Source organism: Cynocephalus volans, unplaced genomic scaffold (genome assembly GCF_027409185.1).
Source record: "Cynocephalus volans isolate mCynVol1 unplaced genomic scaffold, mCynVol1.pri scaffold_35, whole genome shotgun sequence".
NCBI classification, from domain to species: domain Eukaryota; kingdom Metazoa; phylum Chordata; class Mammalia; order Dermoptera; family Cynocephalidae; genus Cynocephalus; species Cynocephalus volans.
Window position 1 is genome coordinate 2,909,353 of NW_026902463.1, and position 64,525 is coordinate 2,973,877.

Here is a 64,525-nt window from a genome sequence, read left to right on the forward strand (position 1 = left end):
GCATTAGTATGTTCAATTCCATTTTACAGAGGAAGAATTGGAGCGCCAGAGAGGTTTATTACCTTGTCTAGTGACACACAGCTGTTGCAGCGTGGAGGAGGATCAGTCCCTGGTTACCAGTAACTCTGCCCTCCGACTTGCCGAGCATTCTAAATCATTTCCTGGCCACCTTACCACCTGGCGGATCTTTATTGTACATTCATTTGTGTGTTTCTCACCTGTTATTTATTTTGACTCTACCAGGTGACGGACTGTACAATCAGTAAAAAATGCGTATTTGGAATCATGTTAGTCTTTTGGGTCATGTATGTCCCTCTTTTCTCCTTAGTCAATCATGGCAGGAATAATAACAGTGTCCTTGAACATAATACCCATGGAGAAAATGTAAATTACGATGATGCTGGTGTGACCTTCAGTGTATGCTTAACCCAAAGTGACAAAAATATATTTCACATTCTCAAAGCTTTTGTGAAATGTTTTCTTTGGTTCAATGTATATTTAACATAAACGTCAACTAAATGTTCCAGTGACTGATTGTAGTATGTGAAAATGTATCAGACATTTGTGAGTTTACTTACAGTTTGACCCTTGAACAGCACAGGTCCACTTATACATGGTACTTTTTTGGTCTGGTAAATACTGCACAATGCTATAAATGTCTTTTTCTCTTTCTTATGATTTTCTTAATAACATTTTCTTTTCTCTAGCTTATTTTATTGTAAGAATACAGTATATAATATATATATATATATAAAACACAGAAAACATGTTTTATTTGAACGTTAATGTTATTGGTAACAAGTCAGATCAATAGTCGGCTATTAGTAGTTCCGTTTTGGGGAAGGCAAGAGTTACACGTGGATTTTCAACTGTGTCCTGGTCGGTAACCTAACCCGCCCATTATTAAAGGACCGATTGTACTCACAATATATAATCCACATTTGTTTGTGCTTGAGAAATTAAGAAAACAGTTGCAGACAAACAGTGACAGGTGGTCTAGAGCTGACCCCAAATGTAGGAATACCATGTTTAAAAGACACTTGCTGCTCTGAGTGATCCCTCTGAATGTTTCTACAATCAACCGAAAACATAACCAGCTCTTAAAATGAAATCTTTATGAAGCCCCACTGACAGACAGGTGTAAAGTTTCCAATGTCGTTGAAAATTCCGGTTAATGAAGACATAATTCCAATGGTATTTATGGAGCTGCCCCTGGCTGCTGCTTTAAGTATGTTCCTAGCATCAGTAAGTTCATCAGAATTCATGATTTACTTTGTGTTCCGAGTTGCCGATCACCTTTTTCCTTACTGTAAATCAGAGCCTGACCCGGGCATAATCCGATGGCTTTTTCACATCGCGTGGTCCTGGTTCATGGATGGTCGGTGAGGGGAATTTCCAGAAATGTCTGTTTGTGCAGCTCTTCATTTGGAAAACTGCTGGAAAGACATTTAGATATGTTTTGGTACAGGTATTTTAGCGTTTTGGGATGAGGGGGCATCACCACTGATTTGGGTAGTTTTCTCAGTTATCAGTTAAGGCTGCTGTGTCCGCTGCAGTAGGCACCAGCTCCTGTGGCTGTAGGTCATCACATGTGGCCGTCCAAACTGCTGTGTGTAAAACACGCTGTGATTCCAAGTCCTAGGATGGGGGGCAAGAAAGAATGTCAGATACCTCATTAATATTTTTCTATACTGATTACATGTTGAAACAATAGTATTTTGGCATTATTGGAGTGAAATAAAATACACTGTTAATGAATTGTACCAGTTTCTTTTTTTCTTTTTAATGTGGTGACTGTAAAATTAAAAATTAGTGTAGTGACTCACATGATACCTCTGTGGGACACTGCTAGGCAGTTAGCTTATTTGGGGAGAGCACGGTGTCACACCAAGGTCAAGGTTCAGATCCCCTTACCAGCCAGCCACTAAAAACCCCCAAACTACAGAGAAAAGAACACTCCCCTCTGCTTCCCCTTCTCCTACTAATATGACCTGTCCTCATCCTGAACTTCCTACAGCTTCCCAGAAAAATTAAAGGAATAGCTCTATTGGACTGTGGTGGTTTAGAAGGAATAAGGGCCCACTGTCTTTTCTTGTATGATGCACTTTTCATGAGAAAACTTTGCAAGAAGAATAATTACTAACTTTTTCCTTTGTTTGTGGCGTGCAGACAACAATCATTTGGGATGCCCACACAGGAGAAGCCAAACAACAGTTTCCTTTCCTTTCAGGTTAGTTTTGTTTTGATTTTGTAATTTAAAAGGAATGATTCAGAGTTCTGTGAAATGTCCCTTAAAGTAATTGTGAATGCACAGAGGGAGCAGCCTGTGCAACCTCGCTGGTGGGAAGGAGACCCATTTTATGTTAAGTGTTGTCGTTCAGGTTTGCAAGGTACAGACGCCTCAACACCCACCTGCTCCCGAGTCTGGAAACACCAGCCAAAGAGCCAGGGCAGGCTTCTCTGTCCTGCTGCTCCGGGAGGGCTGCTGTGTTGGGGTCCCCGACACCACTCCGTGTTTGGCAGTCTGCTGGGTGGACACACAGGACTCAGCATAGACACCTAAACTTCTTGTGGGAACGGATACAAAGCAACATCAGCAAAGGGAAGAGGCATGAGGGATGAAGTCCCAGGGAGAACAGACGTGAGCTCCCCGGGGAGTCGCACGGGATCTGCTTAATTCCCCCAGAAGTCAGCTGTCTTCCAGTGAAGCCCGTTAGAGACTTGGTGCTGAGGGTTTTCATTTGGGGCTGGTCACATGGAGGCACCCATTGCCGACCCCATGCCCGATTCTAGACTCCCAGAGTCAAGCAGGTGCTCAGCACAAACTGCACTGTTTGCACGGACAGCACAGGCAGGGGCCGTTCCCATCAGTGAAGGAATGGTGAGAGCTCGTATCATAAGAGGTTGGTCAGACCTTGATGGCTAAGCCTCAAAGCACTGAGCTCCTGGCCCTTGAAGACATTACCTGGTTACAATGGCCCGAAACGCTATGTAGGCAGCACCCTGTTCTCTGTGTGACGTGTGCTCTAGTGAGGCACTGTTCACAGCCCTCAGGCCATGAGCTTTCCCAGTCAGGGTTCTGTGAGCACAGGGCACAATTCCAGAGCTTCTCTTTCTCAGAAGCAGCCTGTGATGATCCTGAATAAAAGGGACTCGCTGAGATTCCTACGGAGAAGGGGTACATCACGTGAGCAGCTCCCTCTCCCCCTTGCTGTTCCTTCCCGAGCCCCCCGCCTCCGGCCGTCACCTCTCACTTGATGCGTAAATGCCTCTAGGGAGTGTTCCAGTGGGAGTGCCTCAGGGGAGCAGAGACTATACAGACATGAGCAGTGCATGGCCATGAGGTCCCCGGAGTGCCAAGTGATCACTGGAGCAAGTGGGTGCCTGAGAGGAGGTGGGAGCAGTCGCCCTCAGCCGCAGACCCGCTCCTTGTAAGTGGACAGGCACGAGGCTTGGAGGCCACAGGTACAACAGCCATGGGGACTAACACATCTGTACCCCTTCTCTGGCTGGTAGCTGTGCTGACGGCCTGAGATGGCTTGTCTCACTCCATGCTCAGCATCCCCTGAGGGCTTATCAGAACATCCTTGTGTGCAGCTGAGACCCCAGGACCTGACTGATGGACAGAACAAGGATGGAGTCTGGCCGCTCTGCCTTCACCACCTGGTCTTTACGTGTTCTTCCAACATCTTGGGGCACTGGCTCTGAGGACAGAACGAGGGCTGGGCTTTTAACAATGGCCCTGGGCATTTCGGTGCATTGGAAATTGTCTGGATTTCCTGCTGCTGTCTCAGCAAGGAACCCAGAAAGTAGAGAATGAGAACGTAACTAAAGTGCAGCATTAGTTAACCTTTGTATTGTTCCCATCGTCGTTACTTCTGAGGTCCCTTCAGGGGCAGGGCTCACACTAGATCAAGGAGTTGGGAAAGCTTGGACATGGAGAGGTCTAGCGGGGAGTGACCAGAGGGCAGTCATCTCAAAACCCTCAGCAGAGCCGAGGGTCTCTTGGACTCAGGGAGGGTGTTCCTCACGAGTCCTGAACCTTTCACCCAATTTCATCCCTAATATGGGATTCTTGTTGACTCTAATTATCCCCGAATCCATGGGATGCATTAATGTGTTGCAGGATTTTTTTTTTTTAATTGGGGTGTCTTGAGCAAAGGCTATGAAATCTTTTTCCTCTTCTTTTTCCTGCTCTCTCTGTGAAAGCAAGTCTAAAAGGCCCACCGTGGTGATACTGCTCAAGCAGGAAGGTGCGGCGGCAGGCAGCCAGCACACCTCACCTGCCCTTTCTCACCTGTGCCGTGGGAGCAAGAGATGCTGCATGTCGTGGGGCACAGAAAGGGCCACGGGGCCTCTCTCCAGAGGCATCTTGTCGTCCCTGCAAATGTGGGAGGAGAGGGTCTTTAAGGTCTTTAAACCAAAGAGTCAGTTCACGAGGGAATATGTTTTATCGTGTTACTAGATATGGCTTCTCCACCATGCTGTCAATTGTTCTAAGTCAGGTGAGCTCTGTGCACAGCTGATAAATGTCAGCGTCCTCCCTGTCTTTCCTGCTCCACAGCCCCTGCTCTTGATGTGGACTGGCAGCACAACACTACCTTTGCCTCCTGTAACACAGACATGTGTATTCATGTATGCAGACTTGGCTGTGACCGCCCAGTCAAAACCTTCCAAGGACACACAGTAAGTGGGACTTCTGAGTTTCAGACTTGAGTTCATGAGAATGTGATGTGGGAGCCTTTTTATATATATATTTTTTTACCTAGAATCAAAGGATGCCATGACAGCAGACCAGTTCCTCTGCAGACCTTTGCTCTTGAACTGTTGCAGCTACCCTAGGCAGGTGGATTAAATCAGTGACGGGAAGGCAGTGAGAAAAAGTGACCCTGAGGTGATCTAGATGTTGGACTTTGTGGCAAAGGCTATGAAAAAAATGTACGAGGATATAAAGGAAAAGATGCTTGTAATAAGTGAATAGATGGGGAGTGTCAGCAGAGAATCGAAATACTATGTTTGGGGAGTAATAAGTGAATAGATGGGGAGTGACAGCAGAGAATGGAAATACTATGTTTGGGGATCCCCTGTTAAAGCAGAGGGGTCTGATCAAAGCCCCTGGGGAGTTGCCATCATGCCCCCAATTTAAGGGAATTCAATTCCATTGCCCTCAGTGCCTTTGCCTTTCATTACTACCCACCAGTCTCAGCTCCCAGCCCAATGCGTTCCTGCTTCCAAAAGAAGGTTCTTTGGAGCACAGGTATCCATTGCCCCATGAATATCTGGCTGTGGTTACAAAGGGACACTTGCGTTTTCTGGTCTAAACTTGTTTCACCACTAATCCTGGATGATCTGCAATCTTTTAATAGTGCTGCCCGCAGTCTGTGTGTGCCGTAGGGTACAAGGTCACATAGCTATGTGATTTCCAGCTGCCATGCCCGGGATTTTACCACCGTGCCACCACTTGGCTCTTTAAATGGCTCTCCTTGTGGCTAATCGTTGGAACAAGCCTCAAGCGAAATGTGGCTGAGCCTACTTCTTCCTGAGACTTTTGAGCCACTTCTCGATGCTTCCTAGTAATTGTGACTTGGGCTGAGAGTGGCGGGTGGGTGGAGGTGGCGCTCCATTCCCAGGAGGGTTCAGCTTGAGACAGTTCATGGTGACTGGCTCCAAATTCCTGGGCCCCAAGAAACCTACCCATCGATTCTCCTGTCAGCATCCGCAGCCAGAACCAGCTACCCTTGTGCACATTGACACACGCCCACACTCCCAAACATGCATGCACTCACTCACACCTCCAGACTCGAGCACATGCACGCACACACATACATGCATACACACTCGCACACACGCAGGCACACTCAAGCGTACTCGCACGCACACTCACATGCCTGGACACTCATGTATGTGTATGAAAACCCACACACAGCCACATGCTGACACACTTATGCAGACTTGTGCACATGCACACAAAATCATGCATGCTCATGCACACTCATGTACACTTGTGTGCACGTATGTGCATGCACACATCTTCACACTCACACGTGTACACATTATCCGCTCTCCAGTCTGACCTCTTCATCCTCGCCTGGCTCATAGGAGCCCACTCCTTGGACTCACATGCATGCCCACTCACACGCCTGGATACTCATGTACGTGTATGAACACCCCCACACGGCCACATTCTCACACACACGTGCAGACGTATGCGGACTCACACTTATGGATACTTGTTCACATGCACACAAAGTCATGCACACTCATGTTCACTTGCGCACACATGTGTGCACGCATACGTCTGCACGCTCACACACAGGTCCACACGTTATCCCCTCTCCAGTCTGACCCCTTCATCCTCCCCTGGCTCACAGGTGCCCACTCCTTGGACTCACATGCATGCCCACTCACACTCCTGGACACTCACATCTACATATGCACACCAGCATACATGGCCACTTGCTTAGACACATGTCCATGTATTCATACACATCCATGCACTTACACACGTCTGCACACTTACACACCCTGGGCAATCACAGGCAAATCTGTGCACATGCCACTCTCCAATCTGACCCTTTCATCCTCCCCTTGCTCACACAGGAGCCCACTCCCTGGACTCCAGGCTTTCTTCCTCCCTTTTCCCAGGCCATCCGTGCCATGTGGAACACTGATGTGGCCCTGCCACTTCTTTGCTTCACACCCTTCACAACTCAGTTTCCTTAAAATGTAGTGTGACCATATAATTTATCCTCCAAACCAGAGTTCTTAGGTGTATGAAATTATTTAGAAAATGAGTTATGAGTGTGAAGTTAGTTAATTGTTGGGCTGGACAGCAGGCATAATATTGTGGGATTGTCCTGAGCAGATGGGGCCCTACAGTCACCCTAAGGAAAAGACCCTTGTGGGTGCACCTTCTCCTTGGTCTCCATGTGCGGCACAGTGTTCCTCTGCCACAGGCTGTTCCTTTGTAGAACCGTGTTCCCTGTGTGTCCCCCTCTCCCTTGCCTGCCGGGTACATTTGCCTTTGTCCCCCGGGGCTTAGCTTCGGGATCTCGGGGCCCTGGTGGCCCTCAGGAACAGTCCTGTTCCTTTGTGCACCCAGCATGCTGAGCTGCCTGGTAGAACTCCCCTGCCCTTTGTATTTCCAGGCTGTTTGCACTGGAGGGCAAGCCCCTTGGGTGGGTTTTGTTTCTCCTGTGTGTTCTTACAGAGCCACCCTCTGGGCTCTGGCGTGTGCTCGTGCACTTGGGGCACACGGGCCTCCTGTTCCCCGTGGAACCGCACCGTGGCTGAGGGGTTTCATTTGTCTGCATTGACCCCCGGCCACTGCCACTTGCCAGAAAAAGGTAGCAGATTTAGATAGAAGCAGTAGCTGTAGCATTAAAAATGCACAGGGAAGTGATTTCCATGTCCAGTTTTAAAACAGCTGTGGTTTTGGTGTTTTTATTTGCTACCTATACTGTATGTGAATTCTTCATTTGCTTCCTTCCTAGTATGGAATTTTTTCCCTTCAAGAAATATTGATGAGGGTGGCTGCTCATTTGTGGTATATGGCTGTGCTTTTATATAAATGAACAAGGCAAAGTGATGAAAAAGGAAAACGCATGGCCTCCCAGGCTCTTTGCTTTGCTTTTGGGGAAAGTCCCAGGTGGCCGATCAGCAGGATGACAGAATCTTGCTTCCCCTGGAGGATGGCCAGCAGGATGACAGAACGCTACTGCCCTCAGCAGCAGTCTCTGGTGGACGGTAGGCAGGATGAGAGAGTGCTACTGCCCACTTGTGTACAGCTGCTGGGGTGACAGGGTGCTACTACCCCCTTGTGGACAGCCACAGGGATGACAGAGCACTATTGCCCCCTGGTGGATGGCAGGATGACAGAGCACTACTGGCCCCTGGTGAACCGTAGTCAGGATGAGAGAGTGCTACTGCCACCTTGAGGACAGTCACTGGGATGACATCACACTACTGCCCCCTGGTGGACGGTAGGCAGGAAGAGAGTGTGCTACTGCCCCCTTGTGGACAGTCACTGGGATGACATCGCACTACTGCCCCCTGATGGACGGTAGGCAGGATGAGATTGTGCTACTGCTCCCTTGAGGATAGGCAGGGTTGTTACAGAGCAACATAGCCCATGGTGGATGGTCGGCCGGGTGACAGAGCACTGTTGCCCCCTGGTGGATGGCTGGGTGAGAGCGTGCTACTGCCCGCTGCTGGATGGCAGGGTGACAGAGTGCTACTGCCCCCTGGTGGACGGCCACCATGATGACAGAGCGCTTCTGATCCCTGGTGAACGGTAGGCAGGATGAGAGAATGCTACTGCCCCCTTGAGGACAGCCCCTGGGATGACAGAGCACTACTGCCCCCTGGTGGACAGTAGGCAGGATGAGAGAGTGCTACTGCTCCCATGAGGACAGCCAGAGTGGTTACAGAGCACTATTGCCCCTGGTGGACAGCGGCTGGGATGACAGAGCACTATTGCCCCCTGGTGGATGGTCGGCCAGATGACAGAGGGCTTCTGCCCCCTGCTGGACGGTAAGCAGGATGAGAAAGCACTGCTGCCCACTTGTGGACAGCTGCTGGGATAACAGAGCACTATTGCCCCTAGTGGATGGTCGTCCGGACAACAGAGCACTGTTGCCTCCTGGTGGACGGCAGGGTGACAGAGTGCTACTGCCCCCTGGTGGACGGCCACCATGATGACAGAGCGCTACTGCCCCCTGCTGGATAGCCAGTGGGTCTGTTCTCAGGCCTTGATATCCTTTCCAAACCCGTTCTATTTTTCAGAAAGAGGTCAATGCTATTAAATGGGATCCTTCTTGAATGTTGCTAGCATCCTACTCTGATGACATGACATTAAAGGTAAAGTTGGCATCTGTAGGGATGAGCTCTTTTACCCTAAACAGCCCACAGTACTGAACGCAAGTCTCACATGTGGGGGTTATCTGTACTGAGTCCTCTTCCTTCCTCTATAATTTGTCCCATTACTGACTGTCAGATTAGCTCTCGCCCAGTGAAGTCTGATGTACCAGTCAAGGGTCCTGCTAGGAGTCCCAGCCCTTCCTGGGCAATGACCTGCAGTTTTATCCAGTGGGACATTCCAATGGCTTGTGTACGGTTCACAGCCAGCAGTCTCTTGGCTCACTGGAGGGACATAGCTTACTCATATTGTTACCACTGTGTTCTCTAGATCTGGAGCATGAAGCAGGACACGTGTGTGCACGACCTGCAAGCTCACAGCAAAGAGATATACACCATCAAGTGGAGTCCCACCAGGCAGGCCACCAGCAACCCCAACTCCAACATCATGCTAGCGAGGTAAGGACAGGACGCCTGCACAGCCCAGCCTCGGCTCCTGAACTCAGCCTGGCCCGCTGTCACTGAGGCAGCAGCACAGCAGCAGAACTTCCTCATACGCAGAGAGAACAGGACGTTTTGCTGGAGCATTGAACGTCGTAGCTCCCTTTTGAAGGGGCCGAGATAGAACTTTTAAGTGAGACTTGGAGAAGGCACTTTTAAGTGAGACTGGGAGAAGGCACGTGTTGAGATGGCTTCAGGCACTTGGCTTTGCTGAAGGTTTTCCTGACAGCAGAGAAAGGAAAGGGAAAGAGTTCACCTTGGAACTTGGGCTTGGTTTATTCCTTCAACTCAGGGCTTACATGGGCAGGAATTTCAAGCAGGGATAAAGGTTCCCCCAGCCACAGCCAGACTTGACCTGACATTGTATATAGTGAGTCCCCTAAGACACCAGCTTCGGAGGTAGTGGAGTGGCCAACCAGTCACCGCCAGAATTGGGAAGAGGGGTTATAAGTGACAAAGGTGGCCTCCCACAAACCACGTGGCTTTAGGCTTCATTCAAGAGCATTATTTTGCCAGAAGCTCGCCAGACCCAGTTAAGAGTAGAATGTTCCACTCCTGTTATTTCAGGAAGAACTCTTAGAAGAAGAAGCTAAAGAGATTCTGAGAACGAATGCTGTGTTTGCAGTGACCTGACTTGATGTTAACACTCTAAAGATTGAGGCCTTGGTTAGGAATATAGTTGTCCTCAAGCAGAAGGTACTTATTCAGAGACACTCAGGACAGTAGCTGGGTGTATATATCCTACCATCACTGCACAGTAGTAGACGGTGACGATGATGGTGATATCTTACTCTGTACTGGGGGAGATGAGTAGACTTAAAGCTTTTGATGGTGTGACAACTAAACTGGCTGATAAAATGGCCAGTAAATTAAAGTCAGATGGGAGCTGCCTCGTGGTCACAGTTTCATCTTTAGAGCCAGACTCCCCTCTGTCACAGCCTCATCCTCACAGACCAGCCCAGACTCCTGGCTATATGTCCCACTTCCTGCTCTCCCTGAAGAGAGAACGTCCCTCCTGCAGTTGTCCCTCCATCCCACTATCATCATCGTGTTCCCTCCACGGGATCATTCCCCTTAGCATCTCAACGTGCTCTAACGTCGGTCATCATGAAAACAATAACAAAACAAGCCTCCTGTGACTTTACGGCCCCTGCAGCAACGAGGCTTCCACAGAAATGGCCCCAAGCCAATTATCTCATTTCTTCCTTTGCTTGCTCAATCATTGTCTCCTTGTTCCCTAGGTCGACTTTATACACGACGTCTCTGATGTGCATTTTCCATGCCCAGTGAGTGTCGAGTTGCTGTGAGAAGGTGTCCGCTCACCCTCTTCCTCTCGCAGCTCACCCCAGTCAAAAGCATCATGCTCTGGGCGTACGCTGGTGATGCTCAGTGTCCTGTCTTGGAGGGGTCCCTTTCACTGCATAATCAGATAAGGCGGGATTCTGATTTGCAAGCTGCAGAAACTGACTGGCTAACGGAAACCAAAAAGTATTGAGAGGGATTGCGGCAGCCTGAGAATCTCTGGGAACCAATATGGCAGCTACACAGAACTGCCAACATCAGGCTGCAAATCTTGGCCAAGAGGATGACAAAGAAAGCAGTGGATACTGCCCACACCCTGAAACTGGACCCTGGACCCTCCCCTCAAAGCACTCAATGCACCTCCCAGCACAGACCTGCCTGCTGCCACTACTGCTGCCACTGCTCCTTCAGAACCGCTTCTCTGCCACCCATTCCGTTGGGCACTCACTTCTAACTCAGAGACTCGGGAGACATATCTGACTGGCACTGTCAAGTCATGCACCCTGCTCTAGCTGCAAGAGAGGATGTAAAAGCAAGTAGCTAGCCTCTCTGCTTCTAAAATGAGAGGTGGAGCTGTGCCTCATCAGGTTGGAGAGAATGCTCAAGGAGAGATTAAGAAGGTACAGCAACAACTATCAGAGACCCCTGGGCAACCCAGATACCAAGGTCACAGGGTGCTCTAAGTGCATCTGCAGCTTTGTGACTCCAAAAGTCCAAATCCAGATCCTTTCTGGAACAGCTCTTCTAGAATGAAAGGGATACTTAATCTTGATGTGAAAGGAAATGTCACATGGCTGAGCTGTCCACAGGGTCCTGAGAAAATCGTGTCTGTCTTTTCTATTTTATACCTGGGTGTCTTGTGACCTCAATGCATGCTGCAACAAGTTTTGCAAAAAGGAAAAAATACACAAACACACACGTATATTCATGCTCTGCATAACAACATTTCAGCCAACAATGAGCAGCATACACGACACCGGTCCCATCAGATTATAATGAGTATACCATATAGCCTAAGTGTGTACTAGGCTATACCATCTACGTTCGTGTAGGTACTCTCTATGATGTTCACGCAGTGATGACACCACCTAATGACACATTTCATGGAACAGATCCTCAACATTAAGTGACACATAACTGTGTGGAGATATGGATAAGGATCTGAGCAAAGTCAGGTTCCAAGGATTCCTTTGACTATGTCATCGGTTAGCCCAGCACGGGAACACAGGCTAAATTAGTGAAAAAACCATTCCCCTTATCCACCCACTAGCGGGCATATTGAGGACATGCTGTGCAGCTGCTCTGTGACACCCACATTTCCTGTTCATCCAGCTGGATCACTACCTTTCCTCTGGCCCTATCCATACCCTACTCAACAGCATTTGCTAGAATGAACAAGAAAAACTTAGAAACTATACAAATACTTTGAAATTAATCAATACCCTCCTAAACAACCATTGGTTTAATGAAGAAATTAAAAGGGAAATTAAAAAGTTTTATGACACACATGAGAATGGAAACATATCATACAAAAACCTATGGGACACAGCAAAAGCAGTTTGGAGAGGAAAGTTTACAGCACTAAATTCCTTTATAGAAAAAGAAAGTTTTCTAATAAACAACCTAAAGGCACTAGAGAAAGAACAACAAATTAAACCCGAAATTGGCAGAAGGAAAGAAGTTAGTAAGCTCAGAGTAGAAATAAATGAAATAGAAATTTCAACAATTGAAAAGGTCAATTAAACGAAGAGTTGTTTTTTCCAAATATAAACAAACTTGGCCCAACTTTAGCCAGATTAACCAAGAAAAAAAGAGAAGATTCAAATAAATAAAATGAGAAATAAAAAATGACACATTATAGGTGATGCCACAAAAATTCAAAAGATCATAAGGGTCTATTATGAATAACTATACACCAACAAATATGATAACAGAGGAAATGAATAAATTCCTGAAGAAATACAATTATGAAAAAGTAGAAAATCTGAACAGACCAAAAGCAAGTGAGGAAATGGAATCAGTTATATAAAATCGTCCATTAAAAGGAAGTCCAGGACCTGATGGTTTCACTGCTGAATTCTACCAAGCTTTTGAAGAAGAGTTGATACCACTTATCTTCAGATTATTCTAGACATTGAGGAGGAATACTTCCGAACGCATTTTATGAGGCCAGCATTACTCTGATCGAAAACCAGACAAGGACACACACACAAAAGAAAATTGTATATCCTCACTGATCCACCTGGTTGGCTGCCTTTGGTTTTGACCATCTTCTCTGGAGGATTTTCACAGCCAGGCATATCTGTGTTCTATACAGATGTGTAAGAATTTGGTATATAAGTTAAAAAAAAAAAAGGAAGGAAAAACCATAGATAATGAAGTAAGCACTAAAAGAAAGGCGAGAGAGATCAAAGATAATGATGATGTGACACATATAAGTGACGTCAATGATTTTAGAACAGGGATCTAGCTAGACTACTCAATATATTCTACAATCTGCATATAATCTCTATTTGTTTACTGATGTTTGTTTTAAAAGTGAATTTATCCAAAAAATGGTGCTGGAACAAAGGGAAACCCATATGCAATAGAATAACGATGTACCCATTCCTCACTTGTACACAAAAATTAACTCAAAATGGACCTAAATAGACTTTGTAATGCCTTGAATTATGTCCCCCCAAAATTCACTGAAGCTTGAAATGTGTCCCCCACGTTTCATGTATTAGAAACTTGGCGCCCACTGTGACCGTTATGCAGTAGGAAATCCTATTATGGTAATTGGAAGGTGGGGACTTGAAGAGGTGATTAGATTGTAGGACCGTGCAGTATTGAATGCATTAGTAATGGTGGTCAGAGGCGTGGTTCTGAGGGCTTTAAAAGGAGAGAGAATGAGGAAGTTGGTCTCTTGTTCTCTCTTCTCTGCTATTTCACAATGTGATACCCCACGTCACTGAAGTCACCACCATGATCCTCAGCAGATGTGTTCCCTGGACTTTGGATGTCCCAGGCTCAGAAACTGTAAGCAATAAATTTCGTGTTCTTTATAAATTGCCCAGTTCTGTGGATTTTGTTATAAGCAGCAGAAATAGACTAATGCAGACCGAATGGAAGTGTTTGAACCATAAGAAAACATAGGTATAACTCTTTGTGACCTTGGGTTAGGCAATGGTTTCTTAAATACGACCGCAAGAGCATAATAAACTTAAGAAAAACAATTTTAAATTGGACTTCATGAAAATGAAAAGCTCTTGTGCTTCAAACGATACCATGAAGTAAGTGGAAAAACAACACACAGAATGGGAGAAAAACTTTGCAAATCACACATCTAATAAGGTACTTGTATCTAGAATATATAATGGACCCTTACAACTCCATAATAAAAAGACAAATAATCCAATTTAAAAATGGGCAAAACAGTTGAATAGACATTTCTACAAGAAGGTATGCAAATGGCCAGCAAGCACACAAAAAGATGATCAACATTATTAGGAACTGCTGAAATCAAAAGCACAATGAGTTACCACCTCACCCACCCTAGGACAGCTAAAATTAAAACAAATGAACAGATAAGAAGTGTTAGCGAGGCTGGGGAGAAACTGGATCTCATACACTGCGGGCAAAATGGCGCAGTCACTTTGGAGGGCAGTTTAGCAGTTTCTTACAAGATTATACTTAGAGTTACCATGTGGTTCAGCAACTCCACTCCCAGGTGTATATCCAGGAGTATATGATGAAAACATGTTCACACAAACACTAGTATACAAATGTTCATTGAAGCAGTATTCCTAATACTAAGCACAATGGAAACACCCTAAATGCTCATCAACTGATAAATGAAAAAAACAAAATATAGCATATTCATACACCGGAATGCTATTCAGCAATAAAAAGGAATTGTCTTAGCCTATTTGGGCTGCTGTAACAAAATACCAAAAACTGGGTGGCTTATCAACAACAGATGTTACATTTATCACAGTTCTGGAGGCTGGAGGTGCAAAATCAAGGTGCTGGCAGATTCAGTGTCTGCTGAGGGACCATTCTGGATCACAGATGACACTTTCTGTCTCCTCACACAGTGGAAGGGACAAGACTACTCTCTGGGGTCTCGTTTATAAAAGCACTAACCACATTCACAAGGACTCCACCTTCCTGATCTAATCACCTCCCAAAAAGCCCCACCTCCTAAGACCATTTCAACATACAAAATTTGGGGGGACACAAATATTCAGACCATAGTAGGAATAAAGTACTGACACTTGCTACAACATGGATAAACCTTGAAAATATTATGCTGTTTAAAAAGCCACACACACAAGGTCACATATTTTATGATTCTATTTAAATGAAATGTCCAGAACATGCAAATCCATGGAAACAGATAGTAGATTTGTGGTTGCCAGAGCCTGGAAGGATGGTAGAATGGTGAATGACTGGTAACTGGCACAGTGATTCTTCTGGGGATGTTTAGAACATCATAAAATTAAATGATGGTGATGGTTGCATAACAGTGGGAATATACGAAAAACTGCTGGATTTTACCCTTTTTAACGTGTGAACTTTGTAAAATTGTTGATAGAAAGCACGCAGGGGCTCCATCCAAAGGGGCCCTGATTCGAGCAGACCCTGAACTTGGTGGGGGACAAATGCTTCCTGGACTTGGAGCCAGAAGACCTGGATGCTCGCCCTGCCCTTCTGCGTCCAGCATGTCTGTCACACAAGTTCTCTTGTGTGTTGCTGTTTCCTCAACACACATTCACATCCCAGCTACAGTAGCAGCGACTCCTACGGAGAGCCTACTATGTGCCAGGCACTGTCCATGTACATATTTCACTGCATTTACTTGCTCCTGCCAGTGGCCTTATGAGGTGGGTACCATTTAACAGCTGAGAAAACAGAGGTCTAGAGAGGTTAAGCAATTTGCCAACAGTCACACAGCTACCGAGCACTTGGGCAGGAGTTCAAAGCCACCAGTGCCCAACTTATTAGCCACTGTGTGATCCCCTCCTGACAGCCACCTGAAACTCCAGTGTCTCAATTCTGTGTTTAGCATAAAGTGTCAATATATTATCAGAAGAATGTTTTTCCTCCGACCTTTACATACAATCAAAAATTGCTTATATTTGCACTAATCGTTTCTTAGTATTTCTTCAGTACCAAATATTTAATTTCTTGAATTATTTATTTTCAAGGTTTTGAACTCCTCAATATTTTGAATCTGCCTTTGGCCTCTGACACAAATGAGCTATCCTAGATATTTCTGGGTGGAGGCGCCAGATGACAGTTTGACTGAGGGCACCTGCCTTAACACTTTCAAATGCTCGGTGGTAGCTCCACACTTCCCTCATGAGATGGAACTAGGGCAGAAATCCCAGCTCATTCTGGCAGCACATTCCTCAGTCCTGCCCATCTCCATATCACCAGGTAGGCATCCACTGCGTAGCAGAACAGCCACCAGAAGCAGGCGCTGTACAGCAGCTGGATCCACATCTGCAACCAGGAAGAGCCCAGCATCAAAGCTCCCTCAGACAGGCAGGAGATGTCCAGCCCAGCCGTGAGATGACAGGCAACACAGGACGGCTCCTGGCACACATTTGGCGTAGGTCTGGAACTGAGGGCAGGCTGTGGCCTCTATCCTCTGTCTGCTCAGCTGGACCTGACTGACAAACCCACTTTCTGGCACACTTGCAGGCACAGTAGACAAGGCTCTAAGAAGTGCAGTTTAAACTGCCATGAGGGTTCTAGGGGCTAGGAAGTAGAAGCTTTTTCTCTGGGAATGAATGAGTTCAGGCAGAAAAGACTCAGAAAGTCGTTCCAAGTAGAAGGGGATGGAAGGGGGCTCAGGGTGTTGGAAGATCAGTAAGCCTTGCCGTTGGGGGCTGAGACAGATGCTTCATCAGGAGGCCATGGAAGGGAAGGAAGGAAGCGGGCAATTCTGCTCCAGGACAGAGAATCAGCACCACCTGGGTAAGCTTTACATCACTCCCTTGAGCATCCACTTGGTGAACAGAGCATAACGTCTGCATGTGTATTATACATATTTATTTATTTCATGGTTTATAAACCATGAATATGTTTAGTATATGTTATTATTATATGTAACATAATATGTTTGAATATTAAATGTTTGTGGAATATAAGTTAAATATAAAATATTTATATGTTACAATTATGTATATTTAAATATATTTCCTTAACTTAATTGATAATATTTTTGTGTGCTTGTGGCTCCGTTTAGGGTAAGTATGGTAAGGGCACACACTTGTGCTTCCAGGGCTGCGGGTGGAGAAGCCACACTTGCGTGTGCATTAGCATCCTCTGGAGGGTTTATTAAAACATAGACCTGGCAGGGCTCGTGTCAGAGTTCCTGATCAGTAGGTCTGGGGCATGGCCTGAGAACTTGCATTTCTAGCAGATGCCCAGGGGCTGCTGGGGCTGCACTTCGAGGACAGCAGTGTGACAAGAACGCAAGTAGGGTGGAGAGGGGGACAAAGGTGGGCGCACCTACCGCACTCCCCATGCAGAGAGAGGCAGGCCAGATGTCTGTTCCGTTCACATCGGAGATGTTCTCAACGAAATCTGGGAGTCCGAACAACACCGAAGAACGTATTATGATACCTACGTGAGAATTAAATGATGCTTGGTGTCTGATTCTAATTCAAATCTAAAGCTGACTTTAGTTGCTTTGTATAGATAACAGATAGATAGATGGACAGATATAGATATAGACAGACAGACCGACAGACAGATAGATTAACAGACAGACAGACAGACAGACAACAGATATGATAGTAAGGAAGCTAGGTAGATATGATAGATAGAAGATAAGCATGACAGATAGAGATAGATGATAGAAAGGAAGGGAGGAAGAGAGGGGAAGGGGAGGGGAGAGGATGGAATGGAAGAGAAGGGAATTGAAGTAAGTTAGAAAAATCTACACATATTGGAGTGTGCAGAGAGAGAGAAAGAAAATATACTGCATTACTCAGGAAATAACTCTTATGATAGCAAGGCAATCCCATGCACTTTGATTTCAAATTGAACCATCTTTGGCTACAGTCTCATCCCTATATATATATATATATAGATAGATAGATAGATAGATATATATATAGATAGATAGATAGATAGATAGATAGATAGATATATCTATATCTATCTATCTATCTATCTATCTATCTATCTATCTATCTATATATATATATTTTATATTGTTTGCTTGGCATTGCAACGTGATGTTGTGAAGAGCAATCTGTATTTCTCAGCTGCAATTTTAATGTCCATGTTAATTATACCTCATTTGAAAATGAATTATTCATAAAGCACAGTTTGGAAGTTTGAATATATAAATCCTTCATTCTTTTTAAAAAAATACATTTAAGATTTTCACAAATTAGCTCTCAATAATTTGCTTTTTAGATTTGTTATTTGTGAGTTTCCCTTGTTATTAGACCCAAATATCTAATGCTACTTAAAACAGCGCACACACTTACGGTACATATTATGTTTTTTTCATTAGGTAATACAATACCCTTTGTTTAAACATACACTATGTAATACACTACTAAAGGAGAACTGGGGACACTAAGACATACTATTTCTCATTATCAAGCCACTGCTAATAAAAATAATGCCTTTCTTCTGTACATAATTTTTGGCACATAGCACTCCTTTGAGCTCAATAAAAGCCCAATGAGGTAGGCATCGTATTTCTTATCTTTCTGTAAGGGGACAGGTCACCAGCTTTCTTCTGACATCTGCTTTCTCCTCATTTCCTCACAACACTATCCACCACCCTTTCTAAGGCTAAAGGATGTACGCATAATAATTCACTAACCCTCAAAAGATGTCTGGGTACACATTTACTTCCAGATATTCAAGTTATAGAAACTAAGTTACTATTAAGATGCTTTTCCAAAACGACTTAGTAGAATCAGGAAGAAAAGCAGTTTTGATTGAATTAGCCTGCACGCAAGTGATTTTACGCCAAATAAAAAGGAAATATTGCTTCCCTGTATTAATCCTCAAGTCTGATAAAGTAACTTGAGGTTGCAATGCATTTATTTGAAGTCAAGTTTCTTGAGCGCCTTCAGTCACGTTTTTGGCAATGTGGGTAAGGGGACAGAATAGCTGGGCCCTAGACACACAGCCCTGTGCCCAGAAACTTGCACAAGGTGGGGTATGGAGGGCAGTTAGCAAATACCTAACAGCCTTCAAGGACAAACATTCTGCAGATACATGATTCCAAAATGGTCAGCCCCTATCACCCAATTGCCAGTGTGGACAGTATTTTGACCCGATTCAAAGAAATCTATTGTACAAAACAAAAACAAAAAACAACAAAAACACTTACGATACAACTAAACATACACTGATGACATTAAAGAATTGGTTTTAATCATTTTAAAGTGATAATGATATTAAGGTTATATATGTTTAAGAGTCTTTGTCTTCTAGAGCTGTACACTGGAATCCGTAGGGATGAAATGATAAAAGTTCTGGAATTTGCTTAAAATTAATCCAGTGAGGAGGATGAGGGGGTGTGTAGATGAGCTGAATGAAGGGTAAGAGGAATTTATTTTATTCATTTATATATCATTTACTACATTCACATATGCTGGAAATTTTCCAACATAAAAAGTTAAACAAAATGGCAAAATCTAGCTTAGATGTCTGTAAAAAGTGTCATCCTATAATTTAAAGCAGATGTTGGCAAACTTGTTCTGTAAAGGGCCAGATAGTAAATATTTCTGGCTTTGTCTGTCCAGAACTTAACTTTGCATTTGCAGGGCAAAGGCAGCCCTAGACAACACACAAACGCACAGCATAGCTGCGTTCCCATCAACTTTACTCATGGGCACTGACAATTAAACGTCATGTGACAGTCACATGGCAACATATACTATTCCTCTTTCGATTTAAAAAAAAAAAAAAAACATTTAAAGATGTACACCCACTCTTAGCTCATGGGCCATAGGAAATGAGCAGCAAGCTGGATTCCGACGTGGAGAGCAGCTTGCGCACCTGTGGTGTAAAATCCAAACCTGAAAAACCGGGGCAGGGGAAGGATTTCAGGTTTGAGATTTAAAAACACGTGAGACAAAATATATGGTGCAAAACAGAAAAGAATACACACACCACCTGGTGGGTTACGTAGAGATCCAATACATTTTTTTGCACTTTGCTTAACTGCAGTGAAGTTTTCCGAGTAAGCAAACGCCAGACACCATAAACTGAATTTTTAAAACCAACGTCCCTCGGACACGAATTTTACCGACCATAGTATTTGCAGAATACCCTAGGAAAGCACTCCTGGATGACCCCCTTTATCTGTGCTCAGATATCCCGCCCAACCAGCGACTGAGAGCCCTAACCTGGACACCAGTACAGTCTGGAGCATTCAGCCCACACAAAGCACGGCCCCCAGCGGGGTGCGCGCCCTCACTATGCACCAAGCAGGACCTCTGCGAGGCGTACGCCCACACCCTGACACGGATAAGGTCTGGAGTTCTCGCCCCACACGGAGCAGGTCACCCTGACTTGGCAAACACGCTCTTATCCCACACAAAGCAGGAACTCCCGAAGGCCGCGCACCCTCCAACCAAAAGAAGCTGATGCCGTGCCCGGCGACACGCAAGCCACGCTCTTCATGGAGCACGTACCCACAGTGGGCCTCGCACCATCACACGGCAGGGGAACATCACCACCTCCCCACTCTCGCAGAACGCGGGCCCACACCCCTCAAGAGCAGGTCACCGACAGCGGACCACAGGCCCCCACCCCACAGGGAGCAGGACCCACGCGGGCCGTGTGCTCTGAACCCGAATGGAGTATGATCCCACACCGCGGGACGTGCGACCTCAGTCTAAACTGAGCAGTTCCCTTCTGTGGAATGCGCACTTCAAGCAGACACCAATAAAATCTGTAGTCTTCAAAAGCACGAAGCATGTCTCCCAACCAGCTGCATGAACTCACCCTGGACGCACGGAGCATGTCCCCGCGAGGATCACGTGATGTCACCAACGCGGGTCCCACGCCTTTAGCCCTGACGCGGCAGGTCACAGAAGCCAGTGCAATGCCCTCACCCAACACGGCGCAGCAGTTCCCCGCGCTGGCCTTATACTGTTATAGCGCACTGAGAACGTCTCACCAAGGGCCGTGAACCCTCACACCGTACGCTTGGCCCACGTTCCCGCGAGTGTCACATCATCTCACTTCACAGGGACCAAGACTCCCGCGGGTCGTATGACCTCCTTCCGAATGGAGTATGCTCGTCTACCGCGGGAAGCACGCCCTGCCTCTGCACTGAGCAGGTCCCTACGCGGTAGGGACTCACGCCTCACCTGGACACCTACCTGTAAGGCCTAGAGACCTCACTCCGAAAGGCACAGCTCCGCACCGTTGGCCAGGCGCCCTCTCCTGGACATGTATAAGATTTGCAGCCCTCCCACTTCAAGGACCAGGTCCGTCCCCGCGGGCCGAGCGTCTTCACCCTTCAAGAACATGTCCTCTCCACAGACCGTGGGACCTCACCCACAGGCAGCAGGACACCAGCGGGATGCGTGCCCCACTCCTGAAGAACATGTCGCCTCCAGCCGTCCGCGGGACCTCAGCCCACAGGATGCTGGACACCCGTTGCGCGTTTTCACCTCTGAAGATCTGGTCGCCCCAAGCTGACCGCAGGACCTCATGCCAAAGGGAGCAGGACCCCAGGGGGGCACGCGACCCGCGCTTGAAGAGCATGTCGCCCTTAGGGGACAGCGAGACTTCACCCCACAGAAAGCAGGAACCCGTGGGTCCCGCTCCATAACCCCTGAAGAGGAGGTCGCCCAGAGCGGAACGTTGGACCTCACCCTACAGGGAGCAGGAACCCCGCGGGACAGGCGCCCTCACCACTAGAGTATGTGGTCCCCAGCGAACCGCCGAATCTCATCCCGCAGGGAGCAGAACACCCGGGGGTCGAGCGCCCTCACCCCTCAGGAGCAGGTCGCCCCCAGCGGACCGCGGGATCTCACCCCACAGGGAGCAGGACACACGCGGGACGCGGGCCCTGCAGCCGAATGGTGCATGACACCCCACTGCGGGACGTGCAACCTCATTCTACCATTAACGGGTCCCTAGGGTGGGACGCATGCCTCAAGGGGACACCGATGAAGTCTCTAGTCCCCCAACGCAGTAAGCAGGTATCCAAATCAGCCACGCACACTCACCCCGCACGCAGGGAACATGTCCGCGCCAGGGTCACGTGATGTCACCAAAGCGGGTCCCGCGCCTTTAGCCCTGACGGAGCAGGTCCCAGAAGCCAGTGGAATGCCCTCACCCAACACGGTGCAGCAGTTCCCCGCGCTGGCCTTATACCGTGACGCACTGAGAACGTCACGACAAGGGCCGAGAGCCCTCACACCATACGCTTGGCCCACGTTCCCGCGAGTGTCACATCATCTCACTTCACAGGGAACAAGACTCCGGCGGGCCGTATGCCCTCCCTCCGAATGGAGTGTGCTCGTCTACCGCGGGAAGCACGCCCTGCCTCTGCACTGAGCAGGTCCCTACGCGGTAGAGACGCACGCTTCACCTGGACACCTACCTGTAAGGCCTAGAGACCTCACTTCGAAAGGCGCAGGTCCGCACCGTGGGCCGCGCACCCTCACCAGGACACGTATAAGATTTGGAGCCCTCAAACTTCACGGACGAGGTCCGTCCCCGAAGGCCGAGCACCTTCACCCTTTAAGTACATGTCTTCCCCATCAGAGCGAAGGACATCACCCGTCAGGTAGCAGGATGCCCGCGGGCCATGAGGCCTGCACCCTAATGGAGCATGATCCCCAACTGCGGTTCACGTGACCTCCCTCTACTCACAGGAATACGTCCCCCGCCTAAATCTCTGACAACCACTAACTGTTTTTCCATCTCCCCTACGGAGGGACGCACGCCTTAAGGTCACACCGATAAAGTTTGTATTCCTCAAAAGCACTAAGCAGGTCTCCAAAATATCGGGCGCCCTCACGCCGCACGCACAAAGCATGTCCCCGCGAGGGTCAGGTGACCTCACCACGCTTAAGCAGATACCCTCTGCCGCACACACACTGGCACCCAGACACCTACAAGGCCATCTTGTAACCACAATTAAATCCTGAGTTGCACAAAAAGCCTTCCCCAGAGAATCAGCAGCAAAGCAGCAATTTAGCTCAACCACAGAGCTCGAGTGCTGGTCCTCACAGGAAGTTCCCCCATTTCAGAAGTAAGCAAAGGACAACAAACTAGTTCCAGTGCAGAGTTTAAGTGGTAGGAACAGTGAATACTCTAACACAGAAGTGACAAAGTTCTGATATTAACCAGTAAAGGTCTAATGCCACCAAAGAATACCTAGAAGGACTGGAAGAGTATGAGCCTGTCTGCAGCGAGGCTGTGCCAGTACGAGACACATGATGGCACTGCTGCCTTAGGCTCAATGGGACTGAAATGGATGTTTAAAACAAGGAAAGCTCAGGCAGTTGCAAAGAGTGGCTGGACCCGAGGGTTCTTCCCGAGGGCATGCCTTTAAGCACCGTCGCGTGAGTAATGGTCTTGAGACACATCTCTGCAGCGTGGGCTGTGGTTGAGGAAGTGTGAGCTACATTAAGTCTCATTTTCTGTTACCACTGGGGAGGGGTTTGCAAAGCAACTTTGTGTTTAGGGAAACGTCGAGGTTACAAAGAGTCCCGATGCACCAGGGGCTGGAAGGAGGAGGCGTCCGTTCCCTCATGTCAGCATCTAGGGATGCAAGTGGACAGCTCTGCTGCCGCGGTGACTCGGGCCCAGGCTGTGTCCTCCTGGCTTCTCATTTTCCTCCTTGGTGGAGGGCCAATAGCAGGGCAGGTGGGTGGTGGTGTGGAGTGACCACGAGGCACAGCGTCCTTCGTTCCTCCTCACACCAGGCCAGCTCGGATACACCTCACCTCCACCCACTTCCCACTGGAAACTTGGGACATTGCGCAGAAGCTGCAGGGCAGGGCGGGTGGGAGACGTTGTTTGGACACAATCTCAGGACAAAGAAAAGCAGACTGTGGCGGGCAGCCCGGTGGCTCCAGCACTGCGAGGTGAGCATGGCTCTGGCCACGGTGATGCCTGGGCTGCAGGTCAGTGCAGACCAGACCCCGAAGCAGAGTGGCTGTGGGAATCCTGTTAGAGGGGTGTGTGGCAGCTTCCAGCCTGACGCTAACAGTGGAGGTGATCACGCCAAACTGCAGTTCTGCATCAAGTGTGGGAGTGGGTGCCCTGGAGAAGATTGCAGGAATAAACTTGCCTTCTGAGAGTGTGTATAGCGCTGTTCAACACGGATGCAGTCGTGTTATGCACAAAATTTCTCCTATTGCTTCCTCTATTTGTCTGCATATTACACACCCTTGTCTATCCTGTTGAATAATCCAGCTAAGTCCATGCAGATGGCTGTGGGCCACCGTGCTGGGCCCTGCTGTAGCAAGTGGCTGGTCCGCACTCAGTCGGGTCTAGGCCCCCAGGGATGTTGCCATTCTCTTGGTGTGTCAGAGTGCTTGTGGTACGTCGCTGCTTTGTAGAGAGCGCTCGGGTGAATGTGCTTGCAATGTAAACATTTTCAGGGTTTACGAGTGAGGGTGGCACTTTATCTGCAGCCCAGCCTCCCAGGGAGCCTGTGAGTGGGACAGCCGTACTTACAGAAAGCCGGCCTTGTTTAACAGCACAAATCAGCAAATTCACTGTAATTGCAGACACTTGGTAGAGAATGGCCAATAGCATGTCTGACATCAACCGGCATAGTTAAAACTCCCAGGCGCCGTAAGTCTCTGTTACACGGAAAATATCCACCACTATCATTTGAGAGGCATTAATTGCTCTTAGCTCCCCAGGCAGCATTAAGGTCTCACCTTGTGTTCACGGGGCAGCTTCAGGCTGGGGCCACATGTGTGACACAGTCTTTTACAAAAGGGCACCGTGTATGCAGAAGGCCAGCTAGAGGTGCCTGGTATCTCTGATGAGATCTGCAGAACTGATTCTGTTTCACTGTCCCTAGGGAGGTCACTGAGGCCCAAAGATGCCAGCAGACCCCAGGCACCACTTCATGGCCTGACAGGTAGATTCCCGGTCAGGGCCCTACACAGAGCATACGTCTGAGCAGATAGTGGCCGCCTTGGGCAGAGAACACACTAATCTTTGGAGCCCAAGGGACACACCTGGAAGTCCCAAGTGGGGACCACTACTGGATCCATGAGGCCCAAAGTGAGTTTGGCATCATGGTTGAAATTAGTAGCACGGATACAACTGTCCAGAAGGGCACAGCTGGGCCTGAGCACACTCAGGTGAGGACACCTGGAGTCCCATGCCTGTGTGGTGAATTGGGCGCGGGACCAGGCCAAGGCTGAGGCATGGGCACAATGGTTTCTACCCTGGTTCTCCACATGTCAGATGTTCTATGAGCCCAGCGTCCCTCCCCAATGAACCAGCTGCCCCTGGAGAACAGCAGCATCCCTGCTCCAAGGCTGAAATCCCTTCATCTTGTGGGAGATGTCGCTGGGCAGTGCAGGGAGCATGGAGCTGGAGGCAGAGTTGTGTGGAGGATCCAGTTTCACCATTGACAGCGTGCACCCTGGGACAGCGGCCCCCTGCTACATGCGCACCCAGGGCAGTCCCTCCCTGCTCAGCGGCACAGCCGCGAGGGGGTTAGAAAAAGCGAGGGTTAGAAAAGTCCCAGTCTAAGTATGGCTGTGACACTCAGTGCAGTCAATTATGCACAGTCTCAAGTAGTCGAGAGCACTCACACATCGAGCACATGTCGCAGCCAGGCCAGACAGACTGTGACAGAGGGAGCAAGAGGCTGCTTCCTGAAGGTTATGTACATCAAGGCACAGCCTTCTGCTCAGGACGCCCCCGGGTCCCTGGGGACCCTGTAAAGTTACAGGGGACATACAAGGGGGGTGCGTGGGCTCCTTGAGTCTGGGATTTGATTTTACTCTGTGTGAGCCTGCCAGGGCCACCATAACAATATCCTACAGCCTGGGCAGCTTAAACGACAGACATGTATCACTTCCAGTCCTGGAGGCTTGAAGTCTGAGATCAAGATGTGGCAGGGCCGGTTCTTCCTGAGGCCTCTGTCCTTGTAGACCCTGTCATCTCCCTGTGTCCTCACATGGTCATCCCTCTATGTGTGTCTGTGTCCTAATCTTCTCTTCTTATAAGGACATCAATCCTATTGGATTAGGGCCCACCCTTGTGACCTCATTTTATCTTAATCACCTCTTTAAAGACCCCATCTCCAAACACAGTTGCATTCTGAGTCACATTCTGGGGTCAGGACTCCAACACATAAGCTTTGGGGAGACTTGGTGTAGCCCATGCACCCTTCTTAGGGCTAAGATGTGTGCTAGTCCCTCTCACATCAAGTCCCATGGGGTGATGTGGTGGCTTGGGGGACACTCCATGTGCAGGGATTGGAGTTCCAGCTGGGAAATCCACTGACACTACTAATCCCATGGTGAGCGGGCCAGTCCCCTCCTGAGTTGAGCAGTTCTGGGGTGTCTTCCATCAGGCTGTGTCACCTTGGCCTACTGGGGTGCCCATGTGACCCGCCCAGGAGTGCTTGGCGTCAGGAAGCTAAGGGGAAGCCTGAGGAGGACCTCAGGGCTGTGTGATGTCCCCCCCAAGAGACGCTCAGCAAACATGGGGACCCTCAGGAGCTGGGAGTTGGGGTGCCCTAGTCTGACATTTGATCCGGGAAGCCTCATGGGCCTGGGTATGCGATGCTGGGGGTGAGGAGTGTGTTGGGCAGTGACACAGGTGGGGGCTTGATGGGGCTGTGGCTTCAGGTGATGTGAGTGGTGGGATTAGATTCTGGAGGAGGAACCGTCAGGAGCACTAACGTGCAGAGCTGGGGCATGAAGGGGAGTGGGGGGTGGGGGACAGTCCCTATGTCTGGCTCAGAGTGACGCCCCGGGATAGGCACAGCAGACCCCATCTCTGTTGTCTGGACACCCCTTAGCCCCCAGGGGAGGTGGCCACTTGGTGGCTGCATAGATACACCTGGCACTGGGGAGAGGAGCCCAGTCTGGAGGCGGCAGTGCTTGTGTCATCAGCATAGCGATGACAAGGAAGGGACGAGGGGACGTCTGTCACCAGCAGACCCCGAGGGTGGTCAGGGGCCATCCTGGCTGAGGCCGGTTCTGAGCTACACACGGCAGCGGCCTCGGTGGCTTGAGCCTCTCAGTTCAGACGCGTCACGCCTCTAAATCCAGCTGCTGTGAAGTTGCCATGGCGCAGGCTGGTGGCTCAGAGGGCTGCTCTGCTGTGCATCGCTGGGGTGGGGGGCAGCAGAGGCGCTCTGCTCTAGGGAGGGTGTAGCGGTGTCAGCACTGCCTCCTGGCTGTGGGACTTTCCGCACGTGCTGCGGTTTCCACGGTTCCCACTCTGCATGGCACTGTGTATCGAGGAGGCCGCCCCCTACCTCCAAGGTGTCCACGGCCTGTTTGGATGACAGAAGCAGGGCAGAGAAGCTGCTGCTTGAGCTATCCAGGGGAGCAGCTGGATCCCAGCCCTCTTCTCAGCCCCTGAGCCCACACCGGTGCTGCCGCAAACGGCCTGTTTATCTGACTCTCCAAAAACTAAATAGCAGGTTTTCACCTGTTCCCAGCTGCAACAGGATTTCAGCAAGGCTTGGGGGGAATCCTGATCTCCAGGGACAGGAGAACTGGGATAGATTCTCTCCCCCTCCTCCATTTCCCAGACACCTGCAGAATAAAAGAGTCATAATTTTTTTTTTTTTTTTTTTTTTTTTTTTTTTTTTTTCCTGGAGGACCTCTTGGGAGAACTTAGGGGAAAAACATCAGGAAAATCATACTTTCAAAAAAAAAAAAATGAAAGAATTAGTTCATGACTCCAGCACCTTAAATATCATGAAGGAACTTCTGGGAACCAGCAGTGAGTGCTTGATGAGGACACGTGATTTCATCCCAGAGAGACGGTGAAACTTCGCAGCAGACTCAGAACCTACTTACAGCACGCCTGTGGCATCGCCAGGGCTAGACTGGGCTCTAGGTGTTTAGGAGTGTAAAGGGCAGTCTGCGCATGAGTTTCCAGGGGCTGCCACAACAGAGGACCACGGGCCGGGCAGCTCGAACAGCTGAAGCTTGAACAGCAAGGTGTCCTCTCTCACCGTTCTGGGGCACAAGCACAAGGTCGAGTGTCAGCAGGACTGGCTCCATCTGAGGCTGTGGGGAAGAACCTGCCCCATGCTTCTCTCCCAGCTTCCAGAGGCTGCAGCGGCCTTGGCTTGTAGATGGCCGGCTTCCCCCGTGCACGTCTTTCCTATACCCAAACTTCCTCTTTCCGTAAAGACACCAGTCGTATTGGATTATAGGCCCATGATAATGACATCATCTTACCCTGATCGTCTGTAAAGACCCTATCTCCAAACAAGGTCATATTCACAGGTACTGGGGATTATGACTTTTGGAGGAAACACAATTCATGCCATACCAGTCTGCCTTTCAAAGATATACAAGCAATCACAGATATACATAATAATATCAATAGCTAACTTTTACTGAGTACTTACCATGTGCCAGACATGGTGCTAAGCACGTTACACTCATTCATTAACCCTGCAACAGCTCTGTGAGGTAGTACTATGGGCTGAATTGTGCTCCCCCACCCCAGTTCATAAGTTGAAACCCTAACCCCCAGTAGCTCAGAATGTGACTGTATGTGGTCTCACAGTGATAAAATGAGGTTGTGTGTTAGGGCTGGCCCTAATTAAATGTCCTGTTCTTATAAGAAGAGGGAATTTGAGCACAAAGAAGGGATGCTTGTGCATAGTGAAAAGACCACGCGAGGACACAGGGAGAAGAGGGCCTCACGAGAAACTGGCCCTGCCACACCTCGATCTTGGCCTGCCAGCCCCCAGGACTGTGAGAGGATAGAGCTCTGCTGCTGAAGCCCTGTTCTTGGTATTTTGTTATGGCAGCCCTGACAAACTCGTACAGGCAGGAACATATACTCTCTCTGTTCTTCTGACAAAGAAACTGAGGCACAGAGTGTTACCAACCGGCCAGGCTTGCCCTGCCCTCTCGCATTAAACAAATGACCTCGAAGTCCAAAAGCTGATGCAAGGATTGGAAGGTTTATTCAGATTACACGTATTCAACTAAATTTCTAACCAAGCAAACAAACAAAGAGAAAAGAGGAGCAGTGGGGTCCAGTTCAGCCTAGTCCCAATCTGCGGGGCCAACCTACTCCATTAACAAGAATTGATAAAAGCAGTTCTCCCCTTTGTTTTCAGCATAAAGAAGAAAAGTACCAACTAGATTTAAATCAGAAAAACAAAGCATAGCCAGGAGCCCTCCACGGTGCACCTGTACAGACGTGGATACAATCCAGCAAACAGAAGAGGGCCGGGAAAGTCAGAGAAACGTAAAGAGAATAAAGCATTGACTTGTCAGAACTTAGGCCAGGGACTCCAGGAGAGATCTGCCAGCAGCAGAGACATGGGAGCAAAATAGTCCCAGTGGCCACTTGCCTCTTGCAGCTGGAGTCCTCTCCAATACCCTTCCAATTTTTGCCAGTAATTAAATTAGGCTCTCGGATTCCAAAATCATAGAAATGAACAATGTACCCAGCAGTAAAGCAAGCAGCGCTTTATTAAAAGAGGAGATGGACTTATGCATGAGGGGGGTATCAACAGTAAAGCTAGCCCCCCCAGGGGAGCTGCTCAGGGTCTTTTTATAGGAAAGGAGTTAAGGGGTGGCAGGCAGCATCACTGGAGGTGGTCCGTTCTGTTCTTCCTGGTTGTGTCATGGGTGCATGCTCAGTAGGCAGTGCTGTTCATCATTGTCACCCCAGGAGGGTCATTGTAGCAGTCACCTTGATACTTTGTGCACAGGTGGGAATTCCTAAAGCGGTCTTAGGTTAAACTGTAACTTTTACAATTATAGTAAACAAGCCACTCAGGAAATATCTGTTTCCTGTCTTATGTCAGTCTGTTTTGTCAGGGCAGCCCATGGGGTAATCATTTGCATGGAGGGGTCTCATGACTGAGGAGTGGAAAAGTAACAAAGTGTCTTCTGCAGGGAAAATGGAGTCAGTTTGGTTCACAGGCTTAGCCTTACTGTTTCAAGAGAGGTTTAGTGACTTGGCTCATGTGGTCAGGACCCGACAGGAACAAGGTCTCTCTCTGCAGCACACACACTCTGGGGTGCTGTGCTGCACTTCCTTAGACTCCATGGAAAAATGTGATTCCTCAGTGCACCCTCAGTGTGCAGGAGCGTGAGTGTGGAGGTAAAGCCCGTTTCAACCATTTTAAGCAAATGGGCACGAGGCGGAGGAGTATGGGATATGTTGTGGAATGAATGAAGGACCAAGCCCAGGAGCGAGAGGCAGAGCTGGCCGCAGAGATAGCTGGGTGCGGACTGGATGCACTAGGCTTTGTCTCCTGTTCCCCCTACTCCCTCGGAGGAAGACCTGGCTCTTCTCCCATCACAGATCATGTGCCGCACCTCACAGTCTGTGATGAGGTAGATTGATTTAGCTAATGCCATTTTTACTGTTCGAAAAGTGTCCTTGTTTGAACCCACCCCCCAACACCTATGGTGAAAATTGAAGCTTAAAAATTGCCCTGTTCTTACAAAAATTTTAAATTCTGCCTGCCTTTGCTGTTTCCCGCCTATGCTGTCCCTGACTAATAAAACCAAGAGCTGTATCTGGATGTATCTAGACAACCTGAGGAGGAAACCGCCCTGTGGAAGTTTTTGCTGTCCCTAAGTGATTAACTGGATTGTCTTGGCTTCTGTAACCAGCTGGCAGGAGGCCTCGCGAAACCCTCTCCCTCCTCACACTAGGAGGAAACGTGTGTGACTATATGATTTTCTTGCCTGTGTGACTATGTGCCTTTAATAGACCCTTTCAATTTAAACTCAGGGCTGTTCTCTTACCAGAATATCTGGAGAGACAGTTGCCGGTAAAGACCCCCTTTTAAAATTCTCATTTGAGCGTTCTGGTTCCTTTTCCGTGCGACAGCCTCACCACAAGTCCAGCTGCGGAGAGACTGGGATCCAGGGTGATCAGATTCCCACGGGGCAGATTTCCACTGGCTGCTGCCAGCCCAGCACTGTGGGAGTTGGTGTTTAGTGGGTGCAGAGTCTCAGTCTGGGAGATGAGAGAATTCTGGAGAGGGACAGTGGTGATGTTTGCACAGCAGTGTGAACGTGCTCAATACCCCTGACCTGGACACTTAGATGGTCAAGATGTTCAGTTCTATGTTACGAATGTTTCACCACAATAAAGATTATTCCTTAGAGAGAGATACTGACGGGTGCACTGAGAGATGGGCTTAGATGGGGCCCACTTGGGTTGGGCCCCAACCTTAAGCCATGCAGCTTGCGTGGCGCCGTGGCTGGGCGCTCGCAGGCGTCAGTGGCATGGCCAGGGAGGTCAGTCCCCAGCCCAGGATGGCGCAGGCAGCAGAAAGGCGTCCTGGCGAGGGATCATCCCGGGGCTGTCCAGGGCCAGGGGACCCTCGGGCTGCAGCAGCGAGTAGGACTAATGGTCCCAGAGGGAGCGCGGCTGTGAGGGCGTCGTGTCCATCCATACTCGGGTGGCCACACGGCAGAGAGCAGGTGTCCTCGAGAGCCCTCCTGACCGACGGGCGGAGCAGCGGACCCTGGGACGCGGTGCGTGCGGCCCGTCTCGGGACCCTGCGGGCCGGGTCCACACAGCTGTGGGGCGGCGAAGCCTGGAGCCCGGGAGCCCGGGGCTCGCAGCCGCACCGCAGCGTGAGCCCCGGGGACGTGCGCCAGGCGCGGTCCGGGGCGGGAATCAGGACGGGGAGGGAGCCAAGTAGCGAAAGGGGCAACCGGGGTGCCGCCCAGGGCCAGGCTCTGCCAGAGGCTGCGCGACGCCCGCCGTGAGCCTCCCAGCGCCCGGGCACCGCCGCGCGCCCCAGGCCACCTGCTCGCCGGGGCCCAGCAGCCGCGCCGCTCCCCCCGTCCAACGCCCCGCTCTCTGCCGGCGCCACCCGGCCCACCAGCCACACCCGCCACACCCGCCACACCCGCCACACCCGTCACCGCTCGGCTTCACTCGGCTCCATCCGGCCCACCCGCCACCGCTCGGCTCTACCCGCCACCGCTCGACTTTACTCGCCACCGTCCGGCTCCGCTCGGTCCCATCCGCCAGCATTCGGCTCAGATGGCAGCCTGAGGGTGGGGTGCAGGTGTAGGTCCTGCAGAGCGACAGCTGAGGGGCAGGTGTAGGTGCCGCAGAGTGACAGCTGGGGTGCAGGTGTAGGAAGTGGGCAGCTGGCAGACAGGAGGTTTGCCCCTACTTTATCTGGTTCCCGAGTGTCCCCCTTGTGACCGCATCCTTCACCCTCTCCACGAGCCAGATGGAGCCTGTCAGCAGGTGGGAAGCCGAGCGTGCAGGGCGTCAGCAGTCCAGGGGATCTGCCATCACCGGACAGGGGCTACCTGAGCAGAGCTTGAGCCACGACGCCAGGTGTAGCGGATTGAATCGTGCCCCCCCAAAACTCATTGCAGCTTGAATTGTGTTCCCCAAGTTTTATGTATTAGAAACTTGGCCCCCACTGTGACTGTTAAGAGGGTGAGAAATCCTATTAGGATAATTGAAAGGAGGAGCCTTAAAGAGGTGATTGGATTGTAGGACCGTGCAGTAGTGAATGGATTAATAATGGTGGTCAGGCGTTTGGTTCTGAGGGCTTTAAAAGAAGAGAGAAAGAGTCTGTCTGTCTGTCTGTCTCTCTCTCTCTCTCTCTCTCTTGCTTCTCACCATGTGATCTGCTTGTACACACCGGCTGCCTGCCACTTTCCGCCTTGAGTAGAAGCAGCATGAGGCCCGCGTCAGATGCAGCTGTCCCAGAATCCTGAGCCAAATAAACCTCTGTTCTTTATAAATTACCCAGTCTCAGGTATTTCTGTTATAGCAACACAAAAATGGGCTAATACACCAGGGTCTGTGACTAAATTTTGCCACATATTGGCTGAGTTCTTGGGTAATTTGCCAAGAAATGGAGATTTTTATAATAGTGTGCTTATGTACAAATATATCACTCTGTATCTCTCACTGGATAATTCTCTCATTATATGAATATCTTACTATATAAATATCTCAGCACATATAGCTCACTGTATGTATCTCTCACCATATGAATATCTCACTATAACTATGTCACTATATATTTCTCTCACTATATATATCTCTCACTATATATCCCTCACTATATGAATTCCTCACTATATATATATATCTCACTTTATATCTATCACTGTATATCTCACACAATCAAACTCTGCTCTCTTGTTCTTTTCCATCTATCACAGTATTATCGATGTCACTGGCTGCTTCTGAGTTTATGTGGGTTGACACACATGGAGTTTAGGACAAGGTAAGGCAGATGTGCTCAGTGTCAGCTCTCTGAAAGTCATCAGCTGGGGGACACTGGGGTGAATTCTGAGATGTGTGATGGTTCCTGCCCACCTCCGGGCACCATGGGTACATTGCTGAGGGTCAGATTGGACAACGGGTAGATTGTGGTGACAAGATCCACCCAGGGGAATGTGGGTGCCCAGACACCTCAATCCCAACACCCGGCATGGTCCTGTGACTGCCATCAATGGCTGCACTTCAGGCGCTCTGGGGATGCTTCTTTTTTCATTCTGGCAAGTTGATTTGAAATTCTTATGTGGTCTTCATAGGATTCAGGGCTACCTGTGATCCATGTGCAGGCCCCTTCTCAGTCTGGCTTCCACTCTCGTCTACTGAAAGGAAATAGGCAATGTAGACAGGGTTGTGATTCCCGGTTGGAAAGCAAGATACAGGAGTTTTGAGAAATGGTTTCAGCTCCAGAGCTGTGTGGCCCCGAGCCCCACCCCAAGACCCCAGGGGGTGGGTTCTGTTGATGGGAACTGCAGGGACAGGGAGGCCAGTATTGCAGGGGTTAGTGTTAGGATTACGCTTCGAGGTTTAGGGCTGGATATCATGGTTGTGGTTAGGGTTGCTTCTCAGGTTACCTCAAACACTTCCTTACCTTGAAAGGGCCCAGGCAAGCGCTTCCTCTACTCAGTCGCATTTTTCTAGGATCCGAATTGGCTCCAGCATTTTGTTTAAGATTCCCCATATGACCTTGTGATGTATCCAATGCAGTCAGTCTCCAGCATGTTGTTTAAATCCTGTAACCCTGAACCAGCAAGTGGATGTTTCGGCAACCTTTGATTTCCTTCCTCAGCATTCTGAGCACAGCAGGACAGCCACGACACTTCTGCAGGGATGACTTTTGGCACTTTTCTTAGAGGACTTAAATGCTGTTTTTGCGACTCTGGGTTTCATCACAACTTCATTGCTTGTGATGCACTTGCCAACTCCAGGTCTGCCTGGCTTTTTCTGTGAACTCACCACCTCTCTGTCTCTCTCTCAACAGCAGAGTCTGATCAGAAATTGGCTCCCACGTTGAATGCTGTATGACAGTCACAGCCCTAAGGGGCACAGGACTTCAAGTCTGGGTCTGTGTCCTGCCCACCTAGCTCCCTTGAGTTGTGCCTAGACAGGGCCTTGAGTCACGTGGGGCACCCAGGCCAGGCAGTGCCCCCGAAGCTCAGAGCCCACCTGGCACAGGATCATCAGCTTTCTCCCCTGTGCCCGCCGGCCTCCCACTGAAGACACACTCAGTCTGTGCAGTGACCTGGTTTTCTTCTCTGTGTGATGGCTCACTCCCAAGAGGGGACAGGGACAGGAGGAGGAGCAGGGGGTGTAGTGCCATCCCCATCTCCCCCCAGCTCTTCTGTGGAACCCTGGCCCTGGATACCAGCCTTTTATACCCCGTCCTGTGTTCCCCAGCTTCAGACAGGTCACAGTGGAGTCCCCAAAATGTTACTCCCATGACTCCATCCATCTACGACCTCCTAGAGCATTCTCCTCCTGAGTCCCCGCCCAGGCAGACTTGTCCCATGACTCCTTCCCTTTTCTAGGCCCCGCCTCCCTCTCCCCCATTTCAGAGACTTAATTTTACAGGTGGAAATTTTGGGACTGGGGGAGAGGACCTATGCAGGAGCATACCCTGATTATATGTAGGGCAGCCTCAAACCCAGATCCCAGCAGTCTCCCCCCGCCCCCCTTTCACTGTTTCCCGGAGCTGGAGGAGGAGGGACCAAGAGCCCACAGCTGGTGAGGGCTCTGTCATTAAAGGGTTTGGGACCACCCCACCACTGAAGCCCTGCTCTGTAAACGTGCCCCAGATCCTGGGGCTGCAATTGCCCCCTCTGCTATGATACCTGATACCCAACCTGATGACTGGACCCATAGAGAAGAAGTTGGGGCCTTGGCCAACTGGTTTCCTGACTCCTTTTCCTTTTCTCTTGAGTTCCCACTCGTGTCTGTGCCTGGCTTTCGCCTCTGAGGCTACAGAGATGGGGGTAACGGGAGAGACCATGGGGCGCTGGTGGGGGTGGTCCCCTCCCGACCCATCCCTGTCTCCATCTCCTCCCCTGGTTCTCTCCCTGGGCCCAGGAGGTGATTTAAGTGGGACTTGGTTCCCGTGAGACCCGGCTGAGAGTCTGAGTTCCCGTGGCCTCCCGGACTCTCTCACCTTCGGAACTGGGGACAAGGTACACAGCCCGTGCTGCAGGTTTGTGTGGGAACAACGTTTATTGGAAAAGGAGGCCAGAAGAACATAGAGGGGAGCCATGTGGGACATGGAGGGGATCTGTACCTGTCCATAGCCCGTGAGCCCTAAAGGAATCCCGGCCCCCCCACATTTTCTGCCTCGTCTCTGGTCATGAAAGTGGAGGGTGTGTTTGATCGCTTACATCTTTTTCGACACTCCTGTGGAAGGCAAGAGGTCAAAAGACGTTCTCTGAAGCCCCCTCAGTGCTGGGGCGTGGAGGTGTGTGGTGGCCACCTCTCTCTCTGTTGAGATGTGGTTTTATTGCTGGGGCTTCTCCCTTGTGTGTGTCCTCTGGTGTAGGATGAGGCCTGACTTGTTACTGAAGCCTCTCCCACACTCTCCACACTTGACTTTTGCAATTCTTGAGATTCCTAACCCCACAAATAATTTGCCTGTGTCCTCTGGATGCACTTTCTGGCCTGTTCTGGACTCTTCTTGAGAACTCCCCATTAGTCCTTTGGGTGGGCTGGAAAATGTGTTTGAAATTCTCCTCTGCTTTGTCCTTTTATATAAGGGGTTGGACCCTTCTTTGACCCCTTGACCTTCAGCCTTGTCATTCCAGCTGTGTGGATCAGAACGTTGCTGCTCCTGATTCTGACCAACTGGATGGAGATTCCCTGGCTGGAGAAGTTCTCTTGCAGATGTCCCTGGGAAGGTCTGAGAGGAGTGATTGTGTTCCACATGTTGCCTGAGGAATTTCTGACTGGAGAAGGCCAGAGGGCTTGAAGAACATGGGTGGATCTCTGGCTTTTGTTCTGCTGAAAGAGGAAGTTTTTGGTTAGGCAAGATGTAGACAACACTGTCTGGGACATCTGCTTTGTTGTATGGTAAGGCCTGCTCCCCTAATCATTCCTCATGTGGTAACGCCTGCTGTCTCCCACCGAGTGTTCCTTTACAGTCTTTTTTCATTCCATTTTTGTTCTCTACATCTTCCTCAGAAACCCAGAAATCCTAGGTCATGGGCCTTGTCTATGTATCAGCCAAACCAGGGACCTTCAGTAGCATCAGAGGCAGCTTCAGTCTTTATACAGAAGGAACTGCAGTGACTTTGCCACACACACTACAAGTATCTTCTGGGTCATATCATATCGTCTTCTCCCCCTAATCTCTGGGTACTTTTCCTGATAGAGCATCTGCAGCTATTTTATTCTACTGAGAAATAATAACTGACTTTGGATTACATAGATGGGGATAGATTTTGGATGTGTTGAACCCTCAAAACTCATGTGAAATTCTGATCCCCAATATGGCAGTGTTGGGAGCTGTTTGAGTCATGGGGGGAAGATCCCTCATGAATGAATTAATGTTCTCCCTGGAAGGTGGCAGTAGTGAGTGAGTTCTCACTCTATTAGTTCCAATGAGAGCTGGTTGTTTAAAAGACCCTACCACCTCCCCCATCTCTCTTTCTCATGCTTCCTCTTGCCGCTTGTACGTGCCAGCTGCCTGCCACTTTCCACCATGAGTAGAAGCAGCCTGAGGCTCATGCCAGATGCAGCTGTCCCAGTATCATAAGCCAAATAAACCTCTGTTCTTTATAAACTATCCAGTCGCAGGTATTGTGTTATAGCAACACGAAAAGGAGCTGTTATGGATGGACTCATCCTTAGTGACTTTTCTTATGAGGGAAAAGGGATCTATAAAGTCAGGAACCACTTCGTCTGGAGATGCACAAATGTAGAAGGCAGTGTAGAGTAGTGGTTAAAGAACACTGAATTTGAGTTTCCCCCGTCAAAGACATTTAATTGAGGACTCTTGTGTACCTGGTTCTCCATCAGGAAGTGGGATTCAGAGTGGTCCAGTCCCCCTTGAGTAAACGACTCTGGTTCCTGCTGCCTAAACTAGATTGTGAATTGCTTCTCTCTCTGTCCACAAATCATAAAATGAAAATATGTCCTTCCTTGGGTGACACGCCAAATATTCCTACTTGAGTTATTTCATTCAGTCTTAGGCCATTTCAAATTTAATAGAAAGTTCTGTTTTAATTATATCCCTAATCAGACTTCTTACCTCCTGACTCCCACCTTTATCCAAACCACCATCCTCTCTTACCTGGAGTCTAAAGTGGACTCTGATGGGATTACCCACTGCAGTTTATTTTCTGAAAATTAACCAAAACTCCACAATTGTTTCCATCTTAGGAAAATCCCCAGTTTCTGGGCAGGAATCATGGGCACTACATGTCCAGGCTTCTGTGTATCTCTCTGACCTCTGCTCTCTTCTCTGCTTCCTTCACCTGGGTGGTCTCAGCCATTTCTCAAACACCCTCACTCTCTCCTGCCTCAGGGCTGTTGCACGAGCTGCTCCCTCTGCCTGGAGTCCTTTGCCCACAACTCTGCACCTCTCAAATGTTATGTCCTGAGAAGAACCTTCCCTGACCGTCCCTTGTCACACCCTCCCTCCCCTCATGATGATCTCTAGGCTCTTTTCTGGATTAGTTGTCTTGAAAGCACGAATCACTGTCTGATATGCACATGCCTGTGCGTGTCTGCGTGTTTCCTTAATTCACGTGTCAGCTGCTCAAGAGCACATATTCTGATCATCCTGTTCTGTGTGTATTTCCTGTTCCTGGAACATCGTCTGGCACAGAGTAGGAATTCACGTGACAACTAATTGAAATAATAAATGAATGAAAAACAACATATGCATGTTATTTAGGAATATGGAAGAAATTAAGAAACAATTAAAAGAGCCAGATGAAACTGCCTTGATAAAAGAGCTGGTAGGTGCTTGAGACTTGTTCTTTGTCTCTAAGCCCGTCAGGACTATATGTTGTTATATATTTTTCATATAAAAAGTTAAAAAATAAAATAAGAACAGAAATTTCAAAATATAAATTGTCCCTAAGAGTCAAAGGCAAATGAAATGAATCCTTAATTTCAGAAGCACCTGATTTGAAATTTTTCCATCTTTCGACTGCATTTTACTCTACTTAAGAGTTGTACCATGAAAATTCCCAAGGAGAATTCTTTCTCTTCTGTTCTATTTAAAGAATAATAGTGGTGCCCACCTCTCCCTGCTGTGAGCTCTTTCTTCCACTTGCTGTCCCGCTTGATACCCAGCTCCTGGCCATATTCATCCCCGTACCAGACCAGCAGTTCACAGCCCGGCCTGATGACCTGGCAAGTTCGATAGAAGATCTGCCCGTGGTATTGAAAGGCCACCAGGTTCTGCTCCTCATCATCCCGGGCACAATTCACATACCTGGGGTTGAGGCAGACAAAGGGACAGAAAATAACAGGCAGTGAGTCTCCACTACCTGCCAGGGCCATGTTGGGCTTGTCACCAGATGGTCAAGGCCCCCATGCTGTGACGGACCATGCCGTTACCCTCCTCCAGGAACCTGCTGTTCATACCTAAGCCTCTTTCTCCAAGTCCTGCTTATGGTGCTCATCCTGCCTGGAATGCTTTTCCCCCCCTTGCCTACTTATCCATTCTTCAAAGCCCAATTACAGACTTACCTCCACCTTGATTGGCCATAAAACACTGACTTCTCACTTCTCTAAACTCTGAATCGATTTCTGCTCATAGCACAGAATTTGGTGTTTGATCAATCATGTACTCCGCTTCTGGATTAGCACACATCATTCTTTACTCACCCCAAGTCTATCTTCTTTTAAGAGACCTTTCTCTAATCTCCCATAGTTTACCTAGGTGCCATTCACCTGCCTCCCTGGGTTCCCATAGAAACTTAGAGGTCCCTTTGTCCTAGCATGGAAATACAGAATAATAACAGCATGTCCATATTCATATCTTCTAATAAAATGAGAGTCCCTCATGGAAAGGGGCTGGTCCATGCAGCACAGAGGCCCGTGACCACCCTGCAGCTCACTTCTCAGGCTTCAGGTTTTAATTTCATTGAAGCTGGCAAGATTTCCTGCCCTCACAGATTAAATGTCCCTTGTTTTAGGTTGTCTTGGCCTTGTGTACTTCTCCTATAATCAAATGTTTCACATCTCCGCGCAATAGTCCTCCACGAGGGCATGGGTTGTGTGATCTGTTCATGTGATGTACTCCATTTTCTAAACAAGAATATAGTAAGTGCTTAATAAATGCTGATTAGATCAATTAAAGTGCGAATCCAGCATCCCCAATGAATCTAGGCTCCTCAGCGTTTATTCTGGTGCCCCAATTTTGTCTATCATAGAGATTTAGTTTTTTCATAAAAGAAATGGTAATATTTATATTTTATCTCTTTTTTCCTGGATGTACATAATATGAAAGAACATTGTAAGGAGAACAGAGAGTGTAAAAACCATCGAGGGAGGCATGCTGAGGTGGAAAGAAGCCGAGCTTGAGAGAGATGAGTGTCCCTGCTGGAACCCGAAACCTATTGGCCTTACCTCATCCAGTTGGCCCGAGATTTGTCCTTTCCATCCACATACTCATAGCAGTTTCTCCCCTTGGTGATCTGAATTTCAGAAAAATAAGTTAGTCATTTTGGGTTTGAGGGGCAGGTAATAATCAGAATTATTTTATTGTACTGTCATCGATGCATTTTGAGCCTGCATGGATTCAGCCGCCAATGGTGGCACATGCTGTGTACTCCTCAGCATCATCTACACATCTGAGTTGATTTGTCCAGTCAGAGCTGAGGCCCCATAGGGAGAATGCACTTTTTCTGTCTCTGTGCCACTTTTCTCCCACTCACCCACTGACCTTTAAATAGGAGTTCCAGGTTCATGCAAAGACCACTAAGTACACAGAGCTAACCATGTTGCCAGTATCCATGTTCTAGCATGTAGAAGGTGATGTCCCACCAAAGGCACAGAAGGGATATAGGAAGCCAGAAGATGGGGTAAGATAGGCCCTTCTCACCATCCAGGAGTAGCCACTGTTGGCTGCCTCTTCATCTTCTGTGATCTGGCCCTCAAAGGGGCCAAAGTGCAGACCCAGTGGAAGATCGGATGCCTCATTCCATACTCCAAGCCCGGCCTCAGGGATGCCCGACGGCCCAATTCTCAGCCCAGGGGGCAAAGTGAGGGCTGAGCGGTTGGGATGCCCCTTGTCCACTGCACTGTCCTTTACAAATGTAGGGGGTCCATGAGCCACACAGCTGTCGATGAAGAAGTCCTGGCATTTCTCACAATCTGGAGGCGAGAGCAGCAGGGATTTGGAAAAGTATAGTGCATGTTCCTGGATATAAAGAGCTTCAGAAAGAGCCCAGCAGTTACATAATTTAGCCTCAATCCTGTATCCCAAGCCACCAGAGTAAAGGAATGATTTGGGGTCAAACAACAAGATAAAATTATTCTACCGGGATATAGCCTTCTCCATGAGTGGGCCAAAAGGGTCACTTACACAGGTAGTCATCATCCTGAGGCTCATCGGCCTCTTTGTATGACCGACCCTTTCTTTCTCGCAGGCTGTACACCTTCACTTCAATCTCCTTTCTCTCGAGTTCTACATTGGAGAAGAGTAAGTGAGTGAAGTTAGGAGTCTGGAGTGTTTGTTTCTGTTTTTTCAGAAGATGTGAAATCTCTTACCATCAAATTATTATCTATCCTTCTACATACTCTGGCTCCCCACCCCTTCAGTACCTCTTAACTATTATTTCAGAGAGACTAAGACTCCACACTGACTACAGATGCATAAGTCAATTTTAGTTTCTGGATTCCCATGATCAGATTGAACCTCCCAAACTTTCTACTTACAAAACAGTTCATTCATGCATTTATTTATCCACAAAATATTTGTTGAGGGTGCATTACATATTAGGCATGGAACAAAGGCATGGATGTACAATAAGAAAATGTGGTCTCTATTATCACAGTTGTATGTATCAGTTCTTTTATATTTAATTTAATGCTTTTAAAACATATATGAGCTATATGTGTTTATCTTCATTTTACAGATTAGCTTTAAGGAGTGCAGAGAATTTATAATGTCTGCCCAAGGCCCTAATGATTCTGCGTGGATTAAAACAAGCGTGTGACTTCAGAGTTGGTGTTCCCACATGCTATTCAGTACAGTACCTACCTTCTGGTCTCAGCATAGTCCAGCTTAAGTGCAGGCCTATTGAAAGTCTACGCCACGTATCTAGACCATACTCACCAACTTTTCTAAAGGACCTAGAGGGGATAAAGTCCCCAAATTATTTTCTCTTACCCAATTTTTGTCTAGAGTGCCGTCTGGAGGTACTTTCTTCTGCAGGAGGGGACACTCGTTTCTGGGCCTTCTCTGAGTCACTTGTGTTCAGGAAATCTGTTGTTCCGGGCAATTTCTTCAAACTAGATTCATTACTTAACAGTGCCCTGGACATTCCCTTTAATGTGAGAGTCACATATTAAAAACCAACATACATTTATTTAGTTTCTTAGGGCTTGCAACATGTATTCACATGTAGCAGTTTTGTTCAACAGTCCCTTGAAAAACCTGGAGTGTCTGAATACCAGAGAGAAAAGGAAAGGCCTGATTGGGTAGTGACTCCAGGACTAGAACCCATGTCTTAAGACTCTTTTTTTTCAACTTTCTCTATATACGTGAGAGTGAGGGAGGGAGAATATTTTGGAATACTAGCAGGAGACTCAACCAGGTCTGTGAAAGAAGGAGGTAGGGGCTTATAGAGAAAAAGAGGGGATCTTCTATGAACTAGTAGACTTTTGATGGAAAGAGAAATGTAGAAAAGCACAGAGGGTACAACACACATCTAGAAAATGAACAGTGAGGTTGGGAAGAGAAGAAACAGTTGGTATAAATGTATGCAGACAACTAAGAAAGTCATGCTAAGAGTTGCAAACTGCCATAACCAGGAAGAAATATTTAACTTTGGAATTGAATGAACTGGTTCCTGTACCAATTCTACTTAAGGAAGGGTGTACTATTAGTTAATTCTACTCAGCTTTCTGATCCACAAATTGGCATGCATTCTCATTCTTAATGGTATAGTGAACATGAAATGCAATAATGTTCACCAAAGTGTTTTGTGAGTTGTTAAATACAGTGCAAACATGAGATTAATAATTTCTCTTATAGTCCTGACATCGATTTACCTCCTCAACCATCTCTACAGTTGAAATCTAATTCAAAGATATTATCTTCAGCATTACTTGACCCTGTTACACGTATTTTAATTTGCAAAACTTGGAATCATTCAGAAAACATTCAGGGGGCCCTCAGGGGCTCTAAGCCTCGCCTGGGACTCCTGAGAAAAATCGGGTATGGACCATGCTCTCAAAGAGCTCACAATACAGAAGCAGCAGGCTAAATAAATGATTCGAAACAGCATGACATTTGCCTAATTTGGGCCCAGAGAAAGGAGTAGTTACTTCTTCCTACAGGGAGGAGAGTTTAAAATCAGTACCAGGATGCATTTCTACTGGATAGTGTAAAGTACATGAAGTGCTAAGTCATTTTCCTATCTGTTGTTTCTCAGTCAAACCTCAAACTTCTCAGGGCCTGGAGCAACTTTCTCACATCTGAATGTATCCCTTGTGAGAGAGTAGGAACTTTCTCCGTCTTTCTCTGGGACCGTGCGCAGTGCAAATTGACTGTATATTTGCAAGTTTCCCTCAGAGTGTCTTAGCGTATCTCTCACTTAGCACAGCAGACAAGAATTAGGTTGAAATAATCAGTCCGATGAATAATGTAAAGGTGTCCGGGTAAGGCAGCATGAACTTTACAAAACACGAAAGTTTTAATGAGCTTGTAAGTACTTTAGAGAATGAAGGAGTATTGGATTAGACTGAACCACTACTGACTGTGATCTCAAACATTTCTGTAGCTCTGTTTTTTCATTCACAAAATGGTTATAGTTATAGTTGTAAGGTTTGAGTGAGTTTATTCATGTAAAATGCTTAAAATAAAGTCTGAAATATTGCAAAAATAAAACGAGTGGTAGTGATTATTGTTGCTCTTCTTATTAACTCTTAAAATGATGATGTCAGACATTGTGCTGAAGAGATCAGAAAAGAAAGGCAGCAGTCCTAGGATACTCTGCACATTCTCCTTCCCTTCCATGTGTTTGGATCTTCCATGAGGAAGATTGACTTGTCGATAGGATTTTTCAGTTACTCACATTCTGGTGTTTACTCTGTCCCACTCTGAAGGCCGCCCGAGGAGGTTTGACTAAAAGGTGATGAGAAATCAGTGTTTTGGTCGGTAAATATTTCCCAGCTCAGAAGATTCTCATTAGGGACAGAGAATTCTGAACTAGAGTGACAATTCCAAGTATTATCCACGGGTGATTTGAAAACGGTTTCTGAAGTAACATTAAGACATTTGCTTCTATTGGAGGCATTGCTAATTTTCTTAAAATGTTTTTTTTTTTTTTAAATTGAATCCTGTATCTTGGTGTTAACACCACACTCTCACCAACTGAGGTAAATGGTCACCCACGACAAAGCAAAGAAAACAACACCAAACCTCATCTCTGCTTCTTCTTGTGTTCACAAGGTTTCCATTACATTTATCTTTTAAAAAATGAATTGGCTTAACTTTCATGGAAAAACGCTAAACAAAACCACACAATGGAGGAAAGGACAGTCTCTTCAAGAGACGGTATGGCGAAAAGTGGATCGCCATATGCAAAAGAATGGAGATTGACCCTTATCTTACACTACATACAAGAATAACATCAAAATAGATTAAAGACCTTAATCTAACACCCAAAAGTATAAAACTCCAAGAAGAAGACATAGGAGAAAGCTTCAAGAAATCGAATTTGGCCATGATTCCTTGGAAATGACACCAAAAGCATCAGTGACAAAAGCAAAAATAGACAAAGAGACTATGTAAAGTCTGAAAACTTCTGAGCACTGAAAGAAAAAATCAGTGGAGTGAAAAGGCGACCTACAGAATGACAGAAAATATTTACAAACCATATGTCTGAAAAAGGCTTAATACCTAGAATATCTAAAGAACTCCTACAACTCAACAACAAAAAAAACTCAGTTAAAAAATGGGTGCTATGACTGGATTTTGCTCCTCCAAAATTCATATGTTGAAATTCTAATTCCTGGTGTGATAACATTGGGAGATGGAGCTTTGGGGAAGTAATTAGGGTTAGATGAGTTCATGAGGGTGGGGCCCTCAGGATGGGAATAGTGCTTTTACAAGAAGAGGAAGAGAGAGATTCCCCCCAAGAGGTCGAAGCAACCTAAATATCCATCAACAAGTGAATAGATATAGAAAATGTGGTATATAAATACAATGGGCTATTATTCAGCCTTAGAACATAAAGAAACCCTGCCAGTGCTATGACGTGGACAAACCTTGAAGACATTTTGATAAGTTAAAGAAGCCAGTCACAATAAGACAAATATGGCATGGTTCACTTATATGAGGTATCTAAAGTAATCAAATTCATAGAAACAAAGTAGAATTGTTGCCAAGAACTGGGGCAGGAGGAAATGGTGTGTTGTTGTTCAACGGGTGTAGCTTTAGTCATGCAAGATGAAAAAGTTCTAGCAGTTTCTTGCACATCAGTGTGTATATAGTTAATAATATCAAACACTCAAAAATTGTTAGGAAGGGTAAGTTGCCGTTGTGTGATTTCTCATAAGAAATCTCAAAAGGAAAAAAAAAAAAAAATTCTTGTAGAAATCCCACAAGATTTCTCGATAAGAGACGATAAAGTGACTAAGGTGGGGATCAACTGAGTGCAGATAACGATGTATGACAAACCATGGGGTTAGTCATGTCTTCTTCTAAGACCGTTGATCCAGTGACTGACCTATTAAGACATTAGGGTTAGAAAGCTTTTTGGTGGATTTACAGTTCAATGAAAGTTTAGTTAATTTCCCGCTGATTAATTAACAATGTCTAGCAAAACCAGTCTTTCTTTTATTACTTTAAAGAATGATAAACTTTAAACATATAGAACAGTGTGGAGAATAATGCTGGAAAACCTATAAATCCATCACCATCCAGTCCTATTTCAACATTCGGACACAGCTGATGGAAATGTTTTCATTTCGACTTTTTATTTCAAAATTCAAAAATAGACATAAAACAGACAAAAGAGCTAACTATGACGCAGTGAAGCCACCTGCCAGCCCTTCCTCCTTCTCTTGTGATAATAACTTCTGAGTTTGGTATTTCTTACTCACATTCAGATTTTTATAAGTTTAGCACTTATTACTGTATCTGTAAATAAAATATGTAATTAATTTACAGGTTTAAAACCTTTATATGAATAGCCTCTTACTGAATATAATGTATTGCACCTTGCTTGTTTGTTGAACATTTACGCTTTTGAGAGAACATGGTCTCCTTTGTTAACTCCTGAGATAAAGCCGAGACATCAACCCAGGATGGTTTCAGGAGGTCACCTCTAATTCCTCCTGGCCCCTCACCTTTCTGTCGAGGTGTCCATTCTTCATCAGAATCCTCAGTGTCATCCACATGGTGCTTGGTCTGCCTTTGGTGACACAGGAAAGCTGGTTGAGAGGCTCCGACACCTGGAAAGAAGCCAAATCTTTGTCCTAAAAGGGAAGTGGTGAGAGGAGGAACAAAGGGTGGTGGCAATGGAAAGCACCACAAAGCCAGTGTGGCTCAGCGCGTGCTGGGAGAGTCTTGAACAAGGTCAAGATGTGAGCTCTGCATGACTAGTGCCGATACTCGGCTGTGCACTGACAAAAAAAAAAAAAAAAAAAAAAAAAAAGATGAGGAAGAACAAAATTTCCCCTCCAGATTTCTCTCCATACAGAAGGGAACTGTGGGCCCATGCAGCTGCCTAAGAGAGAGCCAAAATAACACGGGGACAGAAGACCTGTTTTATATTTCGCAGGCCGGTCTGCAACCAGCACTTGAAGTTACCTAAATTAATCAGCACATTATCGTTCCTTCTCACATTCCTATAGTGAATTTTCTCCAGTTCTCCCATCTCTGCCCATTCTTCCTTGGAGAAGTATATGGGAATGTCTTTGGAAGCATCTTTAGCCTAGAGAAAATAACATAGTTCATCAGTGATTTACTGCACACATCACAAGTTCGAGTGGGGCCTTTCCTTCTGCCTTGTAATCTTAACAATCAGAACATAGGCTGGGGTCTTGGGGTGGTCTCTGTGAAACAAGGATAAAGATGTTCATTACCTCCCTCCCCAGATTGTGTTCTGTTTGAGAGAACACAGCATTTTCCTAGCTCTCCCCAACACAGAGAGTTTGATTCTTGTCTCCTTTTCTCCCTCATGTCCCAGACAGGACCAATTGTCCCCATTGCATGCACATGCACAGCCAGGGTCACACAGAGTTGCAGGCCACAAGTCTGTGGCCCTCCAGACACCAGCTGCTTGTCACTAGTACCCCCTCTCCATCCTTCGTACAAATCCTGCTTGGAGCTTCGCTCGACTTCCCCCACCTCTCACCATGGGCTTCCACCCTGTTCTCCCTGCATCTCCCTCAGGGTTCTCCTCCGGGGAGCTGTTGGAGCTCATGGTGCCGGGACAGGATGGCAGGCCCTGCTCCACCTCCAAGGTAGAGAAGGTCCCGTGAGTCTCCCAGCTGCAAGGCCAAAGCTCCTGTGGAAAGAGAGGTTGTTGGGAGGGGACCACAGCCCAGACCGCTGCCCAGAGCCAGGCTCTGTCTTCTCCACTTGGCCAGGGTGTCCAGACCAGGAAGATGTGGGGACCCTGCAAGGACTGGAGGGCGTTGGGGAGGTCTGGGGGCTATTGACGGGATGGGGGGGTCTCTGCTGGCCATCACAGACCACCTAATGTAAGCTGTTTTGTTTCAGTTCCCCTGCATCTTGATGCATCTGAGGAAGCATGGCAAAGGTGACTGAGGGTCAAGGCTACGGGTCTTCAAGGGGATTCCTGAGGTGTGAGGGCTAGGGGAGTCCCATGGAGACCTTGAGGGCCCCTGACTGGTGGGACTCAGGTTACCCTGACCAGCGGGGCTCTCCTCCAGCGAGAGGAAATGAACATTTCTCATAGGAAGGCTTCCGGGATCTCCACCAGGAGATTCTGGAAAAGTCTGGGAGTAAAGCAGCCTGGATCTCTAAGGAGCAGCAATCCCTCAGGCTGAGGAGATTGGGGGTCTCCAAGGACAATGAGATTTGGGGTCTCTCAGGCTGAGGTTCTGGGAGTTTCTCAGGTCGAGGGGATTTGGGGTCTCTCAGGCTGATATTATTTGGGGTTTTTCAGGACAAGATTTTGGGTCTTTCGTGCTGAAGAGATTTGGGATGCTCAGGTTGAGAGGCTTTGGGATTCATCAGGTAAAGTGAATTTGGGGTCTCTCAGGATGAGAGGATGTGGCATTTTTGAGGCTGAGGAAACTCGGGGTCTCTCAGGCTAAGGAGATTTGGGGTCTCTCATTAGGGGGCATTAGGCTCTCTGACACTGACGTTATTTGGGGGTCTTTGAAGCTGAAGGACGTTTCCAGGCTGAGCAGGATCTCTAAGGTTGGGGAAAATTGGTCTCTCTGTGGCTGCGGTATTTAGGGTTTCCCAGGCTGAGGGGGTTGGGGTGCCTTAGGCTGAGGGGAATTGTGATTCCTCAGGCTTAGGGTGTTTGGGCTCTAAGCATTAGAGGATTTGGCGTTCCTGTGGGTGAACGGTAGATTTGAAGGTGTCTGAAGCTCAGGTGCGTCGGTGTCTCAGGCCGAGGGGGTTTGAGGTCAGTCCAGGTTAGCGGATTTGAGGTCTCTTGGGGATCAGGGGATCTGGGGTTTCCCAGGCTGAAATTTGAAGGTCTTGGGCTGAAGGTTTACAAGAGTTTCTTACTGCACGGCAAAGACTTCCCGAGTTCCTGTCAGTCTCCCTGGCTTTCTCCTGCCGCGCGGCCCAACCTGGCTTGGCGCCCGCTCGGATCCTCTCAGGAGGGAGACGACCGTTGAAATGGCCACGCAGCCGCCGGTACCACCAAACCGCCAATCCGAGCTCCCGCCAATAAGCGATCAGGAGGGGATAAAGGGGCAGGGAGTAGGGCGGAACCTAAACCTGTCAGTAATAGGAACCACTTCTTTCCCGCCTGGTGGACGATCCTGACCAAAACCTCAGGCATTCGCCACTCTGGGTACTGCGCATGCGTCAGTCAAGAAGCCTCGAGTCCTGAAGAGCAGTCTCTCAGGTCGTGACCGGCCTTACAGGCTTGTCATGAGGCACATATCTGGCTCTCAGCACTAGCGTAGCCTTGCCCCGCGGTCCTGTCCACAGGGGATCTCAAAGGGGTTAGGGTTAGGAGTTATGTTTTGGGTGAGGGTTAGGGTGAGGGTGAGGGTTACGTTTAGGGTGAGGGATAGTGTGAGGGTTAGTTAGGGTTAGGTTAATGGTTAGGGTTAGGGTGAGGGTTAGGGTTAGGGTGGCTCCAGAGGAGGATCCTACCTGCCACTTCCAGCTCCTTCTCAATTATGTTTCTGCAATGGGGAAAAGAGATAAATCTCCTGAAAACAGTGACTGATGTAGCTCCAACCTCTCAAAGAGGTGGACCCTTCCCACAAGTGTGGGCTGTGTTTAGAGACGTCTTCCAAGAAGGACATCATTGGGGAGAGAGTCACTGAACAGGGACACACCTGACAAACACTCTGCAGCCAGGTGGCCAGGATTGGCGTCCCCAATGGAGGGTCAGTTTGGCAGCAAGTGCCTTTGACATGAGGTGCTGAGGGGGACACCCTGCTCTGTGGTCTACCCCCAAAACCCTTAACCCCGTGTCAACCTGAGAAAATCTCCAGACAGAGGACATCCTACAACCATTGGAGCAGAAGAACTACACGCAGTCATAGCCAAGGAGCCTGAGACGTGAGGACTTTACGTATTTGTTTCTTCTGGGCATTGGGGCAGGAGGCCTTCAGGGAAAGCTAGTGAAATCAAACGAGGTGAGGAGTGACAAGCATGTAACAGTGTCGGCCCTCCAATGGGACAGGTGCCTACACTCACATCACGGGTGGACTGTGGGAAAAGGTGGCCAAGGGCCAGGGGCTACCCACTCCAACATCTGCAAGTTTTCTGAAAGTCTTAAAGTTTTCCAAAGTGAAAAGATTTTTTAAAAGCTTAAGTAACATCCAAACAAACCCCAAAACCTAGACATGAAGACCCTAATCTGTAAGTGGCACCTGTTTCTGGTGGCAGGATTACACGTGGCTTTTATTTTCCTCTCTTCTGTGTTTTCCAGACTTTGCATAAGGAACCTATGTACAGATACTTTTAAAATGAAGAAAAGCATCCTTTAAAACATGAAATCATTTACAAAAAAATTTTTTAAGATTTTTCAGAAGGATTAAACAGCTGGAAGCTTTGAATGAGGTGTCAGTGGATGGGTGGTCACACCCGGCACTCACCTTGTCCATGGATCTGGAGGGGCAGAGCCGGTACCTGTGGCCCCGGAGACCAGTCAGGCACTGAGTGGTGGTCCCCGTGTCACACCAGCAGTGGCCTAAGCGAGTCACGGCGGGTAGTGGGTGGGATCCGGACGCAGGGGCGATGGGTGGCCTCAGCAGCCCCCATCCTCAGGTGCCCGTCTGAGACTGCACGCGGGGCAGCTCCTACCCCCACCAGCCTGCAGTGACCGTGCAGGCCATCCACGGGTGTGGGGTTGGGGTCGGACTCACCTCAGCTCTGACGTGTGGCCCGTCCTGCAGGATCTGATTGTCCATGTGAGGGATGTGAGCCACCCCGAGACGGAGCTGCAGAAAGCCAGCGTGCTGTCTGCCCTGCAGGGCCTAGGCCTGCCAGCCCCGCTCCTCGACTCCATGGTGGAAGTGCACAAAAAGAGGGACCTGGTGCCTGGGTGAGCCAAGGACCCAGTGCCGGCTGAGCATCCCGTTCCCCAGGTGTGGCCAGCAGGCGGGCAGGGGTGATCTCAGGACAGTTCCTCGTTCCCAGCCTGGGGTTTGCCTCCGCCTCTGCCACCTCTTTTCACTCTTCCATGTCCTAACCATCCGGTGGGGCTGGTGTCTTCACCTTGCACCAATTGAAGTGTCACAAGCCGGCTGTGGGTGGGTGACAAGGGGACCCTCTTCTCGACAGGTCATCCCTGAGGCTGAGCCGGGTCTGTGTCCTCTCTGGGTCTGTGTCCTACCCTGGCAGGTACAGCCCCACAGAACCAAACGTCCTGGCTGTGTCCACCCTCCTGGGGCATGGGCTGGAGGAACTGAGAACTGAGCTGGAAGAGGCGGTTTTGAGAGCCACCAGGAGATGGGTCCTCACCCTCCGTGTCCGCCTGGCAGGGGCCCAGCTCAGGTGAGCGGCCTTGGCGGGCGGGAAAGGGTGATGACCTGGGTCCCAGCGCCAGGCCCAGAACTGGGCCTTTGGGTGTTTGGGGAGAGCCACAAAACAGGCAGAGCACCCCCAGCTTTAGATGTGCAGGCATCAGCTGGGATTATTTTTTTTTAATTGATTATGCATATTCATGGAGCACAGAGCTATCCCCTCCTGTGCCCAAGATGGGATGATCAGATCAATACTCTCAGTGTGCCCCTCACCACAAATTGCAGTTATTCCCTGTGTCCCCACCCAACCTCTCCCCAGCGTCCCTCCCCCTGCCCCCCTCCACCCTGGCAACCCTAGGTCTGTTTTCTGACTCTGCAAGTAGCTGGGATGTTTCTGAAAGGACCTGAGCTGTGTTAATGACTCAGCCTGCGTACACCAGGTGCCTAATCTGTGCTCATGGAAATTCTTGGGCTACATGCTGTACCTCCCTGAGCAACACAAGGAGGTCTGAGCAGGGGCTTGGGGGTGACTAGGCTGTCCTCCAGGGTATTTATGCTGAAACTGACCAAATGGGTGGAGGGTCCTCACGGTCTTCATGGAACGTGCTTCTCCGTCCCCAGCTGGCTGTAGAAGGAGGCAACTGTGCAGCAGGTGGACGTGATACCTGAGGACGGGGCAGCCGATGTTACAGTCACCATCAGCAACGCCACCTATGGCAAATTCTGGAAGCTCTTTCTGGAATGAAAAGACACCCTCGGCCAGCGAATCGCATTTTTCCAGCATCAGAGCAGAGCAGGCCACCTCCGCCTGTGTGTGCCTTGGCGTCTGCTGCCAATGACGACACCACGGTGGGGCTGGTGTCACCTCGGAGTGGGCGGCTGGAGTGTCAGCTCTGAAACATCCAGGCCAGCCATCAGTGCGTGGCAAGAACTGGTTTCCCTCTGGGATGTTTCAGTGACGAGGTATTAAAAGCTTTGTTCTGAGGTGCCTCAACTAGCATTTCTAGTTCTTTCAGCGCGTGCTGGGCACCGGGTGTTCACGGACTCAGAGACTGCCCTGCTGTCCCCTTGCTGGTGTCGAGACACAGCCCAGAAAGCTCCCCACAAAGGTAAAAGAGAAAGAAAACAGTTTTATTATTGGAAAAGCAACAAACCAGGAACACCGCTAAGAGATCGCAGAGAAAGAGAGAATCTCACCTTCCTAAATGCAGGTGGATACAGCCCATCACATACACATCCATTGTCTTTACCCAAAAGAAAAGTGAAACTACTTGCATCTTTTCAAGGAGTGGGAAATTACCTCTTAGAGCAAAACTCCAACGAAGGCAGGGAGACAGGGCCCCACTTAATGCTCACGTTGCACAGGAGGCTTCTCAGCTCCTGGAAAGACATTCATGGGATGCACAGCTGGCCCCAGGCTCATTCAGATTTTAAAGTGATCTGCAGAGTCGGAGACACTGAGGGAGCCCTGCGATGGCACGTTTTCCTAAGGAAATGCCTGAGAGAAGTCGGGTAGTGTCCTTTTTCCCTTTTGGCACTAAGGAAAAATAGTATTTTTTTCTTAGGTTTACATTCAACTTATAGTGGTCAGTGTTTTTGAGTTCCAGAATTCAGCATTCAGGGATAAGTTAAAAAAAAAAAAAAAAAAAAAAAAAAAAAAAGAAATCTGTACCCCTCTCCTGAGTGTGTGAATGGGGTGCGTGTGAATTTCTCCAATGGCGGGCCAGGTGGCCCTGCTGTACACACAGCCCTGCCAGACACACGGCCCCTCCTGTTCCTTCCCACTCCCCCCAGCTCAGTACCTGTCCTTCCCACACCTCTCACAGGTGAGGAGAGTAAGCTCCAGGGCTGGGGCCGTGTCCTGGGACCCACAGGTGAGGACAGAGCTTGCACGTGGTCCCAGCTGCACCCTCTGTCTAGCCCTTTGCCCCCAGCCTCACAGGGTGGATGACACGTGCAGGTCGCCCAGGCTTTACTAAGTGGAGCAGAACAGCCCCCTCGTCTGGGACAGGGACCAGTAGGTGAGGAGACCACTGAAGGCCTCAGGACTCGGTGGCTGGAGACGGGTGCTTCCCCCAGCCCATCTGGTTCACTGGGATCTGCTGTGGAGGAGTCACTTCACCGCAACTTTGGAGACTCTCCTGTGGGCTGTGAAGCATCGTGCTTGGGCAGTGCCTCCTGGGGGCTCGTGGGGTACAGCCCACCGCTTGCCAGCCTGTGGCCATCCAGGGGCTGTGCCCACTGTGCTCCTAGGAGCTCTCCCAGACACCCCCTCCTGGGACTTGCAGGGCCAGATGGATCCCGAGACCTCTCCCCATCTGCAAGGCCAGCTTGTCCTCCCAGGTCTGGCTCCAGACTGTGTCTGGTCCTGTCCAAGTCTTCCCTGTCTGGGTGACACAGGAATGGCCGCACGGGGTCTGGTCTCCTGGCTGTCCTCCAGCACCCACCTGGCCACTCTCGTGGTCTCCACCCTGACTCAGACACTGAGGGAGAGCGTGGCCCCCACTGCTTCCTCAGGCACAGCCCAGTGAGAGACCCCCTGCAAGGAGCTCGGCAACACAGGGGCCTTCATGTGGGAAGCGAGAGGGTCTCAGGGAGCACAGAGGGGAGGGTGGGGGCCTCAGGGAACCCAGGGGACAGGGTTGGGAGTCTCAGGGAGCCCAGAGGGGAGAGGGGGGTCTCAGGGAGCCCAGAGGAGAGGGTGGGGGTCTCACGCAGCCCAGAGGAGATGGTGGGCGTCTCAGGGAGCCCAGAACAGTGGGTGGTGGGCTTCGTGTGGGATAGGCACAGGTGTAGCACCCCATCCTTCCCAGCTCCCAGTGTCTCCAGTCTCCTTGCTTTGCTGCTGGGCCTGTCCCTTCCCAGTTCCTCAATCTGGCTGTACCAGAGCACTGGGGTCCTGAGAACAAACCCCGTTGGGTGGGAGGAAAGCAGGACTCAGAGGAGGGGGTCTGCGTTGGGCTGATCCCCATGGGGGCCCCTCTCCCGGATCTGTCACGTGACGGGTTGCGAGAGAGCCCGAGGTGCACCCGTGCCACATAGATCCCCTTGAAAACGTTATCGGGTAGTGACACAGAAGCTGCACTGTCTGCTATGAAGGCGGGAAGGTGGGCCAGACTCAGCCCTGCACGGGGCTGGCGTTCTGTGCACAGAGCAATGGAGTCCCTCCCCGCCGGAAAGCTCTTTCTGACAGAGCATGTCTCTTTGAACTCAAAAGCTTCAGAAGTTCGTCTTTAAAATTCAATACACAACCTTTACTTAATGTCCCCATGGCGGAGCTTAAATCATGCAAAACTCAAAACTTTGACCCAATCCTTGAGTTTCTATGACAAAAGTAACCTGAGGAGGAGAGAGGCAAGATTTTATTGTTTTCTTTTAACTCTGTGATCTGAAAAAAGTGTTCAATCAAGGTAACATTTTCTAGATTCTTCCCATGGATTATTCTGAAATCTACCAAAATTGTCTTGGCTGTTTCCATGGTCACAAAAACCCATAAAGACATTTGACTTTAATTTCTTTTAATCTCTGGAATTAAACGAGTCATGCTGAATAGCACAGACGACAGAATCATGATACGGGTTTAGTGGAAACACTGGCCAGTGTCACAGACTTATCCTTAAACGTGTTCCTTCATCTCCATCGTGCTCTTCCTGAGCATCAAGCTTTGGGCTGCTGGATCCAGGAAAATCATGGGTCTGAGGTAGCCAGTGGGTGGTGGCCCATGAGTTTGTCCTTCTGGATTTCAGGTACCTTCATAGAATCATCGCAACTGGATACCAAAAGTATAAGCAGATTTTCCTCTGGAGAACGACTAATTGGATTCCAAACAACACACGTCAACGTAGTTTAAAGAATTATTTTTAAGACTATCCTAAGAAAACCTGTCTTGTTCCAGAACATGGACAAACAAGAATCCCTAGCTGGGTACCCTCTTACGAGGGAACTGGAAGACAACTTATGTCTGGTATCCATTATGTGGCTGAGAATTTAAACCACCAGCTCTGAAAAACTAGATGTACAGAAGGAGGTATTTCTGTGATTTTGGGGTTTGTGAAACCTGGACCCCTCAGTATTGGGAAGTGAAGCAAAAACCCACTTGGAAAATGTCACATCACCCAAGGACGGCAGGCCACAGTGGGGGAGTCTCATTTGTACCCGTTGGCCTTTAAGTTTGGAGGTGACCAACTGCCAACACAGGCCAATGCCACTGAAAGAAGAAATTACTACATTAATCAAGAGGATGGGCCCGTCACCGCACACGGGGCTGTGGGGAAAGCCCTGGTGTGTGTCAGGAGGCAGGAAGGGGCGACGGAGAGCCTGGGTCACAGCCTTTGCTGGAGCTTCCACAGGAGGGGAAGGCAGGCTGCGTGGACAGCTCGGGGCTGGTGAGTTTGTAAAACCACAGTGGGCTTCTTGCTGGGGGTCCTCTGCTGGCCTGATACCCAGCCCTGAGGTGACTGAGGGCAGGGAGATACTGGCTGGGTGTGTGACAATTAGGAAAAGGGGCTGCACAGGAGCAGGGTGCTCCTGAGCGGGTCGCTGGCTACCTTCAGGAGTTTGCTGGCCCTGGGAAGGGCAGTCTCTTTTCTCATCTGTAAGGCCCCCAAATGCCAGAGCATCCAGAATTTGAAATAGGAAAATGTAGTTAATAGAGCCGGCCCTGTGATGAAAGGTGCCAAACAGACAAAAATGTAATCTAAGAAAACACAGAACAGGCAGAAACGTTGGAAAACTGACAAACCCACCGTGGCCTTGGAGGAAAGGGAAGAGTTACTGGCAGGCAGAGAGGGTGGGACTGCAGGAAGGACAGGTGGGCTTGCATCTCAGCCGGCAACTGGGGACACCTGGCGGAGGCAGCGCAGCCTCTCACCTGGAGGGAGAGATGGGTGGACAGAGGAGGCCCAGGAAGGTTACTGGAAGTGGCAGGTGAGAGAGAAGACGTGAGAAACAGCTGTGACAGCGAGGTCACAGCATGACTGTGGCACGGGGGCCCAAAATACCTGTGCTGTGCCGCTCACACCTGTGTTCTTACTCCTGCACATAAGAACAGCACAGGGAGGCCCGGGGAACACGTGAGGAGCGTGTGTTCGACACCGATCTCGTACACGGCCCGTCATCCCCATCTGTGTAAGTCCTCAAACATCTCATTAAATTTGTTCCTATGAACAGCTGGAAAAGCCAAAGCAAAACCAGCGAGCACCCAAGAATCCTCTTGGCCTAGGGGAACAGTCTGTGATTTCATCAGAATTAAAAATAGGTAACCCTCGTTCTCTTTTAAAAAAATTTGTTTCTCGGTAGGATTTCAACCCCCTTAGTCCTACTCCGCCAGCATCACAATCGTGAGCACTTTAAGGAGCGCCTTGTCACTATTCAAACGTCACTGCACTGTGGTGCTCTCGAAAGTGGTCAGGTGAAGGACACACTTGAGGGTGGTCATTAGCACCCACGCCACGGCCGCGGTGGTGGGAGAAGCGCACGTTTACAGGTGAGTCGCGTCTTCCTTTGAAGGTGCTGCCGCGTAGTCATCTTTAGCCATCAGCATGTACGTTGACTCCATCCCGCGTCGAAACTGGAGGGTAACGAGGGCAGGTGGCAGGAGGCCATGCTGGCCTCGCCCCAAACTCCCAGACCCCTGCTCTCAGTGGTACTTGGCTGAAACAAGAGCACGATACTTGAAGGATTATGGTTGAATCTTGGAGCCGCCCCGTACTGAGCTTCGTCAGCACCAAAGCAGCTTCTCGTTGAGTCTGATGACGTCACTGACGAAACTGTCCGCGCCGATGAAGTCACCCGCGATGACGTTGGTGCACCGTGAGCCCGGCCCCGGGCACTGCGCTCGGACCCAGGTGCTCAGGTATGGCACTTCGGGCACCGTCATCTTCTGCAGGGACTCACACGGATGCACCAGGATGTATTCCAGGTTCTCCGTAAGGTTGATGCCAGCCACAAACAACCCGCCTGAAATAAGGAAGTGGCAGAGCAATTATGCGACACACGCACGCTGCTGCATATGTCCCGTCTCACACTGCCACCGTCACCCGCCTGTCTTCCCCATTACCCATTTCAGAAGTTAGAATTCTGACGGCACAATGCTCAGCAGAGGCCTCATATTATGCAGAGACTTTCCTTCAGAAATACTCTATATTGTCAGTTGGGTTGAACGTTTTAATTTTGGATCTGGGTGAGTGGTAGTGCAGCCTTCAGGTAACTTCTTCAACTGTATTCAATCAGAGTTGTCAGTGGATGTCTTTGTCACCTAGGTGGAGGGTCATTCAGCAGTGTCTGGCTGAGGTGGGTTTCTTGTTGGGATTCATGATCTGCTGTCAGTCAGTGCATAGATGTATACTTTTGTAGCAGTTCCTGGTAGGTCTGTAAAGGGCCACAGGCTCAGCTGAGCCGGAACTATGCCTATGTGAATGATTCCTCCAGCACCTGTCTGGAGGAATGCTGTAAAAACAGAAAGCTGCTATTCAATAACTGTTGAGACCAATGTGAGCCAACAAGCTTTCACCTGAGCCTAGCAGAACTATCGAGGCCTGACTTGGGGAGTGAGTGCTGCCTATGTTCAGATGTTGTGTCTCAGTCCTTCCATCTGTCCTAGTCTCCAGACAGCCTGCACCTTGGTCCCACCTGCATCTGAATGAACATTGCAGAATGCAGTCAGTGCCTTTAGGCAAAGGGACTCAGATTCTCTGGGTCCAGCATAGGAGTCTAGGCTCCAGTTAGCTGGGATTTGGGCCCTACCAGCACCTATGCTACCATGTGTCGTGTTGCAGGGGAGGCAGGAATTCTGTCATGTTAACTGTGGGCTGTGCAGGCACCCATGGGCTCAGCCTGCATGGGCCACGCCAGGCAGACAGTGATTGTGGGGATCTGCTACACTCCAGAGGATTTTCTGCTCAGCCAGTCTGCCTTCTTGCCTGGGGAGAAGGGTGTTGAGTGAGTTCAGAGGCTGGGGTTTAGGTTACTCTGTCTGTCCTAGGCTCCAAGCTGCCTGTGTCCTGGCCTTGCTGGTGCCTATGTGAGCACTGTACAATGCAGGAAGCTCCTCCAGACGAAGGGATCCAAACTTGCCCCTTATAGTTCAGGGGTCTAGGCTCCAAATGGCTGGGATTCCAGTAGCCATGTAAGTATGTGGATGGCCCTGGAGGGAAGTGAGGTGTCCCCCATGGATTTGTCACCCTACTTCCCCTGGATGCAAAGGATTACTCAAAGCCCATCTCTTCTGACCCGTGAGAGACCACAAAGTGGTTAATCTTCCCAGGACGCTCAAGCGAGAGGCATCCCTTCCTTGGGAAATTAACCCCGAATTGGGGTTCTCTTCCTGCATTTATTTTCCAGGCCAGGAAGTTACAGGAAGAGAACATAGGTGGGGTTATAGTTTAACAATATAGGTAGGCTGGTAACTTTCAGTGAAACAAATCCGATGACATCCCAGTAAGGCAAATAAGTGGCCCTATCAACAAAAGCTTGATCTTAGCAAACATACCTTCTTACAGCAATTTCTCAGTATCTTTACATAACAATCAGTAACTGATCTGTCCTTGAGCCAGCAACCTTGCTGTGCCACAAATCTTTATCTTACAATGGAGACTTCGTAGCCTGAGGAAAATTTCCAGTCCTCTTCAAGGTCAATATTGGAAACTGCAAGGCTTTGAAAAACCAGGACCTGTGAAGTACATTTGCTTTAAGAATCCTCTACAGTGGGCTTTTGCTAAGTTATCCATTGGCCATGTGGGCACCCATGGCCTGAGTCCCCATGGGTCACACAAGGCAGACTGTGAATGTGGGGACCTGCTGAATTCCAGCAGACTTTCTGCTCAGTCAGTCTGCCTGCTCACCTTGGGTGGAGGAGTACTGAGTGATTTCAGTCTCTAGGGTCTCAGTTTTTCTGTCTGCCCTAGGCTCCATGCAGCTTATGCCTTGGTCCTGCTAACACCTGAGAACTATAGAATGTAAACAGTGTCTCCAGACAAAGAGACTCAGGCACACTCAACCCAGCACAGGGGTCCAGCTACCATGTACCTAGGATCACGGACCTGCTGGTGTCACTCATGTGACCATGTGGAGGGTCATAGTGAGAGCCATGACTGCTAATAGTTCAGCTATGGGCCATGGGTCATTTCTTGATTCAGCTGCTGCAGGCTTTGCAAGGCTGGCCACAAATGTGCAGAACCACTCCACTTTAGTGCATTTCCCACTCAGCATGTCTGTCTGCCCACCTGGGAAGTAGAGAGCAAGTGCTGAATGAGTTCAGATCCAAAACTATTTGGAGACTACCCCAAGTAGGCGATCACTGGCATTTGTGGTTGTCATGGGAATTGTTGATGTCTTTTCCAGCTTACCTTCTCTCTACCTGGTTCAAGGCCAGAATACTGCAGTGTGGCTGAGGCTGGATGCCCTGTTCTTCTTTCTGTGGTTCCATTTCTTCCTTCCACATTTCACAAGGATCTCTTCACTCTTTGTGAAATTTATGCTAAGTGAAATAATCCAGGCACCAGAAAGAGAAATACCGCATGTCCTCACTCATGAATGGGATCTACAAAACAAATAAATAAATAAGTAGTAAAAATACAACAATCACAATAAAGAACTTTCAAAAGGAGAGAACATAACTGTGGTTACTAGGGGTGGAAATGTGGGAGTGGGAGAAAGATTAGTGAGAAAGTGGAAAAGGGTCACAAAGAATGATGAATGTACTAGTTATCCTGATTTGATCATCACATAGGTACATAGGTACTGATATCAATCTGTTTCCCACAAATATGTGTAATCAGTTATATTTCAATAGCGAAAAAAATATGAACATAAACAACAAAAAATAAAATAAAGTTAAAAAGCCCAGGGTCTCTGACAGCTCAACTGCTGAAATTTACCAAAAATTTAAAAACGTAAAATGCCAGTTCTTCTCACTTTTTTTTTTTTCAAATTGAGAAGGAAGAAGTACTTTAAAATCATTCTATAATGCTAGAATTATTCTAATAACAAAGCCATAGAAGGACAAAACAACAACAAAAACAACTAAAATTACACACTAATTACCTAACCTAATGAATGTAGAGGCAAAAACTATCAACAAGATGTTAGCATGTTAGCAAATTAGATTCAACAGAACATTAAAAAGATTATTTAATGTGATCAACTGGAATTTATCCCAGGGATGCAAAGATGATTAAACACATGCAAATCAATAAACATGATTCATCACATTATCAGAATTAAAACACAAAACTATAATTATTTTGATAGGTGCCAAAAAAATCTTGTGATAAAATTAAACAATTTTTATGATTAAAAACTACAAACAAATTAGATGTAGGAGAAATGTGCTTTCGTATAATTAAAGCCATATATGACAAAATCACAAATAATATCACTCTGAGTAAAGAAAAGTTACAGTTACTTTACTTAGATTTAAAGCAAGACAAAAATGCTATTCAACATTTTCCTGGATAGCCAGAACAATTAGCAAAGAGGAAGAAATTAAAGGCATCCGAACTTAAAAAAAAAAAAAAAAAAGTTATACTTTTTCTCATTCCAGATAATACTGTCTTACATATAAAAATCTTAAATACTGCACCCCTGAACTGTGAGATATAATAAATAAAGTTAGTAAAATTGGAGCACACAAAACTAACATACACGACATAGTAACATCTTTATACTCTAGTTAACTATCTGGAAAAACAAGGACAAGAACACAACTATATTTATAGTGGTACAAAAAGGCTAGGAAGATATAACCAAAGAGCTAATAGATCTATACAATAAAAAAAACATAAAACATTGATGAAGAAAATTTAGAAAGACTCAAAAATCAAAAGATAGTTTGTGTCTGTGGATTGTAAAACTAAATATTGTTCAAAAATCCACACTGCCCAAAGCAATGTAGACATAAATGCAATGTCTATCAAAATATCAAAGAAATTTATCAGAAAAACAGAAAAAAAAAGTCCTAAAATTTGTATAATCCCCCCAATAAAACCGAAAAAGAAAAGCAATCTTTCACAAAAAGAACAAAGTGGAGGGGTTACCTCACCTTACTTTAAAATATACTACAAAGCTATAGTAACCAAAACAGAAATGGACTAGTATTAAAACAAAACAAGGAAACAAAACATGAGACAGTATGGAGAGACTCAAAATAAACTTATTCATAGCCATATGATTTTTGACAAAGGTGCCAAGGACACACAATGGGAAAGAAGTACTGACAAATGTGTTGGATATCTACCTGCAGAAAAAAATTAGACCCCTGTTTGTGACCTTCTATGAAAACTGACTCAAAGTAGATAAAAACTTAAGTGTAAGACTATGAACTATAAAAATATTACAAGACAATGCAGGGCTGTGCCATAAAGTCTTGAAGAAAATTCATGACATCAGGCTGAGTAATGATTTCAGGGATGCGTCTAAAAGCAGAGGCAACAAAAATTATAATAAACAATTGGGATTACATCAAACTAAACTAGCAAAGGAAATCAGAAGAGTAAAGAGCCAATCTACAGAATATAGAAATAAAATTTCAAACTATAAATCTTATAAAGGTTAACACCCAAAATATGTGTATATAACAACCTTAAACAACTCAATAGTAATAAAACAAACACCGAATTAAAAATAGTTATAAGAGTTAAATGGACGTTTCTCAAAAGGAGACATACAAAAGAAAAACAGGTATATGAAAATAATGTTGAGCTTCACTACTCATCAGGAAAATGCACATCAAACCCAAAATGATATATCATCTTGCTCCTGCTGGGGTGGCTATTATCAAAATGGCCAATAAGTGTTGATGAGAATGTGGAGAAAAGAAAACGCTCACACACAGTTTCAGTGGAAATAAAATTTAAGTACAACTATTATATAAAATAGTATGAAATTTACTTGAACTATTAAAAGTAGTAGAACAAAATGGTCAAGGAACAGACTAATTTGAATATATTTAAAGAAAATGTAATTAGTATTTTGAAAAGATATCTGCAATCTCATGTTTGTTGCATCACCATTTACGATAGCCAAGACGTTAAATCAAGGTAAGTTTTCAGGAATGGATAGATGAATAATAAAATATGGCACATATTCACAATGGAATACTATTCAGCCATTAAAAACAATAACCTGTCATATGCAACAACATGGATAACATTGCAGGAAATTATGAGTAAAATTTCAGAAACAGAAATACAAATGCCACGCTATTTCAGTCATCTATGGAATCTAAATAAGAAGTTGCACTTCATAAAAATAGTATATAGAATGGTGGGATACATTGTGCTGGGACTGCAAAATGGTGCAGCCTCTATGGAAAATGGTATGGAGGTTCCTCAAACAATTGCAGATAGATCTGCCATGTGGCCCAGCTATCCCACTGCTGGGAATATACCCAGAGGGATGGAAATCATCAAGTCGAAGGTACACCTGTTCCCCAATGTTCATCGCAGCACTCTTTACAATAGCCAAGAGTTGGAACCAGCCCAAATGTCCATCATCGGATGAGTGGATACAGAAAATGTGGTACAACTACACAATGGAATACTACTCAGCTATAAAAACGAATGAAATAGTGCCATTTGCAACAACATGGATGGACCTTGAGAGGATTATATTAAGTGAAACGAGTCAGGCACAGAAAGAGAAATACCACATGTTCTCACTTATTGATGGGAGCTAAAAATAAATAAATAAATAAACTGGTGGAGGAGAGAAAACGACACAAAAATTGCAATACCTTGAAGTTGACATGACAAGTGAACAGACATGAGGCTGTTGGGAGGGAGGCGGTAGAGGTAGGAGGGAGGGAGGTTTCAGTAATGAGCCACAAGAATTATCCATATTCTATATTTACAAAAGAAAAGAAAAGAAAAGAAAAGAAAAGAAAAGAAAACAAAGCACTCAGGCTCTGAAGAGCAGGGGAAAGCCTTAGCCGACTGTCTAAACCAAGGTCATCTCCCAGCAGGGACAAGTGACGGCACCGTTAAACTCTGCCCGGCCCTAAAATGAAGCATGCAAGTGGAGGGCTATGACGTGCACTGCACAGGGAAGTCTGAGGGAGCCGTCTCTAGACTCATGTGCCAACGTTTCGTCCCGGGTGCCATCCCAGAGAACACGACTACGCTGAGTGTCTTCTCGGAGCACAGATCTACACATAGGGGGAACCCATTCTCACTAGGGATCTTTCCAGGGCCAAATGATAGGGGGTTATCCCAAGTGAGGTTCCATGGGTTTCATTTGCCCCTGCTGTCCTCTCTTCAATGCCAGTTCCAATGGGCCCTAGCCCGTCACAATCCAGGGGTAATGACCTGATCAATTTGTGAGTTTTCTGGCTCACTCCCTCTGTAACAATTCCTTTCCTCGTGTCCTCTTCGATGAGGTGTTTCTTGTTACTCTTTTACAGTGCACCGTGCACGTGAGGATGTCCCCGTACTCGTCCATTCATATCCTCAGTCTCTGCTTCTCTCTCTCTCTCTCTCTCTCTCTCTCTCTCTCTCTCTCTCTCTCTCTCAGTGTCTGTGTCAGTGAGACGGTGTCACCTGATCTCCCTAGGTGTATTGTTCGATGAGTCTCGCGTCTTCTATGCCTGCATGTCAAAATTTTCAGTTCAAGATGTCCATAGCACTCTGTGTCACATGCCCTTACTGCTCTTTCTCTCATCTTGGTCACCATTATTCTGCAGCCCGTCTGAGGGTGACTTGGAGATCTCACCTTGTTTCACTGAGATAAAGGGAAACTCTTTCATACCTCAATGAACCAAGATATTTCTGATAGGTGGTTGATTGATTTCACGTGTTTAGGCTTCACGGATTGCTTTTGGTGGTGTAATGTCCAGATAAGACATACACTTTAGGAAAAAAAAGTAGTGACTCTTACAAAGAAATCAAAGAGGGAGTTCACATTCCACCCAGACCAGGAGGCATACTAAGAAATGTTCGCTCCTGGAAAAGAGACCAGTAATGACAATCCCAAGAGCACGGACATTTCCCGGGACAGCCACTCTCATGCGGTGTCCATGAGTGTGCAATGCAAAGTCTCTATCGGTCAGGAGGGGAGGATGCCTTCTCTTTTCCTCACTTTCAGATGACCTAATGCTTCGACAAGCTTGCATGACTCTACTTCCCTCAAAATCCCCTTCCTGATATTTACCTAGACAGTTTACATTTCTGCATGTCAGGAGCAAAGGAGAACATCTCAGAGCTCGTTGGCTCCCAGGGGCCTCCTCTACGTTTGTTAGAGAAAATAAAAGCCACTGAAGACATGGGCTCACACAGCAGCTGGTGTGAGGACACTCCCAGGGAAGTTCAGGGAAAACCATGGGAACATGTGAGCGTCATGAAGAAAAAGTTGGACTCAGAGGCTGATTGACCAGAGAGTGCTTGAGGCTCAAGCATGGTGTCTGGGGACAGGCAGCATCGAGAAAGAAGGATGTGGTGGTACAGGTGTACTAATTGGTGCTAATCTGTCATCATCAAAAGGGTCGAAGGACAGGTAGGACTTCACACAACTTGGTCCCAGGCAGTTTTTACTGTGTACTTCATGTGCTCTTTGCCCTGGTCCCTTTCACCTTGCCTCTTTTGCAAGAGGTAGCCCGGGAGTCTACTTGTGCAAGTGAAAGTGCAAAACCAGGTTACCAGAATAAAGAAGGAAGGGCAGAAAACACAGTTGTGAAGCAAGGGGGTGCCCGTGTACAATTCCATAGAGACACTAGAAAACAAGACAGTGACATCAGTCACTCAACACAGCCCATGGGGAACCACGATCGGTACCCTCTACCCAACAGGGAGGGGAGTAAAGAGAAAGATCACGAGGAAGAAGGGTGTAGGAGATCTGGACGACACCCTTGACCTACCGACCCACTATACATACCGAAGAGAGGAACCTACATACCTGAGCACGACTTCCTTTCTTCCAAAGCACAAACGGCCGGTGGCCATCTGCCATTGGTAGAAAGGAGGCCACGGCTTGCTCTCTCAGTCTCTGGGAAGGCACTGCATAAATGTGTGCATGCAGGCGGACGGACATTCTGCTGAATCACCTCCATTGTGCCAGGCACTGAGGAGGAGTGGGTCTGATACTTGCAGAGACAATCGTGCACTATTTCTGAGACCCCTAA

The 64,525-nt window shown here is 47.9% G+C and overlaps 2 pseudogenes; one reads left to right on the forward strand and one right to left on the reverse strand.

The window, feature by feature from the left end:
- The window catches only part of LOC134369060 (F-box-like/WD repeat-containing protein TBL1X), a 16,554-nt pseudogene extending 7,235 nt beyond the window's left edge, over positions 1–9,319 (forward strand).
- A 26,154-nt stretch (positions 9,320–35,473) lies between these two features.
- Positions 35,474–46,706, reverse strand: LOC134369102 (histone-lysine N-methyltransferase PRDM7-like; annotated as a pseudogene).
- Positions 46,707–64,525: the final 17,819 nt, after the last annotated feature.